At 35.5% G+C, this 60,948-nt stretch overlaps 8 protein-coding genes and 2 long non-coding RNA genes across 20 annotated transcripts; 2 read left to right on the top strand and 8 right to left on the bottom strand.

Moving 5' to 3' along the window:
- Window positions 1-1,295: 1,295 nt before the first annotated feature.
- On the bottom strand, window positions 1,296-5,150 carry LOC109166238 (transcription termination factor MTEF1, chloroplastic). Of its 3 annotated transcripts, none has more exons than XM_019315158.1 (2): window positions 4,201-5,150; window positions 1,296-1,889 (listed from the first exon to the last, which is right to left on the bottom strand). In XM_019315158.1, the coding sequence occupies exon 1, from the start codon at window positions 5,102-5,104 to the stop codon at window positions 4,208-4,210; it is 897 nt and encodes a 298-aa protein (XP_019170703.1). In that variant the 5' UTR covers window positions 5,105-5,150; the 3' UTR covers window positions 1,296-1,889; window positions 4,201-4,207. The 3 variants fall into 3 exon arrangements, with proteins under 3 accessions (XP_019170703.1, XP_019170702.1, XP_019170701.1); XM_019315157.1 differs by having other exon boundaries at window positions 1,296-1,893; window positions 4,205-5,150; XM_019315156.1 differs by having other exon boundaries at window positions 1,296-1,893; window positions 4,209-5,150.
- A 1,206-nt stretch (window positions 5,151-6,356) lies between these two features.
- Window positions 6,357-8,416, bottom strand: LOC109166240 (expansin-A10-like). The gene is made up of 3 exons (XM_019315160.1): window positions 8,203-8,416; window positions 7,468-7,777; window positions 6,357-6,800 (listed from the first exon to the last, which is right to left on the bottom strand). The coding sequence occupies exons 1-3, from the start codon at window positions 8,333-8,335 to the stop codon at window positions 6,494-6,496; spliced, it is 750 nt and encodes a 249-aa protein (XP_019170705.1). The 5' UTR covers window positions 8,336-8,416; the 3' UTR covers window positions 6,357-6,493.
- A 4,438-nt stretch (window positions 8,417-12,854) lies between these two features.
- LOC109166244 lies at window positions 12,855-13,736 on the bottom strand. The gene is made up of 3 exons (XR_002051622.1): window positions 13,656-13,736; window positions 13,347-13,470; window positions 12,855-12,981 (listed from the first exon to the last, which is right to left on the bottom strand). It is a non-coding gene; the product is annotated as an uncharacterized LOC109166244 (long non-coding RNA).
- A 5,577-nt stretch (window positions 13,737-19,313) lies between these two features.
- On the bottom strand, window positions 19,314-22,451 carry LOC109166235. Of its 3 annotated transcripts, none has more exons than XM_019315151.1 (5): window positions 22,301-22,451; window positions 22,109-22,187; window positions 21,160-21,845; window positions 20,484-20,518; window positions 19,314-20,400 (listed from the first exon to the last, which is right to left on the bottom strand). In XM_019315151.1, the coding sequence occupies exons 3-5, from the start codon at window positions 21,476-21,478 to the stop codon at window positions 19,546-19,548; spliced, it is 1,209 nt and encodes a 402-aa protein (XP_019170696.1). In that variant the 5' UTR covers window positions 21,479-21,845; window positions 22,109-22,187; window positions 22,301-22,451; the 3' UTR covers window positions 19,314-19,545. The 3 variants fall into 3 exon arrangements, with proteins under 3 accessions (XP_019170696.1, XP_019170695.1, XP_019170697.1); XM_019315150.1 differs by having other exon boundaries at window positions 22,115-22,187; window positions 22,301-22,412; XM_019315152.1 differs by lacking the exon at window positions 22,109-22,187 and having other exon boundaries at window positions 22,336-22,412.
- Window positions 22,452-23,212: 761 nt separating this feature from the next.
- LOC109166237 (methyltransferase-like protein 7A) lies at window positions 23,213-25,638 on the bottom strand. 3 transcript variants are annotated; one of them, XM_019315155.1, is made up of 6 exons: window positions 25,145-25,638; window positions 24,586-24,667; window positions 24,297-24,512; window positions 23,964-24,060; window positions 23,599-23,661; window positions 23,213-23,470 (listed from the first exon to the last, which is right to left on the bottom strand). In XM_019315155.1, exons 1-6 carry the CDS (start codon window positions 25,252-25,254, stop codon window positions 23,277-23,279), a joined length of 762 nt encoding a protein of 253 aa, XP_019170700.1. In that variant the 5' UTR covers window positions 25,255-25,638; the 3' UTR covers window positions 23,213-23,276. The 3 variants fall into 3 exon arrangements, with proteins under 3 accessions (XP_019170700.1, XP_019170698.1, XP_019170699.1); XM_019315153.1 differs by having other exon boundaries at window positions 24,586-24,681; window positions 25,145-25,629; XM_019315154.1 differs by having other exon boundaries at window positions 23,254-23,484; window positions 24,586-24,681; window positions 25,145-25,637.
- A 714-nt stretch (window positions 25,639-26,352) lies between these two features.
- LOC109166242 lies at window positions 26,353-28,457 on the bottom strand. Of its 5 annotated transcripts, none has more exons than XM_019315167.1 (7): window positions 28,307-28,457; window positions 27,434-27,584; window positions 27,299-27,361; window positions 27,170-27,217; window positions 27,031-27,081; window positions 26,745-26,811; window positions 26,353-26,652 (listed from the first exon to the last, which is right to left on the bottom strand). In XM_019315167.1, the coding sequence occupies exons 2-7, from the start codon at window positions 27,572-27,574 to the stop codon at window positions 26,543-26,545; spliced, it is 480 nt and encodes a 159-aa protein (XP_019170712.1). In that variant the 5' UTR covers window positions 27,575-27,584; window positions 28,307-28,457; the 3' UTR covers window positions 26,353-26,542. The 5 variants fall into 5 exon arrangements, with proteins under 5 accessions (XP_019170712.1, XP_019170707.1, XP_019170711.1 ...); XM_019315162.1 differs by having other exon boundaries at window positions 27,031-27,084; window positions 27,434-27,606; window positions 28,307-28,456; XM_019315166.1 differs by having other exon boundaries at window positions 26,353-26,654; window positions 26,750-26,811; window positions 27,031-27,084; window positions 28,307-28,456.
- Window positions 28,458-30,512: 2,055 nt separating this feature from the next.
- Window positions 30,513-34,282, top strand: LOC109166241 (casparian strip membrane protein 2-like). Its single transcript, XM_019315161.1, has 3 exons — window positions 30,513-30,893; window positions 32,814-32,937; window positions 33,876-34,282. Exons 1-3 carry the CDS (start codon window positions 30,685-30,687, stop codon window positions 34,092-34,094), a joined length of 552 nt encoding a protein of 183 aa, XP_019170706.1. The 5' UTR covers window positions 30,513-30,684; the 3' UTR covers window positions 34,095-34,282.
- A 1,724-nt stretch (window positions 34,283-36,006) lies between these two features.
- LOC109166234 (cytochrome P450 704B1) lies at window positions 36,007-41,369 on the bottom strand. The gene is made up of 6 exons (XM_019315149.1): window positions 40,981-41,369; window positions 38,756-38,971; window positions 37,797-38,087; window positions 37,318-37,704; window positions 37,011-37,211; window positions 36,007-36,297 (listed from the first exon to the last, which is right to left on the bottom strand). The coding sequence occupies exons 1-6, from the start codon at window positions 41,257-41,259 to the stop codon at window positions 36,106-36,108; spliced, it is 1,566 nt and encodes a 521-aa protein (XP_019170694.1). The 5' UTR covers window positions 41,260-41,369; the 3' UTR covers window positions 36,007-36,105.
- Window positions 41,370-45,223: 3,854 nt separating this feature from the next.
- LOC109166245 lies at window positions 45,224-45,601 on the top strand. Its single transcript, XR_002051623.1, has 2 exons — window positions 45,224-45,310; window positions 45,502-45,601. It is a non-coding gene; the product is annotated as an uncharacterized LOC109166245 (long non-coding RNA).
- LOC109166239 (NAC transcription factor 29-like) lies at window positions 45,498-47,021 on the bottom strand. The gene is made up of 4 exons (XM_019315159.1): window positions 46,735-47,021; window positions 46,333-46,616; window positions 45,760-46,235; window positions 45,498-45,721 (listed from the first exon to the last, which is right to left on the bottom strand). The coding sequence occupies exons 1-3, from the start codon at window positions 46,901-46,903 to the stop codon at window positions 45,795-45,797; spliced, it is 894 nt and encodes a 297-aa protein (XP_019170704.1). The 5' UTR covers window positions 46,904-47,021; the 3' UTR covers window positions 45,498-45,721; window positions 45,760-45,794.
- Between the last annotated feature and the right edge of the window lie 13,927 nt (window positions 47,022-60,948).

Raw genomic sequence — 60,948 nt, 5'->3', positions numbered from 1 at the left:
TATGACCTGAGTTGAATTCAGATTAATCTCAAAGTGATAAAGATATTGAGTACCATACTATTAAAAAAAAAGAGTTATTTACGGAATAAATTACTGAAATAGTCTATTAACTATAATGCTTTCACTACTTTGATTATCAACTTTCAATTTCGTCAAATCATATAATCACCTATCAAATTTGTGTATATTTTAGTCCTTATCTTACAGGATAAAAATAGTTCAAATTTTAAACAAATCAATAGCTCTACCCTTCAGAGGACTAAAATAGATACACATTACCTGTCTGATGAACCATTGAGTCACCGTAATTTATATAATTATATCCTCTCAAATGATCTGTCAGATAAAGTGTGAGGACCCTTAGAGTTGAAGATTCAACTTTTTTTAAAAAAATACCCATTACCTAATCAAAGATATTATTAAATGAAACTAAAGAACTAAAATAACGGAATCACTATAGTCCATCTATTATTTTAGCAATATATTTTTATATGGGCTTACTGACCCCTAATACCATGGAATAGATGGCAGGTAAAACAGTAAAAGAAAAATTAAGAGGTGCTTTTATTTTACTTTAATGTTTTACCTGTGTGGTGAGGTTAAAATAGTTAATGCATTGGAAAGAAGTGAAAGTGAGAGACAATTCTTTCACCAGAATTTACTAGAACTAACACCATGAATTGGGTATTTCCAAGAATAAGAAACAATCAAGCATTTACTCCATTGTACAATATTGTATGTCAGATTGTTCAATCCAGCAAGCCTTGCATCACTATATGGATCAGAATGTCCTATCCCACACAGCATCAACTCATCTTAAAGCTTTGTCCTTTGTTGTCATTCTCTTCAATTTTTCAATGTCATTGCCCACCACATAGCCATGGACTAATTTGAAACCAAACTATGTCTAGTTTGTTACTAGATTAGGTTTTGTTTGGATTAGCGAGTAATCCCCAACTAAGTTGGTCTGAGAGTTAGTTTGATAATTACAAGGTTCTAATAAGTTCGACTCTTCATGGGATACGTTTGTTGACATTCTTGGTTTATAATGATCAATGTTTACCTCCGGGTCTTTTGTCAGTTATCCAGAGTACATTTTCGGAGATATTGTGATGTTGTAGATATATCAGATAAGTTAAGTTGGTTTAATTTCGACTCTTCATGGGAGCTATTTATTAACTTTCTTGATTTGAACTGATCAGCTATAGACAACTCAGCATTGTCGACTGAGAGGTTGTTTACCTGTTTTACTCAGTTTCATTTATTGAATGGTGTTATAAAAGTTTTCACAACTATGAACTCACAAGCAGGGTCTTCATCATTTCTAAAAGCTTATCATTTCCATGGGAAGAATGAGGCTTCCCCCCTTCAATAATGAATGCATCTAATATACACAATAACTACAACATTTGTACTTGTAAGAAAAGATAACGAGTATGTTTCGATATAAACATAGGCTCCACAGTAGCATTGAAAGACGACAAGGAGGCTGAATGGGCATCACGACTCGTGAGATCATCCCATGGCAAGCAGATGGTATCCAGTAGACACGGTTACGTTCTTGAAGTCACAAGTTCAGAGCACAGGATATCGGAATTTTGTGGTCATCTCCATTTGACCTCATCACCATACCTAAAGAGGAATTTAGCAGTTTCCCCTGGCCATTCTTTTGTTAAAGGGTGTGTGTGGGGTGGGGGTGGGGGTGAAGTGGTTCAAAAAGGTCAATGTTGATGACAGCATTGAATTGTATATGACATTTCAAGTTTGGCTGGGTTTCTGCAAATAGTTAAGGAAGAAGAGATGTAAGGAATGCCATACGGTTCTATGGTTTGGCGCATAATGGAAAGTTGAATCGTCGTGTGGAGTTGGAAGACCGGGGATTGCCATGCCAACCTGTCAAAGAACAAGAAAGTCTATCAGTCCAATTTGCTCGGCCCAATTCAATACCAATCCTAATCAAAAGAATGGGCCTTCAAACACATTATTTACATACTTACACATAACGCCATTAATGGTCATTTAGGCGAAAAACTATACAAAAGTTGACTGCTTAGATGAGAGCATATAAATGCATGATGTGGAAGCTCATGCAGGCCATACAATCATTTCTGCAAAACTGTGCACTGCACAGACTTCAGAAAATTACCAGTAGGCCATTGCTACTTGTCCCTCCCATTGCCCCAATTCTCTTACAATTGCAACTTGTTCATTGCAGTTGTAACTGAAACGAAACAGTAACCAGTTGGTGAAGAAACACTCTCAAGGACTTATACAGCGGAGGGTAAATAACTAAATATATCTTTTCAATTCTTATCCATATTCATTATTGATGTTTTAATGCTCCACCATCAACAAGAAACATATGGTTCTTCTGGCATAATTGCATCAGTTTTTTTTGGGTGATGTGGGAAACTCGCAACCACTACCCAAGGGTGTGCACTAGGTAAACCCCGCCTGGTGACCCTAGCCCGCTAGCCGGCAAAGGACCACAAGGAAGTAAACGGTAAACCAGTCTAGGTTGCCCATAGTTGACTGGCTCAAACCAAGAAGGCCAATAGGTTACTCCCACTGAGAGTCGAACTTGGAACCTTGTAGTTACTAAGACAACAGTCTGACCAACTTGATTGGGGTTGCTCCTAAATAACATCAAATTTCTTACTATAGAATGTATATGGTATACCTCCTAGTTTTGTGTTTGGCTGTTCATCTTATTTGCAACTTTGCAAGTTTTCATTTTGTAGAAAATTCTGAACACCACTATTCATAGTCAACAGCTAACTATCAGCTTGCTAAGGGGAACTATGGAGTAAGTTAGACAAATAGAGCAAAGCATTCTTGGATTAAAGAGTAAATATGAAATTTATTACTGAAACAGAAAATTGGCAGAAAAAAAACTGTTCATGCGAATTGCATACAGCAAGCAGTTAATTGCCGTATGATCTAAGTACTAGCACTCCATTTAAATTCACTATGGACACAGTATAAGGTCTGATTTCTCCAAATTGCAGATAGAATTTCAAACAATATATCAATTATATGTGTCTTGCAAGCTCACCCCCAGACGTTTTGCTGAGCTATATGCTATAAGAGTCACTTAAATCATAATACCCATTTTTATACCTTTTCTAGTTTAAGTTATTGCCTAAGGGTGATTACAAACTGGGTTGGCTCAATTTTGACAAAAACATAGAATTTACTATAATTGCGACAAATATTCCAAAGTGTTTCCAAATGAAAAGTTTTGTTTTGTTTTTTTTTTTTTTTGGGTGTAATCTGCTCAAGTCCGATTCTTAACAATTTTATTGAGTCCCATTTCCCTATCGTTTAGTTAACATAAGATTTATAAACTTATTGTGGCAGCCTAGGTTTAAACAAAAAAACGTTTTTCAAGCACAAACTGAATGTTTTTTGCCAGACATTTTTGCTCATTTAGTCATTCTCTACATTCTAGGATTGTTCCTAGCAAATACGGAGCAAACAAAATCATTCCACCCAACAGTTACATTGCACAGAATAAAGTGGAAAACAAAAAAAACAAAAAAAAAAAAAAAACAAAACAAAAAAGTGACTTGTTCGATTAATCAGTGAGGTTATGATTATTGGGACTGAAGAGAACGATACCATCACGATGAATGCATTATTTACATGGAACCTAAGTGACATTTTTAAACAACCATTAGGCGCAATGGTTGGCTTTTATTCAATTCTTAAACAACCATTAGCTCAAATCTTCTGAGCTACACCTGCATTTATATTGGTTTCGTTCCAAGTAGACTTCTACTTCTACATCACCTCAATCATATTCCACGAACCGAGCTAGAAATGCAAGCATTGTAGCATTATAATTCCATACTGTTATCAATTCCTATATAGCATATGTACATTACACAAGTAAAGCAAAGAGTAATTGCCCTTCAAGCATGAAACAATCCAAAAAGTTCAAGAAAGAGAGGGCAACTCAGCTAAGTTGGTCAAGCTATTGAGTCAGTAATCACCAGGTTACAAGTTCGACTCCTATTAGCCTTCTTAAGCCGCTATGGGCATCCTTGGCAGGGTTATCTGGGTTACAAATTCAACTCCAAACGGGAGCCACTATAGGCAACCTAGGCAGTTACCTCTTCGAGGTCCTTTGGACCCGAGTTTACTACACTTTTCAGATAGTGATTGTGAGTTTTCTCGTCATAAAAAAAATCAAGGAAGTGACTTACTACAAGTGTCTGTTCTCCAGGAGCTGCAACTGCATTTCCACCAGTTTTGCACTGAACTCCCCATCACTGATCTTCAACATCTCCGGCAATTTCAGCCGGAATCCGTGCTCCACCAAAAGCCTATGCCTCGGCTTTATTTTACCATCCAAACTGAATGAAAAGAATTGTGGGAAGCTCTTCAAATCCTCCAAATCCCCCTTCATTTCCTTCAAAAAGTAATCGACTTTCGGCCTATAATTGTTGTCTATACTGAAAGTTAGCAGCCCCGGAGACCTAAGAACCATGTTCACCACCTCATCATAGCTGAACCCCAATCCAATTAAGTATTCAATTTTAGGGTTCAGAGTGAGCTCAACGCTGGAGACGAGCAACACAGTGGTCTGGGCGGTGATTTTGTACGGACCCACGAACCCGAATTGCTCCAAGAACCGTAATGTGGGCTTCAATTGGGTGTCCACGCCGGAAACCAACAGCCTAGGGCAACGAATCACCGATAACCGGACGTCGGGGAAGGGGATGCTGACGTCATTCAGGAGAAAATCGAGGACCGGGTAGAGGTCGGCGTACGGGTCGGCGGTGAGGAGCTGCGGGAACATGTCGAGGATGCGGCCGAGGGCGGAGCGCTCGATGCCCATAGAGCGGAGGGAGTTCTCGACGGATTTGAGGGCGGAGAGAGGGGCGGATCGTATGTGTGGGTTCTTGTGGAGGGCTTTCGCGGGATTCACTCGCAGTTCTTGGAGGTAGAGGATCTTCTGCCGGAATTTGAGGCCGGAGTCGGTGCTGGCGGCGGCGGTGGCCGGAGTGAAAGGTTTGAGAGGCTTAGAAGAGGAGGCTTTAGGGGCAAAATAGGAACGCGGAATGAGAGTTTTAGGGAGGATTTGCAGCCGGATAAGCATGCTTATGAGCAGTGGCGCGGTGGCGGCAATGGAGGGGCAGAAGATTTTGTTTGGTTGATTGAAAGTTTTATCTTTTTATTTTTTTTTTATTTAAAATTTTTTGTTATTATATTTATCTATTCACCAAAATTATTAATTAAATAAATAAAAATGCCTTTCATTTTTGGGTCTATTTCTTTATTTTATGGGCCAAGACTCTTCTGTCCATATTTCTTTAGTTTATAGGCCCATTTGACTTGGAAGAAGGGTTATCCAGCAATTATATTGTGGACCGCGGTCCAAGAACGGCGCTGTTTCTTTAAGTAAAGAAACGATGCGTCGTTACAGTTAACAGAGCGCGCATATTTTGGTGTATTAATTACTAATTGAAATTACAGTGTATCTAAATTGACACTTTCTCACTTTTATTTTTATATTATCAAATGAAACTGCAATTAAATTGAAATGAAACTGTAATTGTGTTAAAATGAAAGTGTAGTGTATATAAAATAAAACTGAATAACATTTCACATATTTGAGTGTATATTGTGTAATGAAACTGTAGTTATATCGAAATGATAATGTAGTTGTGTTTTAATAAAACTATAGTGTATATAAAATAAAATTAAATACTATTTTCACATATTTGAGTGTATAAATATTGAAATGAAACTGCAGTGTATACAAAATGAAACTGAATAAAAGAGTTACTTTTTTTGCAGAATGACGTGAAACGAGTGCCGTTTCTTTTCATTAAACAAAACGACGTCGTTTAGAAGCTCGGTGCTTAATCCATTATGCACAGTGGGGCACGATATAATTTGCTAGGATTATCGGGTTGTTGTGGTGGAGAATGATTTATAAGTGGTATTGGTAAAGATTCTTTATAAGTGGTATTGGTAAAGATTCTTCATAATAAATGGTAAATTTATTGGGTGAAGCTCGTCTTATGATTATACATTTATACCTGGTAAAGAATTATAAAGAAATAGTAGAGTTGAACTTAGAATCTTGTAATTACCAAACTAACTTAACTAGGTAACTCTCCAAAATCTTTAAAAAAAAAAAAAAAAAAAAAAAAAACTCACTTGAATTATTTTTTAGGACCTAATTAGGAGTGAGTATCCACGCTCGATGAGGCGAGCTAGTATCCACACCCAATGAGGAGGGATTTTGAAAATGTCTTTCCACGGTTAGTCTAAGATAAATTAAACAGAACAAGTATATAAGCAATGAATGTAGTCACTCTCGACAAATCGCCAAGAACTTTTAGTTTATGGTTCAATTAAAACTCGTATATGGAAGGAATTATATTACTATAATAGATTTACACTTGTAATAATCATATCCCACTAGTGCAATCATCCTTCGGAGTAAATTACAACTTAGGGTCGTCTACTCTGATCGTCCTCAATGGAACTGGCCGCCGGCGAAGGTTTGACCAAAAGACCAGCTCGGAGGAGCGGCGTTGTAGGAGACGATGTTGCGGCCGTCGCCGGTGGTGACCTTGAAAGAGAGGGCTTGGCCGTTGAGATACAAGCTGCTTTCCCAATTCTGCCCCCAGTTTCTGGACATCGATTGCCACCCAGTTCTTGAACCCTTAATGGCCACCGCATGAACATCGCCGCCTCCGGCGACGTTGGTGACGAGTACCAAGTTGAAGTAGGAGTGGCCATTAATGGTGAACCTTATGGCTCCACTTCTCTTACATGGCACCCTACAAAAATAGATTGTTTATTATTATTATTGATAACTTTATATAAAGTTTCTTAACTTTCTCGAATTATATTTGAACTTTATGAATCCGTGTTCAAACCCATAAGGACAAAAATAGATTCTTTATTTATTTTGAAAACTAATAGTCTAACATTGCATGTTCATGATTCTAACAAATAAAATATGATGGACTTGGTTGCCTTCTCCTTCGTTAGAGAAGGGGATAGAACAATGTGACCGGCAATCGTTCAGTAGCCAGTCACCGATGATTGTGGCTGGAAAATGATGGAAGGGTCGCCAGAATTCTAGCTAGGTAACCTTTAATTACAGGTTACCAATCGGTTTTTGGGCTTCAATGCTTCAAAATAACATCTTTATATTTTTAATTGTAACTTTTGAAAGTTTAAGGGACTAATTGACATTTTGAGTAAAGTTCAGGTTCCATTTGATCCATTTCCCTTAAGTTAATGTCATATTATATTTACAAAGTTTGAACTTAGAAACGTTACGTTGTTTAAGAGAGATAAAATTCTTTTTTTACTTTTAGACCGATAAGTCTTGGTATTGATACAAGTTACTAATTAAAGTAATTAAATTGCATGCGTGATGAATGAAAAGACAAAAATACCCTTGTCACACATTGGGCCAATAAGGCAACTTGGGCATACCTTCGGTAAACAACAGGGACAATTCCGGCACTATAGTGGGCAATGTGTTGGAAGACAGGCTGAGAGAGGTCAAAGTGGTGGAGGGGAGGGTTGCACCACCCCCCTGCATTGTTGGGCAAGGCATTGTTTGGAGGGCAAAAATTTGTTGCAGTGACTAAAATACCCCCAGGCAGACATGACTTGTCATTCACACACCTCATCTCATAGCAAGATCCACAGCTCAACCCATTGTTGAAAAGAGCTGTACTTAGAGCTGCAGTGTTTGTACCATAGCCTGTGCTATACAAATTTCCATAACCACATGCCCCACCTATATAAATAGTAAAAAAAAAAAAAAAAAAAAAAAAATCAAATTTGGTCCAACCAAACATCCCAATTTTATTTTTTGATAACCCAAGTTTTTTAGTTTTAGCCATTACTGATTGGTCAAAATCTTACTTTATTGCTGAAAGTAAGATTAAACGTTAATTGAACAACCACTTAAAAAATTACACTACCCGACACTCCGACAGGACAATATCTAATTTTTTTTTATATATATAACATTAGATACTAAGATAAATCCAAATTCAGCCTATATCGCACCAGCAAAATTTGGCTCTTATTTGAAAAAAATTTGTCTCAAAACTCACACATACAAGAGATGAAAAATAGACAAAGTATAGACATGAAAAATAGAGAATTGAAATAAATACAAATTTTATATTTTTAAGAAATTGTGAAGTGTTACCATACCCATTGTGCCGGAAGCATCTCCGCCACCGTAGAAGGTGGCATGAGCATCTGACCACCCTCCACCACCGTAGCCTTCGCCGGCTGAGGCCATTGCAAGCAAGCCAACCAAGAAAATGACAATGATGAAACCCATATTTGGTAGGGAAGATCAGAGAAAATTACTATTTAGTCCTTAGGAGTTGGAGAGGATGTGAGGAGGGTTGAGAGATGAATTGAAAATGGAAAGGGCAATGGGGGGTATAAATAGGAGAAGGCCAGTGGAGGAATTTGCCCTTTAGGTCTTCGTCAACATGCTTGCATCTGCAAGTTGCATTGCAACTATGAGTGATACTAAAACTCTCAGGACAAACAAATAATTATAAAGTAATTTTATTTGGCCAAAAGATTTGTCGAGTGACGGTGTCAACATGTAAGTCTTACATACAAACTTAAAAGTCATAGATTTAATTCTCGTTTTGTTAAATTTTGGCTAAAAAATTTATAATGTAACAATATCAACATGTAACTTTACCTAAAAAGTTATCATATTTTCAATTTTCAACTTCTCATATGACATGCGTAGATGAGCAAATTATACCTTGAACCAGTGTCTACGTTGCATTGTGAATCAATCTAAAATAACTTTCAAATTATTTGTACCTGCATTTAACGGGTCAATAAATAAATTAAAGATCGACTAACAGTAAGTACATAATATATTATTAACTGCAGACACAATTTTTGGACCACCATGTAAGATGGACCCTGGTCCATAGTATAACAATTGGCCCAACATGGGGGTATTAGAATTTCTTTCAATGTTGTTTTATCTGAGAAAATGTGATACAACCCCGAGGTTGTATGTAAATGTTCTTCTTCGAGTAAAGATCTAAACTCCAAAAATTAAAGAAAAAAAAAAGAAAGAAAAGACATGGTTGTGTTTCAAGTGACCGTCTAACTTAAAAAAAAAAAAAAAAAAAAAAAAAAAAAAAAAAAAAAAGAGATAAGAGAAGGGAATGTCTTTCACAAATTTAATATAATCTTCAAATACATAGGTAACTATTTATACATGATCATAAAACTACCCACTACCTCATTGCTCTATTATAACTACCCATGAATACTACTATACACTAATTAATAATAATAATAATAATTGTAGCAATATTGCACCATGGGTGTATCATTTCAATCACGGTACATGGTGGATTGCTTCTATAGTTTCCATGTGCATGGGCTCTGGTTTTTTTTTTTCGATGAAGAAATTGTATGGAATCAAACATCTTCTTGAAGGGCGCTGTCCAATTGATACAATCCTGAGGTTATATGAGGGTTAGTCCAGAGAAAGTGAGGGAGAAAAAGACATGGTTGTGGGGCGGACGACTTCACTCTAGATAGCTTTCACTTCGGAATCTTCTCAATTGTCTTTGAATCTTATCAAGTACCGGGTAGCTCTGCCCTCTTTCAGGTAGCCCTTTCCCACCACTCACCGGCCACTTCAGCGAGAGAATCAAATGATACAAACTCAAGCCAACATCTTAACCCCACCACAAAAGCTAGCTCATGAGTGAAGGTTTGTCTCCGACTTAAATACCATTTCACAATCTCTTGTGAAGTTGATATGATAACGCAAAAATGACTGAAGGTACATTCAACTAAATTTTATTTTGGTATGACCGAAAGACCTTAAAGAGACGACTACATCTTTAACTTTCCATGTTGAAGCATGCAAAACATACAACAAAGAGGATATATATTCATCATATTATCCGAAAGATGATCCAACAATAAAGTGCCTTCACTCAACTAAACTTGAGAACACAATACCATGTCCATTTATAGGTTTTGCAATATATGAATTCATGCATGCATGAGGGCACAAACATGTTCATTTTTAGGATTTAGCTATCATGATAGTTTGTGAGATATTACACAAGAACGGGATTTTCTTAGAAGACATTTTTCGATAGTAACCGTGTCTTTCCTTGGGCACCCAAAAAATTAAAATACTTTATTTTATTTTATTTTATTTTTATTTTTTAATGATATGACATGATTGATTTTAAAAAAGGGGTCACAATTTAAGGAAAAGTAACTAGATCCTTGCTGACGTTTTGGCAGCTCATGAGGAAATAATTGACTAATATTTCATTTCCATTTTTTTGTTGAGAAAAAGAACTTAATTCATTAAATCAGAAATAAGAACATCAACAAGATAATGAGGAGGATTATCATATCACTCTCCGCAACCTGACATTGAAACAGCTTCCCGAGCAACAATGTGTGCAGCACAATTCGCAGATCGCTTAACAAAACTAAAGTCTACCCCATTTATCATGGAGACAACTTCTTTAACATCGTCTACTAAAAAATCAAAAGCAGAATAAAAAGAGTTTGAATAATATTTTAAAATGTATTTTTTATCCTGGTGACTGCGGATTTCTGGTCACCAAAAGAAAAAAAAAAAAAAAAAAAAAAAAAAAAAAAAGATATCTAGCTTTCAAATGGCCAAAAGTAGAATTTGATACATACATAAAAGCTAGCTTAACTATGACAAAGCAATTAAACCTACACTTTCTCAAAGTGCTCCACTCAAAGTATGATAGTGTGACTACTCAAACATAACTTACTAAAAAACCCCAAAGGATAGTAACATTAAACCATAAGTATTGCAATACACCGCGACTACAAATATTTTTTAAACGTGAATCAATTTAACTTCAGTACGTCAAATTAGAAGTGGATATTTTTTATTGCATGTTACATGAATGAGATGCTACCCAAAAATAAGAAAGTTTGTGTAGTTATATATATATATATATATATATATATATATATATATATATATATATTTATTTATTTATTTATTTATTTATTTATTTATATATACACACACATTTTCCTTACAACATTAACTATGGAAATGTATGTTCTTAGGATGCTACAAGATCAAGAACCACCTTGTATGGACCCTTGAAATAATTTTAAAATATTGTTATGTGTCATGGCACATCATTTTCATATATATTCGTCTTATCTTCTACATACATAAACATAATAATTGGCCCAAATGCAATGCCAAAATCTTTAGGGCTGTACCTCACCAAAACACCTCTGATCTATTGGTCAATGTATCCACACTTTAATTTGAAAATGTGTTTAAACCACATATTTGCGGCAAAAAAAAGTGCAATTTGTATATAAACCACATATTTAGAAGTCATGTGCATTTATATACACACACTTCATCTTTGCAAGGACAAACTTTGGTTGGGTGCATGTGGGAGAGCTGGATTTAGTGGTGAACACACACACACACACACACACACACACACACACACATATATATATATATATATATATATATATATATATATATATATATAGGTTTTGAATCCGGTGCACCCCCTATATTAGATGAGGTCATGAGGTCTCATCACAACCATTAAGTTACTAGAATTTGATGGATGTGATTGAAAGAGATGTGTTAGATAATTAAGGTTAGAATTTAAAAATAAGGATAAAAGAGTCATTGTAATAGTGTTGTTAATTATGGCTAAAATAAATTAGTAATATTTAGCATAATATTAGATGGAATAAGAATGGTAACAAATATAAAGTATCTGTGGATGAGATACGAACATGTAGTAGTAGTACGGAAATTTAGTGATGTAGTGTTTGGGGTCTGTGCGTTTTGAATTGCGGTCTGTGCGTCTTGTAATGGCGTGTGCGTGTTCCTGTAATTCGACATCCAAGGAGTTAAAGAATTATTGGGGGTATGGTTGAATGCATGTTGTTTGCCCGAGTATGGAAGAAATTAACTAAATGGGTAGAAGTGGTTTGTTATTGTTTTGGCGTCACAGGAGTAGTATTGGGGGTCTGTGCGTTTGGGATTGTGTTCTGTACGTCTGCTTGTTATAATGTGTGCGTGTTGCTGTTGTGGCGTGTGCAAGGAGCTAAGTTATTATTGGGGGTATGGTTGAATGTATGTTGTTTGCCCGGATATGGAAGAAATTAACTAAATAGGTAGAAGTGGTTTGTTATTTTTGGGCGTCACATGAGTAGTATTGCGGGTCTGTGCGTTTGAAATTGTGGTCTGTGTGTCTACTTGTAATTGTGTGTGCGTGTTACTGTTGTAGCGTGTGCGTTTTGGTGAATTGGAGGTGTAAAATGTTTTTCCTGTAATTCGAGATCCAAGGAGCTAAGTTATTATTGGGGATATGGTTAAATGCATGTGGTTTGACCGTATATGGAAGAAAATTATTGAATGGGTAGAAGTATGGGGGTCTATGCATTTTTAATTATGGAGTGTGCGTATTCATGCGGTGGTCTGTGCGAGTCGTGGATTCGGTTAGTGCATGTTGGGTAAATTCATTTTGGTTGCAGATGTTTAATTGTCGGTGTGGTGTGCGAGCAATGGAGAAGCGTGTGCGTAAAGATGATGGGGCGTGTGACTCAAAACTGCTCTCACAGTGAAGAGTGAATGATGAAAGAAACTGCTCCTACAGTGAAAGACTGAATGATAAAAATGTTTCAAAAACTTCGTATTTATGTTTCGGGTAATGTAGACAATTGATTAAGAGAGGGAGACCAAGGGATTCACTACTTGTGCTATATTTCCAGGCTACAGGCAGGATTGAGATACCTGTTGTAAAACACCCACTACTCTTTTATGGAGGAAAAAAAAAAACTTGCCATTGCCAAAGCAATTCCTGCTTGATAAACCATTTGAAGAGACATTTAACCATTCCTCGAGTGAAATCTGTTGGTCCAGTATCTTCAAGTTGGTTAGTTCTTTCTCTGCAAGTGGGCATTAAGTGTCATAACAAAGAGGTGAGTGTAGGGGAGCATATTTAATAGTCATCTGATACGGAGAAATAAGAGAAAGGCGAAAACTTTAATAAAGAGGACTAAGAAAAGCTGCTGACTTGTGTATGGATAATTGGGGAAATAGAAAACAAGAGGGAGGACAATCCAATAAAACAAACCCCAAAAGTCAAAATATTTCAAGGAATCCTCAAAACAAAATATTTTTCTTAAATCCCATGAATTCATATGGAATGCAGTTAAGCTAATCAGTATATAGTGTCCGGCCATAAAGTAAATTTGAAGGAAATGAGTCAACAATTAAGCAATATAAACAAATATCATTTCTGCACAATCACCTTGCATTTCTTCTGCTTTCTTTCAATAGTACCACAACTTCCCAAGTCCTTTCGATCGGAAACACCTTCTTCAAAAGGTAAAGTCTTCATCTCATCATAGAAACTCTCAGTCAGGCCAAGCAACCTATCACAACCAGAAAGCAATTGGTAAACCAGATTATAAGTCGATAAATATCAAATATGAACCACATGCATAAGCAATTTTGAAACTAACAGGCCAAAAATCTCTGCGAAGACTAAAGATAACCAGATGGCATAATCCATAAATGATAAAAGACCAATCAGACAGTATAACTTAATTTGGCTTACCCATTTCGTGACTTCTTTAGATGTTTCATTTTCTTTTTCTCCAATTTTGTGAGAGGAGCACGAGTGAATTGCTCTTCTGATTGTTGTTCACATTTTTCCATCTTAGCCATGTACCGTTTAAGTTCTCTGCTCTCAGTTCCAACCACCTCTCTCCACTGCACATTTTATGATTAGATATAGTTAAAAACACAAGGAAGCCATCCAAAAATGAGATATGGAGTAATAAATAGCAGAAATGAACCAAATATCCACACACCTCTTCGGGTCTTCCCTCAATATCATCTATCATATATGTGCTTTGCTTAGCCTGTCGAAGCATCTCTTGCTCCTTCCTCAAAGCATTTCTCTCCTGTCTTGATGTTTTATCTTCGTCCATGATAGCAGGCGCAAGTTTTGGTGGTCGATAGACACCAGTAGAGTCCTGCAAATGCCAGATATTGAGAATCAGAACACTCAGACAAATATTTTGCTCCCCTTAATTAAAGGGAAAGTTCAGTAATGTGAGCATCGAAATGTTATAGGCCTGTATTTGGTTCCTAGAGATGGTTTCTAGTTCATTTTTTTACCATATTCCTGGGAGTCTCATTCCCTAAGGTTTTTAGGTAATGTAAGATTTATGAAAACGATACATTACCTAAAACCATTCTCTAACCTAAGCTCTCCATTAAGGCAATGTAGCAATTTGAAAACAAATTTTCATAGGTCCATACCGAAGAAAGGAAGAAGGAATGCGACACAAATGGTTGAAGCTACAAGTGCTGTCCTTAGCAGAACAAAACACCAGAAACTACTGGAGATTCTCTTAGGCAGCAACTCCTCCCAGTTCTAGCCAGTGGCTTTATCATCAAGGCATATTTTGTGAAAGGGTTGATAACCTATTGAGAGTACAACATTAGAGGGAAAAAATTTGTCTGCAGATAAAATAACCCCAAAACCCCAAACACCCACCTACCGGAGGCCAAAACCCACCAAAAAAACACATGCACAACCTTGATCACCAACCCCCCCGACCCATTCGAGAAAAAAACCCAAATGCCAACCCCCAAAACCCTAACCAAGAAATCAAAAAAAACCCCCGCTGTCACCCTCGCACCACCCCAAAATCCTGATTTCAGAGGCAAAGCAAAATAAACAACCCCCGGTGATAACCCCCCATAAATATCACACAAACAAGAACTACGACCGCACAAGAAATCGAAAATCCAAAACCCCAACCGAATCCCCCTCGCTACGGCAAGAAACCCACAAAAATACGGGAAAGAACACCACAAAATAAACAAAAAAAAAAATTTAAAAGAAAAAACAAAATAGAGAATGGCGATAGATAGTACCCGCACTAGACGAAGACGAGATACCCCTAAGTCGCTTGGACTGCCTCCTGCTAGACCCATCCATGGAGATACTGACGCTGGACAATCGACGCAAGGTTGTGAACGGAGAGAGACCAATCGACAAGAGAGACGAGATGCACGGTAATACAGACAACTGCGAGAGCAAAGCGTAAAGAACAAAAAAAACAACCTAAAAATTGAATATATGATGGAATAGATACCGCCGGATATTACGCCTAGAATAATAAAAGCATAAGCCAAAGTACAAAATTACCCCTTCTTACCTAAACAATCAGCGCATATGGGGAATAAACCAACACCATCCGAGCCCTTGATCAAAAGAAATCAACGACCAGGGAGTGTGCTCACGAGCTCGGCTGATTGCGGGGTGTGAACCGGATTCAAAATCTATATATATATATATATCAAGTCAGTGTTGAAAAAAATAGCTTAAAATGGCATAAAATGGTATATTAAGTGGCTATTTTGTGGTACAATTATCAGTGGGATCCACTTTCGATTTGGGTCGGGTCAAAGTAGATTCGGGTTCTTCGTAGTGAGACGAAGAGATTGATATATTGTACGCTCAAAACGGATAATGGGTGAATGAGATATTGATTCTCAAAGTAGACCCATTTGAGTTGGGAAATGAAGGGAAAAGTGAGCTTTGTCCCACATTTGCGGGCTAAGTTATGCCAAACTTCGGTATCATTTTCCAACTGATATAGTCACTTGGTTCGGCCGAAACCGAGAGCACCACTCTCGTTCTACAGAGAGCATGAGAGGTTGTGGTGCACCGAGAGCACAACTCTCGTGCATCGGGTGCACTGAGAGCACAACTCTCGTGCATCGGGTGCACCTAGAGCACAACTCTCGTGCATCGGTGACCACGAGAGGTGCACTCTCGGGTTGCACCACAGCACGCACGAGAGATGTACTCTCGTGTTGCTGGTCCTTGTGCTCTCGTGTGAACCTGCACCCCAACGGATGGTCTGAAACCCGAAAGTTCAACCTGTTGTACAGATTAAACTCATCTGTTATGGAATTAATACTGTTTGAATTCCAATTTTAAAACAGAGTTTAATCCTAGTTAGTGGGTGGCTGTTACAGGTGTTACACAATTGGTTTTAATACCAATTAATGGCCATGTTGAATGTTATCCCTTCCAACAGCCCTATATAAAGAGAGGTAGGGCAGTAGCTTTTTATACAGTAAGAAACAAAAAGGAATTCCAGTAAGTTTTCAGCACCAAAACTCTGCTTCTACTCTCTTCTTTAGCCAACAGTGTTCACTGCCTTGCTTTGTTTGCCGGGTTCTTTGTTTATGTGCTTAAACAAAGAATCGTAGCACGTTTTATCCTGGGAAACCTAGGTTACAACGCTCCTAGCACTTGTGGGAGGTAGCAAATAAGGTTTTAAGGAAAAGAACCTTGTGTTCGAACTCGTGCTAAACCTATACCCAAACACTCCACCTTTTCCTTCCCAGTTTTTCTGTTTTTCCCATAAAATTTTAATCTTTCCATAGAATTATTATTTTTGGGATTTTCCACCTTATTACCCAACAGTCAGTAACAAAGTTCAAATTTATTTTAGAAGTACAAAAGTGATTAAATTAAAGTTGTGACTATGTTGGAAAATATATACAATATAATGAATAGGAGTAAAGAAGTGAAATAGAGGTCCCGGGGGCTTAGCATAGTGGTTCGTCATCTAACTTGATATCACGACTGAAGGGTGGCCGTGTGGGGTTCAAACCCCACTAGGAACATGAATGAGAAAAAGAAATGCTCACGATGATGGAAGGTATACATTGAATCCCTTGTGCGCGCATGTAGACCAAGGTCTGACCGGTGAACTGATTGGGTGATATATATATATATATATATATGCCAAATATAATATATATTGCCTTGTTAGGAACTGAAGTATGTAGTGGTCTAGTGGATGGATGGGTATAGGAGTGTTTATGGATGCTAATGGACTTGGGATGAGCTTTAAATTTGAGTGGATGCATGGATGTGGGAATGATTATGAGATAGACAAATGGTTGTTCTGAGTTGTCTCTTTCAAGTGATGGAAAAGGGCAAGGTAGTCATGAGCATTTCAGTAAAGAAAAAAGATTTCACTTAGAGCATCCAAAAAAAGTATTATAATATTATTAATAATTATAAAAGTATTTTCTTTTATCCTAAAAAAATAATTAGAAAATTAATAATAATGTTATTGATAATTTAAACATTTTAATTTAATTAATAATTATAAATTTAATAACAATAATAAATTAAAATTGAATAAAATTAAATTAAAAATTAGAAAAATAAAAACAAGAAAGTTAATAAAACTAAATTAAAAATTTCTTTTAAAAAAATAATAAAAATAAGAAGCTGACCGTTGCACATGTTTTAAATTTTTATTTTTTTTTTAAAAGAACATAAATAAATAGCTCAATTGAGAGTGGCCGCTAACTAGCGGTCACTCTCAATCACCCCAGCGGGCGCGTGTACCACACGTGTACACGCGCGCGCTGGGTGGACAGTGAGACGCAATTGCGTTTCATTGTCTTTCTTCTTCTTTTTTTTTTTTTTTTTTTCAATTTCTGACAAAATGCAATAACTTGCGGGAGTTTAATCCACAAAAAAAAAAAAAAAAAAAAAAAAAAAAAAAACTCAAACCCACGTCAGTAAAAAATCAATTCAACTTTTCTGTAATGTACCAAAAACTCAATAAAATCTGTTGGTATGATTGCTCTCATGATGTTATATTCCACTAATATATGCTAGTTTTTTCTTGGTTTTTTGTGGGGTCTAACATGAGATGGAGGAAAGAGAAGGCAAGAAAGAGAAAAATGTGTATGCTATGCAAGAATAGTTTTTTGTGAGGCCTAGGAGAGAGGAAAGTCGAAGTTGTGCGCGTTTCACGCTCAGGCTACGCCCAGCCGGGCGCGTGCAGTGCACGCGACGACTGGCGCGTTGTTTTTTTTTTTTCGTTAGATCCGCATTTTTATTTTTTCCCTCTTTTTTCTTCTTCTCTTTCCCTTCTCTCTTCTAGTTGGCACTTCAAAAACCACAAAAAACAATAAAAAAATAAAAAAAAATCAATGCTATTGTAGATGCTCCTTGAGATACATATTTTAATTAGGAGTAATTGTGTAAAGACTAAAGAGTAAAGAAGTCCATATGATCTTATAGTTGAGTGACATAAACTTGTAACTTTTAAGTACTGATTTTAACTAGGGTGTGTTTGGAAACTTAGAAAATAAGTTCTGGAAATCATTTTCCAAGTTTCCATTGTTTGGATGTGCCTGGAAAATCAAGTAAACGGAAATCATTTTCCGTTGACTTTGGAAAATAGGCTTTGTTTTGGAGGAAAATGACTTTTTTTTTTTTTTTTTTTTTGGGAATTCATTTTTCAACTTTTATACCAACATCACTACCACCACCAACATCATCAACACCATACCACCACCACCTCACTACCACCATCACCACCACTACTGCCGTCGCCACCACCACTATACCACCACAACCACCGCCACCACACCACCACCATCACACCACCACCACTACCACCACCACCACCACCGCTGCCACCACCACCATACCACCGCAACCATCGTCGTCGCCACCACACCACCACACCACCATCATCACACCACCGCCACCGCAACCACCGTCGCCGCCACTACCACCACCATCACACCACCGCCACCACCACCACCACCACCACCACCGCAACCACCGTCGCCGCCACTACCACCACCATCACACCACTGCCGCCGTCACCACCACCACCATACCACAGCAACCACCGTCACCGCCGCCACCACCACCGCTATACCACCGCAACCACCGTCGCCGCCGCCACCACCACCACCATAATATTTTTGATATATTATTAGTTATTTTTTTATTATATTTAAAATTATTATTATGTATTATTATACATGTTGTAATATTCTAAATTAAATAATTAAAATGTTTAATTATACAATTCTACTCATTTTCCAGAAAATGAACCAAACACAGAAAAACAGTTTTCCAAAATGCAACCAAACACTGGAAAGGAAAATATTTTCCGAAAAATAACTCATTTTTCAAAAAATATCATTTTCCAGAAGTCATTTTCCTGCTTTCTAAACGGACCCTAGGTGTAAAGCATAAAAAAATCCATATGATCTTATAATCAAGTGACATAAACGTATGACTTTTCATTCAAACGATAGAGACTAATGATTTTAGAGTCAAGTGACATAAACTTGTGACTTTACATTCAAGCGATATAGTTAACAAAACAAACCAAAATCATTCACCCATTCCAAATACAGGAGATTACAGAATTTTGGATCCATGTTTTTCATTTTATATCTTACAACAATTCCCCCCAGGGATTCAATGCTAAAGCATGCATGCAACATACAATATATGTTTAATGACATCAATTCAAAACCACATTTCCACCTTAACAAATACTACAACAACATGATTAGGCTTTCCCATTTTCATCATTCAATCAACCCAAAAAACTAGACTTCACATAGGGCCAAAAACCACAACTTTCCTCTTACTTCAAGCTGGAGCCTGTCACCGCCTTTGAAGATCCAGCGGTTCCGTGATCCACCGATCCGGTAAATAATTGCGATGAATACGAGCCAGTTTTCCTCAGCTTCCCCGGGAATTCTTTAACCGGATTGCCCTTCAAAGACAGGTTCTTTCTAATTCGACTGCGGTTGAGTGAGAGAAGGGTGTTCCGGGAGGGTGCGTGTAGGGCCCCTTCGACGCAATCTCCAGCGTGAGCACAGCCCCACGGTTTGGATGGCCCGTCTTCAGAAAAGGGTTTAAGCCGAGGGAAGAACTTCGAGAAGGCCCGCTGATCTGGAGAGCTTCCCTCTTCGACCTTGGCGCATATTGGGCATGGAGGGTCGCTCTTACGTGACTTTGGTGTCGTTTGTTCCAGACATTCGGCGTGGAATACGTGGCGGCATGAAAGGACCCCAGCAACTGGCATGTCACCACTTCGGACAATTCGCCGGGAACTCCAAGGCGATCTCTGCGATAGAAACCTATCGCACAACCCACATCTGAAACCTTCCGAGACGTTAAAAGACCTACTTAAAGAGTCAGATTCAACGGGCTCGGAAGCCTCCAGGTCAAGACTGCAACTAGCACTGCTGGAACGGTGTTTATCTCTCCGTGGAGTGGTCGAATCGAATTCGGAAAAACCTGCAGGGATGCTGTCAAAAGCTTCTCTTCTAGGCGTTTCAGATGGAATTGACAAGGGGTGAATGGGTTTGGACATAAAGTAACGGCAACTTGGAAAGTTACGATGAGAGGAATGTGACTTGGTGATGGATTCACTATCACTACTGTCAGATCGGGATGAAGTCGAGCCTCTCCCATCCCTAGCAGTCGATGTTCCCTGTAATAAATTTATCGGCATTGGCACAATGAATTTAAGCAAGATAACTCGTCAACTGAAAATTAGTAAACACAGATGTGTACCTCCATTGTTGGTGAGAAGGATAAAGGCCTCAAAACTGCATCGGGGAAATGAAAAATATTAAATATTAGCCACTAAAAGATTCAATATATAATTAGTGTGCACCATTCATATGCAGAATGTAAGAGCTGTTGAGGCCTTTAGGTAACTGCACATGTACTTATTCCAAGTAAAATAGATGCATAAAAATTTTAATATTCATAAAAAAAAAATCCAATTACGCTAAGTAATAAAATCATAATAAAAAATTAATTCAAACAACTTCAAGAACTATTAATTCAAAAGGATCCATGGGAATACAAGGGCTATTAATTCAACGAGCCCTGAAACAGCCTCAAAAACTCAAATTTTTTTTTCTTGGCATATAAATGGTGATGACTTGTACCATTGTGCACACAACAGTATTTGGGCTCAAACAGAGAACCTAGAGGAAATTCAGAGCTACAAGAAAGCAATCAGTTAATAATTGTCTATTCTTGGCATAAACCATATTGAATGAAACAACACAAAAACAGCTTATATTAATGATGATGACTGAGACAAATCATGCACGCAGCTAAACATTTAAACATAACAAGTATAATATTTAAACAAAGACAGAAAGCTTCAAGATAAGCACACATCAACTAAGCCTTAACCCAAAAACAATAATGAGAGAAGCATAAACTATCTGTTTACCTTGCCTAGAAGTGCCATAATCATCAATGCTGATTTCTTGTATAGCAGGAGGAGTCCACTGCTGAGCAGGAGAGTTATCAGATGGGCTACTATAGTATGCACCAATACCATCAGATACAAGATATTGATGATTCGTGAACTGGTTTCCCCTTGCCCAGCTTCTACTTTCTCTGCTGTTTGATGAAGCTGATGATCCATACAATTGGGCTCCATCATGAGACCCAAATGATAGAGCTTCAGATTGGAACCGGAAGTCCCATCTTGTTGGTGGCGGGGAAAAGCTCGAATTAGTTCGCCAGTAAGGCTCATGTGGCCCCATGGACCACTCCCTGCTGGTTGCATTTGATCCATGTGGCCTTGCAGCCACACAACAAAGGGACCCCGTTTTAGCTATGTTTCGGAAGACTCACAAATATTATATTATGTTTGCTTCTACAATCACTTTGCAGCTCAAACGGGTCAGGATGGAACTCCACTAACTACTCCAGTTTCTTGGGCATCAACATTCTAAGCCATCACAAGAGCTTCATCTCCTATCCTTTAAATAACCAATCGTAAAACACTACCAAATGACTCAGCATAAAAAAAAAAAAAAAAAACCCTGTCTTGGCAAAATTCCACCACCAATAATTGCTTTCTCAACAGTACACTCCAGCAGCAGCACAACAAACAACCATCTACAATCACTACAAACAGCACGAATAAAAGCCATTCAATATATCAAGAAGAAAACAGATATATATATAAACCAAACAGCAGCTCAAAAAGCATGCTGCAAAATTTCAAAGCATATCTATTCAAAGTATAAAATCACATTTAATATGAAAAAAAACAAAATTCACAATTTTCTATTTTGTATGAGCCCCTTAAGCCTCTGCCTTGACTTAAAAGCTTATCATGTAAACAGGACATCCAATCAACCAATAGGAAAAAAAAAAAAAGACAGCACCTTTACCAGGATGAGGACCTTATCTAAAAATTAGAACCCCCAACTCAAAAGATTACATCATATTCAGATTAAGAACACCCTGTAAATGCAGAAATGAATATCTTTAAGCAACAGGGAACGCGAAATAATCAACACATTAATCCGAAACGAAACCCTAACTGATTAAACCCAAACATAAAGAAATATACACACACGGGACTGTTAGGTGCGCGCCGACAGATGCTCACGGCGGCCGGAATGGTGGATTTCGATTGAGAACGACGGAGAAGAAGATGGAATCCGATAATAATGGAGGAGAAGTGTCAGTCCAGTGTAGTGCAGTACAAAAATGTGAATTATATGAACCCTAATTTTGCGCACTGAGCGCGATTATTTTAAGTTTTCTTTTTGCTCGCATGCCCCTCTTTTCTCCCCCTATTTACGCTTTTGCGCCACTTTTTGTCTTTATTTTTTTGCCTTCATTTCCAAGTCTTTCTTCTTTCTTTCTCCAGCCCCCCTCCCACACCCTCCTTTTACCCTTTTGTTTGGGGAATTGGGATTTTCAGGAATTAAAAATTGGAATTTATTGTCAACAAAATACAATAAACAATGAAAATGTGGTCAAATAATTTGTAATTTTTGTATTAGAAGTGGTTCTTCAAAATAAATAAATAAATAAATAAATGCACTGAATTTTCCTAGTTTATTTTTGTTTTTTAAGTATTACTAACCCTGTTACAATATAATATCTCCATAAACTACTTTATCAAACTACTGAAGTAAAAAAAGTCAATATTGCCCCCACTGGAGATTGAGTCCATGACCTCCCGTTTGTGAGAGTTACTTTCCTAACACGGTTTACTTATTGTGTGTGGTTTGCAGATTTTTTTTTTTTTTTTTTTTTTTGTAAATCACGAGGTGGTCCAGGTCCACCCGACTAATCCTTGTTTGCTCCGGAAGGCACGGAAGCTGACCCCGAGGAGAATCGTCACTTTTGCAGAATATTATATATGAATATCGTTTACCCCAATACACACCATCCAGTGACGGTTGAAGGTTTCCTTCGCCATCCAAATAATTGTTCTAAAGAAAATTGCAAATAAATTTTTTTTTTTTAATATTTTTGGTTCAATGCCCACTTTATTGTATTATCAAGATTGAAATGATTACATACAAAGTAAGATTGAATCTAGTTGTGAGCTACACCATAGACATGAGGATTTATGAGTGAAGCAGAAGATAAGGAAGCTTGATGAATATCAACCTCTGCAAACCCTGCATCTGCAATACTCTTCCCAGTTTTCCTAGTGAGATGGCACCCATCTGCCACAAACTGCTGTAAAGGATCAAGCAATCCTTGTACAAACCTATGTAGTGTTCCATCTGTCGAGTGAATTCATCGCCCAAACGGGAATATTGAGGTTAGCAAAAGCGACAGAAAGAAAGAACGAAAGCGAAGTTGTTGTTCAACATGAAACATGTAGCAGACCAGCAGTCATATGTTGTGTTACCTTGTGCAGCGACGTGTTCTACAAACACAAAAACGCCGCCTGGCTTCAGCACCCGCCTCACCTCTGCACAAGATAGTTAATGTATATCATCAGCATGGAATGAAGCGGTTGTGTCTGTTTATGAATATGTGTCAGTTTATGGATAGGTACTATGTTTCTTTATTAGAAAGAGACAGATATAATATAGAATCATATATTTTCTATATCTTTCAGTCTTATATACACTTTCTATTCCTTGATTCTTCATTCTTGCTTCCGCCTAACTGGCAGGTGGTTGTTATTCTCCACCCGCCAGGCCATTCCAGCTTCCAAATTCAACACTTAACTAGAATACGATAAACGAAGGGGCAAAGAAGTTTGTGTACCCTGCAGTGTCAAATCGACATCTTTAACGGAACATAAAACGAGGGTCCCAACAACAGCATCCACAGAAGCATCACCGAGAGGCAAGGCCTCCGAAACCTGCAATATGTTATGCATTGAGCCTAATTCAATTTTCAAATTTTTCGACTTTAAGCCCTTCTCTAGCCATAAAACCAGACATTTCAGACCATTAGTTCAACACATTTCTTCACCAAAACAAAATTTTAAGGTCAATATTTTACGGGTCTACAGATAGTTACTCCTATTATGTTTTCTGCGAGCCAAAGAAAGCTATCTCGTCTTGCAATACGGGGACGGGTAGGGAATATACATACCGCTTGCATAAATTTGAAATTGTCGGGTGGAAGGCCAGCTGCTTCTGCTGCCGCCTGTGCATACTTCTCCATCTTCCGGTTTGGATCTATGCCATAAACGAAGTCCATATCGCCAGAGTAATACTTAAGATTGGGACCGGTCCCAATGCCAATTTCCAAAACGCTCTTCACTTGCCCTCTCAAATTAGCAAAAAGTTCAGACTTGTAAGCTGCAATCTGGAAGTAAATCGAGAGCCCATCAACCAAAAAAAAAAACGAGTTTCTATAATCTGTAAATCGTTAAACCAACCTCTGCCTCGTAAGCTTTTGTGAATGTGTTCATCGCCCACGCATAAAACTCTTCATACCAATCTGCCCTTGGAGGGTGAACCCTATTCAACATTTCCTGCTCATAGTATCATTCAGGCATACACTCATACAGCTTATGGCCTATGGCAGCTCAAACTCAACTACTTTCTTAAACTTTGATTCTTTGCTCGAAAATACGAGTTTATAAGGTCATGACTTAAACTAAGTGATTGGATTCAATCTTTTTAGCGTAATTTAGTCCTCAATCTGATTATAACATAGTATCAGAGCTTGTTCCGTTCACTTAGGCCCGGGACCTTACACATTATAACAGTTCTTGTCCCATACCTAAAGTTAGAGTCTTTGCAAAGATTTTTCACTCAAGATTGAATTCACTGCATACCCTACAAATTCTTGAACATGTATCACTACTGGATGCAGAAATCAAGAAAATTTACCCCAAAATTCACCTAATGTTCAGAGGAAAGTAAATTTCTTTAACATTTGATATCAAGATTCATGGCATCTCAGCAAGAGAAGAGTTTTAGATTTTATCAAACCTTGGGGTCATTGGAGGTTGAATCAGAAGCACCAGAAGCACGAATGGGCAAGAGAGCCGCCCCGCCTGCTCCCAGAAACCGCCTTCTGCTGCAGCAAAAGCAGAATCCATTGCTTTCCTGCGAGTCCTTGTGCGTTTTCCTGAGGATTGGAGCCATTTTTGGAGCTATTTTCTCATTTGCTGATGAACTTGTTGCAGGAATTGATGTTTTGGCAGGGGGAATGATGGGATTCAGTGAGGAGAAACAGCGTGCGGGGAGAATCATGCCTGCGAAACTGCAGAATTTGCCAGTTTTCTCTTCTGGGCAGATTCTTGGAAGATAGATATAGAGACAAACAGACAACTTTTCTCTCCCAGAAAAATCTTTCTGCCCCCTAGTTAAGATTCAAAGGATTTTATGTGACTTCTTGATTTTCTAACATAATGGGCTGATGGAAACTTCATTTTGACTGAAGAATATAGTTCAATTCAACTCGGGATAATGTAAAAAAGACTAAGTTCTGTGTGGTTCTGCAAATCAGAGTGCTATGTCCTTGTGCGCAGAATATACATGTAAAGAGTGGAACTTGAGACGGAATGATTTGTGCTCTTAGGCAAGAATTCTAGAACTTAAGATTAATAGGACAGAAAGTTTTTATGGGATAAGATATGTTGAGGAGAACTCTAGCTAAATTGGTCAGACAGTTAATTTGATAATGACAAATTTTTAAATTTGACTCTCAAAGAGAGTAGCGTATTAGACTTCTTGGTATAAGTAGGTCAGCTATGGACGACCTAAACTAGTTCATCTCTTTATAATCCTTTACCGACTAAGGTTACAAGGCATGATTTAATCCTTTACCGACTAAGGTTACAAGGCATGATTTACCACACTTTCGAGTTTAGACTTCTTGGTATAAGTAAGTCAGCTATGGACAATCTAAACTGGTTCATCTTTTTGTGGTCCTTTACCGACTAAGGTCACAAGGCAGATTTACCACACCTTCGAGTTTAGACTTCTTGGTATAAGTAAGTCAGCTATGGACAACCTAAACTAATTCATCTCTTTGTGGTCCTTTACCGACTAAAGTTACAAGGCAGAATTTACCACACCTTCGAGTTTAGACTTCTTGGTATAAGTAGGTCAGCTATGGACAACCTAAACTAGTTCATCTCTTTGTGGTCCTTTACCGACTAAGGTCACAAAGCAAGATTTACCACAGTTTCGAGTAATGTCACCCAAAAAAGATATGTTTGAATGCAAGTTTATTAAATAATAATACATCCATGGACACTCAATGTAGAGGGAACTAAATTTGACTGAAGCCACAAGGCACAGTTAGAAGCACAAAAATTTGCTTCAGAGATTATTCTCTCCCATTGTTTGCAGGATTTGTTAGTGGCTGTGTTCACCACATCGTTATCTCTGCTCGTTCTGGACCTCGGTGTGACTTGCGTTCTCGTCGCTAGCATCTGGTGTCCCGCTTTTCTCCTCAGACTGATCATCGACTTTGCTATTTCCACCATCCGCTGAGAAACAGGCAAGAGATCGAGCGTAATCTTAGATTGTAAATTGAAACTAGCCAAGAAACAAATTCACTCGTGTTTTCAGGTTTGCGTACCTTCATCATCATCATCAGCAGGCACGGATGCTGAAAGCCTTGTACGGACTAGCTGGTGCGGTGTGGGCTGCATTTAAAAAAATATTCAACTCAGAAACCCATCTCGTTTACTAGTTCTGTTTAGAATCACGTTAGCTCGTTATTTGCAAATCTTCGCCTCATTGTTTTGCAATCCGTTTTCACAGCTAAACTAACTATTCAAGAATGTGCATTTTCCCCGAGAATCATGGAACAACATGTCAAAGGTATCGTGTTTGTGTGCGAGTGTTTTAAACAGAAAACGTACTTCCAACTTTGGACGAAGTGCCTCTGCAGGTCCTTTGCTCTTCTGAGCTCCCTGCTGTAAGAATAATCGACAAGCCAAACACGATCAAACGTACTAAAATTCCAAAACCGGAGACATCTAACAAGAACCTCAGACGTACCTTTCCTAATGCCCAATCAGCAGAATCGAAAAAAGCACGTTCGTGGTCCTGCGAATAATGCAGGTGAGTTCGGGGGAACTGAATCTAAAGCATTCACGACGAAATCAAAGGCCATGGAACGATAATCACCTTGGATATCAAGGGCGGCTTTTTCGCTAGTAATCCTCCGTACTTTTTCTTTACTACTTCCTCCTGGGTAAAATCAATTAAACATAATCATAACCCCCCGATTTCACTATAGTGCCAAGCCATAAACCTACATACCTCCTTCGGCTTCTTAGGATTCTCTTGTAATTCAGAAACCTTTGGATCATTCCCGGGTGAATTTCCATCCACCTGAGATCGCTGTGAATCATCAACGGGTTCGTGTTCTTTCACATTCTCATCATTGCTCGAGTTCAACATGTTGTGTGTTCTATACAGGAATACAAGAACATCTAGAATTCAATCAATCAATCTATATCTATATGATCAAATGCACGAGAAATTGCACACACAAATAACTCAACCAAGATGGCATTATCGAAAGCCTACAACTCAATAGAACGAACGTGTGTTATGGGTGGAGCCCGCCTTGTGACCCTAGCCGACAAAGTACTATAAGGAGGCAAACCAGTTTAAGCTAGCCGGCAAAGAACTCCAAAAAGGTAAACCAAACTAGGTTAGCCGACAAAGTACTATAAGGAGGCAAATCAGTCTAGGTTAGCCGGCAAAGGACTACAAAAAGGTAAACCAGCTTAGGATCAGCTAAAATCAAGAAAGCTAATACACAGTTTTACGGGGAGTCAAATTTGGAAACTTGTGATTATCAAACCGGGGTTGCCCCCAAATCAATAGATTCTGACAATACTAAAGAACCAGATCATTCTTTCAATTGAAGATAAGTGATAAAAGATAAACAACAGACATACCAATCCATGGTAATTACTAATTAGCTAGATAGTTAAGATATGAACATCAAGCATCAAATTACTGAGATACAAGTTTAGAGTTTCTTGATCTGTTATGAGTTAATCTGACCAAATGTCTTGCATAATAAAATCAAAATCCCATAATCCCAAGAATTCAAGTTCCACATGTATCAGGAGAAAGAAGAGAACTTTAAAGTGTGACTGATAGTAAAAACAAAAAAAATACCTTTACAGGAAAAGGAAGAAATCTCTGGAGGGCTTTGAAGAGTTTGGTGGAGAGTGAAGAAATGAGAGAGGAGAATGATAAAGTTAGCAGAAATGAAACTGGTAAGCTACTGGAAATATGGAGTTGGGTATAGGAGATGAAGAGGAATCAAAAAAAGTTTGCGTTTTTGTTACACAAATGGAATTTGGGCCGACCAAACTACATTCTTGATATCTCCGAAACATCCTCTGAGTGGATTAGGTAGTAGTTTTGTATTTATGGGCTTTTCTGATGTTCATGGTAGGTAAGGCCCATGGCCCTTTTTGTGTGTTGATGGCATCCCATCTACCTGGGTCTAAATGTTCATAATTTACATACTAAATATTCACAATTCACCTTTTAAAAATTTAAAATTTATATACTACGAACAGACGATGTTAACATATATGTAATTGATTATCTTGTTTTGTATTCACAAGTTTCTTTCAAATATTACAGTCATACAATATTAACAAATTAGGATTTGATGACCCTATATTGTATTCACAAATTCCCTTCTACAGTTGTTATGTGTTTTGACTTAGAAACACAATTTATATCTAGAAGTTCACAATTCCAATACTTAAAATACACAATTTATACGTTGTTTAGCCCCAGGGTCCACATTGCAAGTGGACCCTGGTTCATGGTATAACAACTCGATTTGCATTTGAATCTCTTATTTGAGTTGAAATCTTACATTCAAGTTCTATATTGCAAAGTATAAGTGTTATGCTTGAGCGTTCTTAGCTTGCGCTGATCAGCTATCGCTAATACTGACTAGTTTACTTTCTTATGATCCTTTGTCAGCTACACTTACAAGTTGAATTTCATCCAAAACGCACATTCAAGTAACGACTTTGAACTTTTCTATATATATAAAAAGTTTCTATGAACTTGACTAGTAGACAATGATGTCATTCTATTTGAGAGACATCAAATTGAAGTAAATTTTTCTAATGATGTTTTTAACTTTTTATACACATTTTCTTATTTACTCAAGTTTCAGTCCAATCTAGGCTGAGGAAGCTCTCCCAACACTTTGATCATAAGTTTGGATCTCTTTGAATATTAATTAGCTTCATTTAACACTATAATTATGATCTATTTAGTAAATTAAAACTAATATCTTGAAATTCTCCGAAAAGAATGATCTAGTGTGTGGAGCATTATTTATTTATCTAAAAGTCACAAATTTGATTCTTATCAATATATATTTTTTTATTGAACTTGAGCATTTTATATAGACATATATAATAAATACATATAGAGCAGGTAGAAAGTTAGATATTCAATTCTAGGTAGGATCTTGCAGAGTTGCAGGGCTATAGAGTTACATCACAATATGACATGCAGCACGTTGGATCAATTAAGGGTATTCTTAACACGTAAAAAACGGTGTTTACTTTATTAATTAGACGCAAGCAAAACCTAACATCCCACCTTAATCACTTCCCATTGGTGAATATATATATTTATACCTAGGAATAAATGAATAGGTCCAAATGACATTACTAATCTAATAATTTGATAAATTAATGTGTGGTTATAAATTCGTCAATTATCAAATTAAAAAAAAAAAATAGACGGAGATTAGTGACGCCTTTTGTTTAGTGTTATTGATCACTTTCAACTGTAATTAAAAATAATAATGAACATTTTTTTAGGCCTTAAAGTGGTTTTAACCACAAACACTAAGTTTCTAATTGAAAATTGGGATCGTATCATTACCCACCCTTGAGAAGTTGATGTCCATAGCGGTTTACTATAGATGACTCACATTGCGGACTTTTATTGACACCAGGCAGTCATTTTATCCTTTGAACGACTTTACTTTGGACCTTATCGAGTACCAACAAGTAACCATTTCCTATGCCGCCACCAAACGATCATACAACTTCACTTTGGATAGCTTCCACTCCGAATTCTTCTAGATTCTCTCTGAATCTTATCAAGCACCACGTAAATCTATTCTAGGTAGCCATTCCCTTTTATATATGTACCAGACTCTCAATATAATGAAACACCAAATTAAATGATGTGTCACTTAAGTTAAAACCTTAACTTTACCACACAAAAGATAACTCAATTAAGACTAAAAATTTGACCACAATTTAAGACAACCCACAATCTTTTGTTGATCAAGCCGATGTGGGACTATACCAAGTAACTTTTTCATCCCCAACAATAATTGTTCTATATATATGTGTGTGTGTGTTTTACAACCCTGTGCTCTAATTATAGCATAATACATTTCTCTAGGAAAAATATCAGACTGGTTTCACTCAATAGCTACCCTGCAGGATTATTGAAGGGCAAAGTGGTTGCCGGAGCTAGCAAAATACGTACGACGTACAAGCATGAAGGCCGACGGTGCAACCGAGGGCGGCGGTGGAGAAGCATCTAGAGGGGCAAGGGGAATCTCCATAATCGACCTGATTTTACGAGTAGTCGCCATTGTTGGAAGCTTGGGAAGTGCAGTGGCAATGGGGACGACAGACCAGACACTTCCCTTCATCATCCAGTCCTTCCGGTTTGAGGCTCAATATGATGATTTTGATACATTCAAGTAAGTCCTGATTTATGGAGAAAACCAAGTCCCATAATAGTTCTTGTTTACTTATGAATTAAAACTTAAATTACGATTTTATTCATTAGGTGCCCATGAATTGATCGGCTCCACCACTAATTTTAAAAAATAGTTAATAATCAAATCAATCAAATGATGTCATATGGATCAAGAGGGGCAGAGTATGGGGGGGGGGGGAATAGGAATATATAGTAGTACTCTATAATTAATGATTGAGCGTTTAGTAAAAAAAAAAATATCAGGTTAATTTTATAAAGTATTATAAACTTCAAAATTGTAATATTCATAAAACTGATCTCATCCATTTTCCCTTTATATTTTAGCATCTCTCAATAGTTGATCTACATACTCAAATAGTTCTGAGTATGGTACGGGCTTAAAAGTACTTCCTACCGTTATGACATGCTCATGACACCTCATGGTCAGACAAGAAAAAAAATTACTCAAATAGAGAAATCATATCAATCATCACTTTTTACCAATGTTGCAAAACACGTTAGGCGCCCCCTAGGCGGCAAGGGGGTGCCTAGCGCCTAGGGGGTTACCATAGTTATTTCTTAGAAACTATTTACGAAAGTGGTTGTAAAAGTGTTCAAAAGATTGTTTAAACCATCTAAATACATAAAAAACTAAAATTAAGAGCTAAAGAAGCATTTTTTTGAGAAATTAGTGGACCTTCGGCAGTTTGCGGTGGATAGATCTCAAAAAAATACGCGATTTGAAAAAAAAAAATTGTCCAAAACGGACAACCGAGTCAAAAGTTATGCCTTCCTGAACTTTTCGCAATTTAAAACGCAAAAAAAAAAAAAAGAAAAAAAAAAAAAAAAAAAAAAAATTAAAGCGCCGGTTCAGCCGGCTAGGCGGTCTAGGCGGCCGCCTAGACCGCCTAGCCGGCCGGCCGCGGAGGATGCCGATTCCGGCCTTCTTCGCGGCGGCGGCCGGGCGCCTAGCGCCTAGGCGCGATTTTTGCAACCATGCTTTTTACCTGAGAGTATGTTCTCTACTTAACCCTCCTCTATATTAAGGAGAGTTCAAATGAGAACATGATCCTTCCGTAAAAGTGAAGATTGATCACAATCACCCATCAGGATTTATCAATGGTTGATTTTTAGTAAAAATAAAAAATAAAATAAATACGATATTTATCAATTTCATAATTATATATTGTAAGCTTTCAAATTTACAATATTTATAAAATTGACCCAATCCTTTTTTTCCCTCATTTTTCAATTATCATCTATCCAAATGGATGGAATATATCAACTACTCTTACTTTTTAGCTAGAATGAAACATGCTCTCACTTAAACTATCCCTTAAAAAAGTGAGGACTACTTGCAACTTATCATTGAAGAAAAGAAAGGTCTTCCATGTTTAGTTCTTTTATTAAAATATCAGCTAGTTTGTGTTCCCTAAAAATGAAATATTGCACATGAATAGTGTTGTTACCAACCAAATTCCGAACAAAATAATAGGCCCTGTTTGGTAAAAAATTGGTCTATAGGCCAATTTTGGCTTATTTGACCACTATTAATTGTTTGATTTAGTTAAAATATCAATATAAATATTTGGTTAATTAGCTTTTTGCAACTCTAAAAGGCTAAAATTAAAAAAGCTACTCCTAGCAACTTTTTCAATTAGCTTTTTGAGAAAAGAAATTATACCAAACAGCTATCAGCTAACAGCTAATTTACCAAACACTTTTTTACAATCAGCTAATGTTATCAACTATTTATACTCTCTAATTAACACAATCAGCTAACAGCAAACAGCTATCAGCTAACAGCCATTTTACCAAACAGGGCCATAGTCTATTTTCGCGAAAAGATTAGATTAAACATTGCAACTGATAAAATTTTGTAACCATATTTTTTGTTGTTTCCGTGCATGCATTACAAAAGGCTGTTCGTGATCGTGAGCGCCATTGTCTGTGGCTACCTTGCTCTTTCACTCCCACTCTCCATTTTCCACATTCTAAGGACCAGAGCAGAAAAGAGCAGGATCTTGCTTATATTTTTGGACACGGTAATAAATTAAGGAAAAAATAACATTTTTCGTCTCTATATAAATATGAAATAATGTTTTCGGTCTGTGTTGAGTATTGATTTAAGTATTACTAACCCGACCTCCAATTTTTTCATTAGGGACAGTTTTGGATTTTTTTTTATTTCTTTTTTTATTTTTTGGGTGGTGGTGGTTTGGTTTATCCATTTGTTAACGGAAACTCAATGGGTTAGAACTTCAAATTATGATTTTGTCCCTATATTGACTAACAAGATCAACAAGTAGTGGAATGCAATTATGCAAATTTGATAGATCGAGTTCAATGATGGACATAAGTATTACTCCATACTAATCAACCCTCCATTTTTTTTTTTTCACTAGGGATATGTTTGGTTCCTCTTTTCACAAGGTGACAATTTTGGTTTCTCAATTTGTTAATAGAGACTTTAATGGTTTAAAATTGTAAATTATGATTTTGTCCTTATGTTAACTTACAAGATCTATGGGTGCAGTACAAATTTGACAAAGCCCATGGGTCTTCTTGGCGAGGGACCAAAACTGTCACCTTATTTAAAGAAATTGAAGGACCGGCAATATAAACAAAAACACGCTATTTTTTTGCCTGCACCAGCTTAACTCAATTGTTTAGTGGACAATATTTGGCAGCAATGTGTGAATTATGCCCAAAGTGAACAGATCTATTGTGCCCACCTGCATTCAGCCCTATCTGCTGAATCATTGAGTCACTGTGATTTACATCCGGGTTGGAATCAGGAATTCAACATTTTGGGAGAAGGAAAAAACGCTATTTTCTCTAAATCAAATTAGCCCTTTATCTTTCATCATACACTTATGAATCTGAGATTAAATAAAGATGCATTATTTATTAATCTTGGTAATGTCTATTTATGTGCCACTAACATGTATTGTTGAAACTTTTGAATTTTGATATATGGAAGATGATGATGGGTCTTCTCACAGCCGGAGCATCCTCAGCAGCAGGCATAGTATACCTTGCACACAATGGCAATTCCTCTGCAAACTGGCCTGCAATATGCCAACCATTTCAAGATTTCTGCCGGAGAACTTCTGCCTCTTTAATTGGATCCTTCGTCGCCATTGTTATGCTTCTTCTGCTCGTTCTGCTGTCAGCCATTGCCCTACACAGAAGCCATTAGATTGCTGAAGATAATTGCTCACTGAAAACTCTGTGTTTTGTGTTCAATTCTCAGTCTGTTTTTTGGAGAAACAACTGAGGTTAGTTGCTTGTGTGAAACAAACATGTTGTAGTTTTTTAGTTTTTGGACTATTCCGTTCTTGTGTAATAGCCTGCAAATTATATATCACATGAAAGATTTATAAACTACACTAGAATGTGCAATGGGTTCGACTGAGAAGGTGTTAGCAATAATCCAACTGGGATCGTTGTAATTTTGGGTCTCTCTCGTCCGTCTTGCGGTCCGGGTCTACTCGACTAATCCTCGTTCGTTCCGGGAGGCATGAGAGGTAGCCCAAGGGAAATTGTCACTTGTAGGAATTGAACCCGAGTTATTCCTAGGATCGTATCTACAAAGAATTGAAGCTCCTTTGCCGCTTGAGCTACCCCTTTGGGTTCACATAGCATAACTATATTCGATGAGAGAAAAAAGAGGAAGTTACAAGAGATGAAACTGATAAGCTACTGGAAAGGAGCTCAGTATAGTCGTGTGTGAGAAGTCTCACTTAAGACTTGTTTTAATTAAAAAAAAAAAGTGAAGGTTCAATCTCTGCTACAAACATTGCCGGTTTAAGTTTGGGTTGGATTCCTTGTGCGTAAAAGTTTACAGATTAATGTTGAGTCTTGAAGTTAGATTGGCTAGATATACCTCATGGGCCCAGGGATGAGTTCATAGAGTCCAGGATATAGTCAAACAAATTGTTTATCCAACTACATGCTAGGTAGGAGGTTTGACCAGTCGTTATATTATAGACCGCGGTGCATGTGCACCGCGGTAAAAAACGGCGCAGTTAGAGTTAACGGAGTCCGCTTGTTTGGTGCATTAAACACCAACTGACACTATAGTATATCTAAACCGACACTGCAGTTATATCAAAATGATACTGTAGTTATAGTGAAATGAAACTGCAGTGTATATAAAATGAAACTGAATAACATTTCACATATTTGAGTGTATATTATACAATGAAGCTGTAATTATATTAAAATGATCATGTAGTTGTGTTTTAATGAAACTTTAGTGTATATAAAATAAAATTAAATAACATTTTTACATATTTGAGTCTATAAATATCGAATGAAACTATAGTTATATCGAAATGAAACTGTAGTTGTGTTGAACTGAAACTGCAGTGTATACAAAATGACACTGAATAACAGAGTTACTTTTTGCAAAAGGGTGCGAAACGGCGGAAACAAACACTGTTTATTTTCATTTAAAAAAAAAAAAAGACGCGCGGTGCATAATCGATTATGCACCGCGGTGCATAATATAATTTGCCAGGTTTGACGACTCATATGAAGAATAAGGCATATTAAAGAATTTTGTCTGAATAAGAATCAAATTCTGATGACACGATTCGAACTAAATCTGGATTAGGATGATAGTGGTGTACTACCAAATGCCATATACAGCCAACAAAAGAAAGAAAGAAAGAGGTTCGATATGCACTTTCCTTAATTTTTAACCTTTGATCAAATTAGATGGATGGATGAGATTAATCTATACATTTTACCTAGCTAGGTATTGTTTTGACTTGAAACTACCCCTATTGCCTAGCTATTTTTTGGACTAATTCACAATTTCACGTGTTAGTTCTATGTTTACTTGTTATGCCATACATTTGGCAATAGCAAAATTAAATGTTATATTTGCATTTTAGGATAATTTTGTTTGTTTGTTTGCATGTATATTGAAAATAAAAAATGTATTCCTCGAAAAATTTAAACGAACCAAATGCTGGACTAACTTTTTAAGAAATTGGTCATATTTTTTGAGTAATATCAAACACGTTTATTACTTTCTCACGAACCGCAAACACATCCCCTAAAATTATTTCCTGGGGAATTTAATTGGTAATTAGTTTAACATGTAATTTTTGTATGTGCATGGGGTTGCAGTAAATATTATTTCCACTGAATTACATACCAATTACATTTACTGTATAGGGTAAAACAAGGTAGCTTCAGAACTATGCAGGATTGTGAGTTCTTGGTGAAACTGTGAGCTTGAGTCCATGAGCCATGGACAAAACTGTCATCATTCTATACTCCACTGAATGGCCTTCAACCAGCTTGAACTTAAAGAATCTGCACAGAATTGCAAGTGCCATCTTCATTTGCAGATAAGCTGAGTCCTTTCCCAGGCATATTCTTGGCCCAGCCTGCACCAAAAAAGAAAAGAAAAAATGTCAACTTTTCTGGGATTTTTTGAAGTTTTGAGTGTCATCTTCTTGGGGAATAGTTTTCTTGGATGACAAGCGTAACTCACAATCACTATCTGAAGGTGGGCACTAGGTAAGTCCCGTCTTATGATCCTAGCCGACAAAGGACCACAAGGAGGTAAACAAGTCTAGGTTGTCAATGACTGACCGTAGGGGCGGGCATATTTTGGGTTCAACCCTAAATTTATTCTGATCCGACCCGGATTTTGAATGTTCGGATATAAAATTCGATCAGACTTGAATTCAACCGAGTAGAAAATAGCTTAAATCAGTTTAGGTATCGAGCGAAGGATACCCAATACCCGAGCATAATATCCAAAGTATAAATTGTCAATGCCAACTTCTAATAATTGACACCTAATTGTCAATTAAAGGACATAACAAACACGTGACTATTAAAATTTTTTCGGTCTAGCAAAATTTCGAGTTTAGTAACTCGAACATGATTTAGTACTGATTGGAATCCGGCACACGTTCTCTATATTTCAGTTTGGTTTCCGGGCCTAAAAAATTTAAATCTGAAATTTTTTCGACTGGACTAATTATGATTGGGTGTGGGTCGAACTCGAACCCGACTCAGACCCATGGCCACCCATAAACTGATTGGCTCAAAGCAAGATGGCTAATAAGTTCTTGGAGAATAGTTATCTTGCCTGAAATGCAGTGAACTTGAATGGGGATGCATTCTGGAAAACCCCATCCTTGAGCCATCTCTCAGGCTTGAAAGAAGCTGCATCAGGTCCCCAATTGTACTCCATTCTTCCCATTGAATATGGCACATAGGTCACCATCCCCCCAGCTTTCACCCTCGTTCCATCCGGCAAAACGTCGTCCTCCAAAATCCCCTTCGGGTCCTACAAAACAAAGACGCCTCCCGTCTCAGCTAAAATCTCAACACTGCTCTGATACCAAACAAAAAATATGCATCCCGGCCCGTTTCAGCTAAAAGTTTAACCTGACCTGAGGAACGGCAGGGTAAAGGCGAAGCGTCTCGGTGACAACAGAATGCAGATAGTAAAGTTTCGCCATGGTATCATAGTTCAACAGCCCTGCAAACTGCATTGCTCTCTGGTTAAGCGATTCGGGGTCATCAGAACTGTACTGATGCAAAAGAACATTCTCCTCTTTCGCCCGCATTTCCTCGACCGATTCCAGCTCGGACCACAGCTTCTCCGCAACGTCTTCGTGTGTCATGATCATGTAAATAGCCCAAGAAAGAGTAGTTGCAGTTGTGTCACGCCCCGCGATCACAAAGTTCAGGACAATGTCCCTAAGGCTCTTGTCATTGATGTTGTTCTCGGGGTCCTTGCCTAGCTCGATGAATCTCGACAATATGTCATGTTTCATCTGCTCGATCATACAGACGATTTAAATATCGAAACAGCAAAAAAAGTTTAAGGTTTGAAGAAATTAAAAAAAAAAAAAGTTTTTTAACTCACTGATTTCTCATTCTTCTGAGTTTCCTCAATCTCTGCCTTTCTTTTCCTGATGACAGAGTAAGTGAAGTCATCAATGGTTCTGATGCTCTGATCAAGAATGGCTTCAGATCCTACATTCAGAAATTTCTTGATTTTCCACAATGGGTCTATGAATCTGAGAGTCACAATTATGTTGGCTGCATCAAATGCCTTTGCAAACCTATTTTCTGGCAAATTTGGAGCCAATGTTCCTATTTCTACCCCAAATCCCACCTTGCATATAGAGTCCAAAGTCATCCTCATTAGCAAATCCTACCAAAAAAACCCAAAGGTAAAAGTTTAGACCTTATACCAACATATTAAATTTATGTATAAAAGACAGATTTTCTATCGCATCGATGCCAATGACACTAGGTACGACCATATTAATGGTAATCATGCTGATAGTACCTGACACAACAAAAATAGTATACATTGTTGTACCCGGTACAGGTACTATCAACACGTTTACTAATAGTATCATGTATATTCAGGTATATATACTATATATGATCGTACCTAATATTAGTGTCTAATACATATTCAGACCTAGTACTAGTGTCAATAGTACTGGTACAGGCTGTACTTGGTACTATTGGCATGGTAGGCTTTTTCGACATAAGAACTAATATAAAAAACTTAGAAAAAAGTTTAGACTTTATACCAACATATTAAATTAATGTATAGAAGGCAAATCTTTCTACTGCACCGGTCCCAATAATACTAAGTACGATCATATAATACCCAAATATAATGAGTACATACTATTGGAGCATGCTAATAGTACTTGGTACAACAAAAATAATACACATCGTTGTACCTGGTACTAGTACCATGTGCCGATAATACTGACACAACTTGTACTTGATACTATTTGGCACGGTAGGGCTTTTCCGACAAAAGAATTAATAATAAAAAAATGTTTATTTTTAACAATTTACTTGCATGTCAACTTGTTGATTTAGGAGAGAAGCTTGGGTTAGAATTGTGAAGAGTTTGAGGCTATAATCTCTGAAGACTACAGTGCTGAAATCCCTCAAGTTCTTGGAAGCAAATTCTAAGCTTGCAGTCTTTCTTTGCTTCCTCCATAGCTCTCCATCTGCATTAAAGATGCCATCTCCAAGCAAAACTTCCATATATGAATGGTACACTTCACCCTAATTAATGCAACCAAATATAATTTAGCTTTCATTTTACCAAAAAAGAAAACAGATGGTACAAAGTAAAGTCTTGAAAGTGGAAAAAAAAAAAAAAAGCAAAAAAAAGTGTCAAAAATAAAGAAAGAAAGAAAGAAAAAAAGAAGAATAGATTAATTAGCAAAGGACAAAGGGAAAAGTTAGAGATAACATACAAGTCTTTATAAACTATATTTTTTGGTCACCACCATATATAGTACTTGACTTGACATGTATGATATATGGTAATAGTAGCCATCTCAAATTTGATCAATTGACTTCCAAAATTTGTAATTTTAGTACCACACTCTCAATTGAGTAGCAATTTTAATCTAAATTGTAGGCACCTCTTTTGAGTAAGACAGCTGGCCTGACCAAATTCTCATTTTTATACATGGGTAAAATTATTTTTAAAATATAATTTTTCCGAACTCAAAACCAAATGTACCAAAAACCCTTTTTCCCAATTTCTTCCTTCGCTGGGTGTTGAGATGAAGAGAGGAAAAAAGGTTTTTGTTTAGAGCATCTCCAATCGTCTAAATTTTGCCTGGATTCAAAAAAAAAAAAAAAAAAAAAACTATTGCAAAGACTATTTTGCCTTTATATAGGCCCTGTTTGGTAAAATGGCTATTAGCTGATAGCTGTTAACTGTTAGCTGATTGTGTTAATTAGAAGGTATAAATAGTTGATAACATTAGCTGATTGTAGAAAAGTGTTTGGTAAGTTAGCTGTTAGCTGATAGCTGTTGGTATAATTTCTTTTCTCAAAAAGCTAATTGAAAAAGTTGTTTGGAGTAGCTTTTTGAATTTTAGCCTTTTGGAGTTGCAAAAAGCTAATTAACCAAATATTTATATTGATATTTTAACTAAATCAAACAATTAATAGTGGTCAAATAAGCCAAAATTGGCCTATAGGCCAATATTTTACCAAACAAGGCCATAATGGCCAAGAATGCAGATTTCAAACAGTGGAACTCTAATCAATCATTATGATCCACACAAGCTGCGTGAACCATATTTTGTATAATGTACTTTTAGTATATTAAAAATGTACATTATATTTAGGAGATGTACATTATTTGTGTACTGAGTGTACATTATATTATATAATGTACATTCAGTACACAAAAAAATGTACTTTTAGTATATTAAAAATGTACTTTTTATTATAGTTCACACATCACTATGCGGACCATAATTTGCCAACTCCAATAGCTCACTGGAGAGACCAAAATTGTTACTAAAGTAAAAATCAATTACCAAATTTGAGATAACACTACAATAATTGTGACATGGAACTAAAAGTGCCAAAACTCTTTTCAACAATAATAAAGTAGGATAGAGCTGGGCCGGTAGTCAAAAAAGAGAATGAAAGTGACAAAGGAAAAGCAAAATGATGGAAGATATACTCAGATAAGATCAGAGAAAATAGAATAATCAGCACCAAATTAAATTAGAGCAACCCCTAAGTCAATTTTTTACTTTATAACCACAATATTACAAGTTTAATTACTCCACTCGTCTCATTTTATCAATTTTACTTTCCTTTTTAGTTTGTCCCAAAATAATGTCATCTTTTTAAAATTGAACATAACTACCGCTCTACATTTTCCAATTTACCCTTTTGACTTTTCAAATTTCTAAAGGTAAGTACAATTGTACTTTATACAAATAACACTTACTTTTGAGGGGCAAAATTAGAAAAATAGTAACATTTGTTATGTTGTATTCAAAACCGTGCAAAAAGCAAATGAAACCATCAATTAGGGACGGAGGGAGTAATTTTCAGCGAAAGCAATCTATTGATTTTCGTGGTCTGAACCAGTCAGTTATGGACAACCAAGACTGATTTATCTCGGTCCTTTACACGCTAACGTCATAATGTAAGATTTACCCAATACACACTTCAGTAGTGACAACGAATTTCACCCGTAGTGTATGGATAATGGATAATGGATAATGGATAATGGAGAAGGGAAAATGTAACATAACCTTAGGATAATTAGGAAAGTTGGTCTTGAGAACATGCTCAACGTTGTCGGGATGGGCAATATAAGTGTATGTGGTGAAGGGCATTGGGACAACCACAGAGTAGGAGTTGGCGAGATAGCCGACCAGCCAGTCGTGCATGCGGCCGTAGTTCGTCATCTGTTCCACGCTCGCCCCAATCACCGGCCAGCTTCTGGGGCCGCCGCCTTTTCTCTGCGACAATCTGTGGATAAAAACCCAACAAAACATTATCAGACCCAAAGCTAACACCAACGTTTCCATGCTGCTAACTTTTAGTGGGTTTGATTTGACAGACAGCTTTATGTATAAAAGGAATTTAAGATAATAAATAGATGCGAAGGTGGAGTTAAAGTAGAGAGGTTGAGATGTGGGTTTCTTGTGAGTCGAATGAATAGTTTTAGGTCTCATCATGAACTTTGCATGGAGTTTGATTTAATTTGTTCGAAAACGTAGTATTACATGCATCATCTTTGTGCCTGCTTCCCACCACTTAACAACAAACCTAACCGTAATTGTTAGTTAATTTGGGATTTAATTAAACCATGGCGTATTAATTATTGTTAGTTAGGAGTAAGTTAGATTTAGGAATTTTAGTTATCTCATCTTTTGTTTATGTTTATCATTATAATTTTTTAGGATTTCTTTTTATTTTGAGAAATAATGTTAGTTCTAACAAAATTAGGATTCTACCGTTATAAATATCGTTGTCTCCTAATTCTATCCACAGAAACTAGACCTGTGCTCATTGCGCACAAGGAACCCAGAAACTAGACCTGTGCTCACTGCGCACAAGGAACCCGCCTCACTTTGAGAGGAGACTCGATCCCTGGTCATTCTTTCAAAATTTTACCTCTGTGACCAGTTAAACTGCTCATGCAGAATTTGAATCTTAATATTTAAATATATATCTTAATATTTAAATATATTAAATCAATTAAGACACATATTGTAATTTACCCAATCCATCGAATTGATAAATGTAAAAATTGGTATGCGACCGCGGCGAATAGATGGATTATTGGGTAAGGATTGGTGGGGTACATACATGCACCACCTTAAACCTTAACTAGGAAGATAACATATCAGAATCTAGTACTACGTACGTGACAGTCTCATCTTGATTTTATTGGGAAGAATAGTTCAATCTTATCCACAAAAAGAAAATACTTTTTAAAGATCAATATACAACAATTGTGGCGCAGTGGCGGCGAATATACTGAATGAAAAATACGACCCAATAATTAAGATCAATCCTGATATGAACCAGGCTTCTTGTGCAGTCATTGCAGATTGCACCATTAGTAATTTAGTATACATAAATAATAATAGAATACATTATACATTAAAAAAATGTATTATACAAAAAAAAAAATGCATCACACCTAATGATGCATTTTTATACACTTTATGGTTCAATTTTTCGTACCTAATGGTGCGTGACCGCACGAGAACTTGACCCTATATATATATATATATATATGTGTGTGTGTGTGGGGCTCATATGCTGTCAGTTTCTTAGGTGCGGCGGCGCAATTTTATCTGTATCGTTGAATCAGTTTAATCTAACGGCAATGGCTAATTACTGAAGATTTGAAGATTTTAAGCGCATTTTGGTAAGCGGGGGGTGTTATGGTAATTATAGTGACAATTTATAGCGATCGCTTGACATAATACACCAACAGTGTTAACAAAACGCACCAATAGTGTCAAGAAAAAACACAACAATGAAATGCACAAATACACCAAAAAACACACAACACACCCAAAAAATACACCATATAACTCCCCGACCCCTAATGGTGTATTTCTGACCGTGTGGTGCTTTTATTCATACCTAACGGTGCATTTTGGTGATGCGTACCTAATTGCATCACCTAATTTGTGCATGCTTTATGGTGTGCATTTTTTAATATGGATGGTGTATATTTGTATAACTATTGGTGCGGCTGCACTGACCGCACGGGAAAGGACTGTCGCACCTGAACTTGGCGCTAACGGGAATTTACAAATACACCAATGTAAGGCTAATAATGCACCAATTACACAAATAAAACACAAAACAATTTAATTTGCCCTATTCCGGTGCCCAATGACGACTTTAGCCTTGTAGTTCACATAGTGAGAGAACGTGCACGAAAATATTGGAGAAGCATTGATGAATGTGATTCATTGAATTTATCTAATCTAATGGCCTGCAATTGACCGCACCGCCGCACCTAACAACACTGCCGCACTTGAACTACCATACATATATATATATATATATATATATATATATATATTCACACACACACACGCTACACTAAAAAGTAAAAATGAAATTGATGGGGACATGAGACTCGGGGTGAAGAACGAAGCATGTAACAAAATAATATAAGATGTGTTTACATAGGATTTGAACTCACAACTACAAGTATAACACAACATGACTAATGAGCTCCAAACCACTAAGCTACTCAAAATCTTATATATTAAAGGGCATGTAGGAAGCTCCACTTATGCATAGGAGTGTGCCAGAAGTAAAGTAGTGGGGGGACACATGTGTGGCCAAGAATGAAGGTCGCCCGATGTCGTTAAAAATCATCTCTTGGCTCACCAAACCTCTTCTGGTCCATTGATGTGTTCGATCCCTAGTAGTAACGTTGTTATTTATATTTCATTATTAGGGCTATAGCTTGTATTATTTATTATTTGGGCCGTCATTTTAGGTTCTATTTCATTATTAGGGCTATAGGCCTATAACTTGTGTTACTTATTGTTTGGACCGTCGTTTTGGGCCAATATCTCGGACTTTTGTAGTACTATTTTGAGTCTGCTAGTGCCTTAGATAATAAAGCTATTATTTTTCTATCTCCGTTTTCCCATTTTGTACTTTTGTACCCCGTTTATGATAGATCAAGTTCCAACAAAACCATAAGAAATAAATGAACCTCACTTTTTACTCAAAAAAGAAAAAAAGAATTACAACTTTTATACTTTATCTCAATAAAATTGAAATATATGACGAAAAATTTACCTGTAGAATATAATTACACTTATCCTTTTCCATAATGCCCCTTTCAACTTCCAAATGTCAACGTCGTGGAATAAATTAAAGCTGCCATGCATGCACCAAACTCCCTTCCCATTCTCAAGGCTAAAGTGGTCCATACACCACACTCCCCTCCAATCTCCCTTCTCCCTCGTGCATGCATCCCTCATTTTCTATTAATATATATGTATTTCTAAATAAAATATATTCTTTGACATATCACATCATAATTAATTATATGATTAAAAATTTTGTTTGAGAAATGATTTACATAATCATATTGTATATATTCACATTTGATTTTAATTTCATTGTATAGTTTATTACTTTAATATTTTTATAAATTTTAAAATAAATATAAAAGTTAGTGCAGTTTTGTCACGTCAATTAATTTTAATACGCTAGAGCTGCGCTACATCAACTAATGTTTATAGTTAACTATGCTAGTTGGGAGCAACTCTAGTAGTCGAATTGGTTTAGTAATCACGAAGTTCAATTTTAAGTTCTTGAATCACTCAATTATAGACAACTTAGACTGATTTACCTTCTTGTAATCCTTTACCGGTTAGGATTATAAGGTAGGCTTCACCCAGAGTATACATTCGAATAAGAGATGCGGACGTTTGCATAAAATCAAAGTTATCTACACTAGTTTTTTTTAACCTTTAATTTAAAAAAGTATATACAAGTATCAAATTAAATTGATTAAAATGTAAATAGATGGACTAAGTTGAAAAATTCCATAGAGGCATATAGTATTTGATTTTTCTAACACTTTGACCACGTAAAGCATGTGATCCCTATGAGTTCAATTCAAACCTCATGGTATAATTGAATAATTGTATTCTTGGATTAACAATATTATAATTGTATCCTTATCGTTTTAAACAAAAAAATAAAATAAAATTAAAAGAGATGACCATAATAAACCACGTGTGAATAGATCAGACTTTCTTTAATTGAATTAAGTATCATAAGTATAAGGGTAATTTAGGTTGGCTTACCTCATTATGACCCTTTAGCAATTAGAATTACAAGACTCATTTTATTCAGTGTGCACCTCAGATAATGGAGATAAGTTTTTAATTTTCGTAAATCAAAATATCATAATTATATTATAAGGGGTCTAAGGGGATCGGACCAACTGAATTGGTCAGGTAGTTAACTTGATAATTACAAGATTTCAAATCAACTTACTATATCTTGCGAGAACTGTCTATTAACTTTCTCAATTTGAGTTGGTTAACTAATGATAAAACTATCTAACTTATTATGAGGCTGGTTTTTAGTTTATTAAAGGGTCAGTCAATTCAAGACAATTATTTTTTATGAGTGCTACTGACTTTGTTACAATATAGTATTTATTCATAATTATTTTCTCAATTTACTGAAATATAAAAAATCAATACTGCCTTAATTAGGGATCGAACTCTGATCTCACATTTGAAAAAGCAACTTCGTGGAGAAAGAAGATAAAAACAAAAATTTATTACAATTCAGCAAGGTAGAAACACAACAAACCAACTAATTTAACATTTTCTCAAGCACGTGGGGACCGGGGTAGAACATTAATTAAAATTACAGTGGACTGACATTATGGGTCATCTTTTAATTTCCATTTAATTTCTAAACATTATCCAATTCTTGATGATGACCGAATGATGACGGCAACTACTTTGATCTTGATCATAGTATGTAACTATGTATGTATCCCCTGAGATGTTTTACATTTCCCACCTTGGAATTGTCAAATCTACCCTTGATGTCACTGGAACTGGAATGCAACAGGGTTGACAAAAATTGGCATTGGCTGGTTGGAGAACCCACTTTGTTGGCTGCTATATTGCCATTGGTGCTGTGGAGGAGTTTCACCAATGGCAAAAGGGACATTTCCACTACTGCTGCCCATTAATGGACTTTGATGATGATGGTCAAGATTTGGGTAATTTTGGAAATTATTGTTGTTGTCTTCGTCACCTAAGAGTTGGGGAATTGATCCGAGGTAACCCAATTCCAATAGATGTGTTAATGAACATGGCCTTGGCAATATCAATCCTTGTGGTCCACTACCAATCAATGGCTCACAATTATTCATTGAAATAACTTGTGGTTGTGTCTCTACTTCAACTTTCATTATCTCCATGGCTCTATTAGTGCTCCCCATGCTCTTCTTCTTGTAAATTCTACACAAAACCCAATCATCCAACTGCACACCAGAAAATTCAGTTAAGATCGAGTTCAGAAATTTTTGCCTAGTCAGTGAATTGAAAGAAGTTAGCTGGGGCTAAAGCATATATACGTACCCTCATGGATCCATTTTGCTTATTGGGCGGGTGTGATCTTGAGTCGCTAAGGCGATACTCATGCATAATCCAATCAGTCTTGGTGCCTTTAGGTGGCTTGCCCTGATAGAACACAAGAGCCTTCTTCACACCCACATATTTGGAGCCACTATAGATGGCCTTGTCCGTGCCCGTGGCTTTCCAATAGCCCGATACCGCTGCACGATTAGGACGAATGCCATTTGGGTACTTCCTATCCCGTGGAGTAAAGAAATACCATTCGTTTTCTCCAAACCCTGCTTTATCTACAAAAAAAAAAAAAATTCCACTTAAACATTACACCAGTTATCTTTTAAAACGTGACTATAACCGAGAGATTAATAATACTATAACAAATATGTCTATATATGTATATGTACTAACCAGGTAATTCCCAAGGATCGAACTTGTAAACATCGACTTCTGGGATAATGGACACCGGGCAGGGCTTGGAAGTTGCCTGGTTTCGGAGATAATACATGATTAGTTCCTCGTCGGTCGGATGAAACCTAAAACCAGGAGGAAGGTCAGACGACCTGTTTTTAGCCACCATTTTTGTGTTTGGTTTTTTCTTCTCTTTTTGGCTATCTAATAAGAGGGAGGAATTGAAAGAGAGGAAAATGAAAGGCAGAAGTGTTTGAAATGTTTGCAAATGAGAAAGATGGGCAATTTATTTGTGAGGGTTTTTTTGTCGTCTTTTACTTGCAAAAAAGATTATGTAAATCACTCCATATTATATCAAACTCTTTCTTCCACCAATGAAATCCTATGAGAGGAATATTATCCTTCATATCCTTATTTCTTTTGTGTTGGTGCCACTTTAACCAACTTTTATTCATCAATGTGGAAGATAGGGTTCATGTATGAGTGTACCATAAATGTAACACGTTACGTTACTCGTGTAGTGATCTGCAAACCGCACAAGAAAAGTAAGTTTCATTAGGAAGACCTTGTGCGACCGCCTCAACCAAGAAAGGGTGTTGGTATGACTCGAACTCGTAACATTCCTGTATAAGAATCATATTTCACCTATTCAGCCACCCATTTTAAGATTAGTGTGGCATTATATTTGACAAATATTTTCGATAAGGAAAAATAATAAGATAATTGTTCAATGGAGATTGAAAGGTTAAATCCAGCATCTTGCTATCAAAACCCGATGCTGGCGTTGGTTACTATGCAGGTATATAAAGAAATAAAGTTATATCTTTGCCATTAACTATAGTTTTTTTTGACAATTATTGGTTAAAAGTAGTCTAGAATAAGTACCTGATTCTAACCGCCAGCTATAATACAAGTATAAAAAAATATATTGACAACTAAGAAATTGTTAGGCAAGAGTCAAGTCTAGCATCATTTTTGAAAATATAATAACTCATAATTGAATCAACGAACATAGTATAAGTGTATAACTAAATAATAGGTTATTTCCTTTCAAAAAAATAATAATAGGTTATTTTCAAAATATATAATTGTTTTGTTTTTGTTCTGTTCTATTTTGTTTGTTTGTTTGTTTGTTTTTTGTTTTTGTTTTTGTTTTTGTTTTGTTTTGTTTTTTTGTTTTTGGTTTTGTTTTTGTTGTTGTTGTTGTTGTTGTTGTTGTTGTTGTTTTTTTTTTTTTTTTTTTTTTTTTTTTTTTTTTTTTCAAATTGGTCAAAAAGCAGAGATACTAAAGAACCTTTCCAGCAAAAAGATTTTCCAAATTAGAGCTAGCCAATAAGGCAATTAAGGAAATGTTGGAATTATTCTTTTTTTTTTTTTGTTTTCTTTTTAAAATTTATTTCCATTTCCAATCCCATAGAACCGCGTGAGAATAATGCATAAAATGGCATTGCATCATTGCATGCCCACTCCTTAAAAGCTTAATTATAAACTTGTATGTTTTTTTTTAAAAAAAAATTAATTTAATTTTTTTTTTTTTTTTGCTATTTTTGGATCCAAAATTCTTTGGTCAATTAAAAATTTGTATTTTTAAAAATGAAACATCCAATATATACCATTCTTGAAACAAGAAACTTTCACTTTTAAAAATGCTTGTAATAGTTGTGGTCGATTGGTATAGTTGTGGGTCTTCAAATGAGAAGTCTCAGGTTTGAACTCTAGGGTGAGAGCATTGACTTTTTGTCAAATACTAGTCATATTACATTGTAATAGAGTCAATATTCAAAAAAAGTGTTTGTAATAAATATATAAAACAATAAACACCTGTATAATGTTGTGTTATACTTATGACATTAATCAAACAACTATAATAGATACATTGTACCAGATAGTATTAATATCCATGTAAATAATATTTTATACGACTTTTTAGATCAATTTATTAACATGGTTTTGGTGTTGATCGACACTTTAAAATTTCTTTAAAATTAAATAAGTGCTACGCCAAAAGTTATAGATAGTAATGAATGAGTCAGCCATCGCTCAACGATCTCTTCCCCTCCGAGCCTCAACTACTTTCAATAATATATGGGTCAGTGACTCTAATATCAATTGTCAGATCAAATGCTTACCACTACATCAAAAGTTATAATTAGTAGTGAATGCGCAACTTTATTCAGACTCAATGGCTCAACAGATAGGGCCAAATGTTGGTGCGCACAAGAGATCTGCCCACTTTGGTCATAATCCCCACACTACCGCCGCCGTGGTTCGAACCTTGGTCTCTTTTCTCAAATACTGCCAACTGAACCATTGAGTTAAGCCCATGCGAGCTTTATTTTCTTATACTGTTTCAATGACAAGATGCTAAACTCGACCCTTCAAATCGCAGCCTGTCTATATACACACACACACACAAATAGTGGGTCGGATGGGGTTTTAGACAAGTTTTGTACATAGAACCCGAATCCAACCCGACCCACAACGACTTTACTTTTTTAAAACCCACCACCGACCTACCATCTACTATCACTAAAAAAAAAGACTCTTGTAAAGTGAATTCAAGTGAATATCTGCAGAGCGGATTAAAATTGCTATCTCTAGCAACAAGCATATCTCTATCATGATCTAATGGATATTCTGAACTCATTCTCCAATCTCCAACACCATGATGACGATTAGCAATAAATATATAAATAATTACAGGAAATAATATATAATTAAAAAAATTAAATCACAATCTTCCGAAAGTAGTTCTCATTCTCTACTTAGAAAATTGACACGTGTCCCTCATAAATGGTGGGATTTAAAGATAAGCACCATTAGGAGGGGGTGGGGGGGCTGGGTGGTTGAGTTCATTGCTTGGTTCTTATCCAGCCACCTCATTCATGGGCCTGTTAATTGGAAGCTGATCCACCATTAGATCTCAACATCAGCCCAATATTTTATTTGTATTTGTTAGTGACTTTTGCAGGGCCCATGATCACCCACCCACCAGCGTGGCAGGGTTGAATTGATCACTAGCTTAATTAATTATAATTGAAATAATAATGGAAATCTTTAACATGGAACAAACATTTAACATATTAATTAAAAGAAAAATGTTAATAATAATTAATATTTTTCACACGATATGTTTTAATTAGATGCGTTGATTCCGTTAGAACCTTGTGTGCAACAAGTGAGAGCTCCAATATTTTAGCCGTACAGAAATTGTGCAAGAGTTAAATCATAGTGGTTTGATGGTTCCCTAAGTGTGAAGAATCAGTATAATATTTAAAACTATTGTTTTAGAATATTTTGCGAATGTGAAGAGCTAAATGATTTTTTTTTTTTTAATACTTATGACTCAATTGCAATGTAGTATCTGTTTATACATATCTTATCAACCTACTAAAGTAGTCAAAGCCACCACATTGGGTTTTGAACCTAATACCTCTCGTTTAAAGGGTCACAGTTATGTGAAAAATATGGTTTAATCTTATCCATTAATTTAGTCTAGATCAAGGGTCCAAAATGGAGATATTTAAAAAAAAAACACGGTGACATTATGATAATTTTGTGTATGTAAGTTGATTTTTTTTTTTTTTTTTAATTTTTGGTCTTTTAGTACATTTTTCCTTCTTACAGAGCACACGTCGTACCCTTTAGAGCATAATGTTGTGTCTTCAAGAGCATACATATATGTCTTCTAGTTAATATTATTGAGTCTTCCAGAACATATTGTTGAGTCTTTCAAAACACATTATTGTGCCTTCGAAATGTTTTGTCTTACCATGCACATCGTTGAATATTATTTTGCCTTAGATGAAAGGGAATATTTCTTGAATCAGAGCCGTCAGAATTGGATTGGGTCTTACTTTTATAGTCTTTATTTATTTATTTATTTATTTATTTATTTATGTCTTTTTATTTAGTTGGCATGCGCAGATTATGGCCAAACTTTTCAACGATAACTGACATATATATATATATATATATATATATATATATATATATATATATATATATATATAATATTCATCGGATAAAAAGTTGTATGTATTCCATAATAATAAATTAAACTAAAAGAACATTGAACAAAAAAGAAAAAAAGTCCTGAAAATAATGAGTAAATGGATAAAACATGATTGTTGTATTTAAAAGTTAGGAGTTTAATTCTTACCCATGTCTTTGCAATTGAATTCACAACATGCATAATGTCTTGTTAGTGTAATTTACGGGACGTTATGCCATGGAACCGTGTTCACCATTCATGGTGAACACGGTTCCAACGGTGTTAGCACACCGTTATTTTTTTTTTTTTAATTAATTGCGTGACTTTTCTTCTTTATTTTCACATTTTGCGGTTTCACTTTAATTTGAGGTGAACAAAGATTTCGGACATTCATAAATTATGAATTCATGCCTGCACATTCACTTTGGAACCATGCCTACACATTCCCGTCCGAAATCACGGACATTCATAAATTATGAATCCATGCCTACACATTCACTTTGGAACCATGCCTACATATTCACTTTGGAACCATGAGATTATGAATTTTCTGTTATAAGATTATGAATTTTCTGTTATGAGATTATGAATTTTCAGTTATGAGATTATGAATTTTCTGTTATGCGATTATGAATTTTCTGTTATGAGATTATGAATTTTCATTACATTCATAATTTCGGACATTCATAAATTATGAATTCATGCCTGCACATTCACTTTGGAACCATGCCTACATATTCCCGTCCGAAATCACGGACATTCATAAATTATGAATCCATGCCTGCACATTCACTTTGGAACCATGCCTACACATTCACTTTGGAACCATGAGATTATGAATTTTCTGTTATAAGATTATGAATTTTCTGTTATGAGATTATGAATTTTCATAAAATTCATAATCTCATAACAGAAAATTCATAATTTGATCAAACGCGCGCCGTTAACTCCACATCCGCGATTTTTTATTTTTATTTTTTGCCTAAAAACGACGTCGTTTTGCTTTGTGTTCACCATTCTCGGTGAACACGATTCCATGGCATAATTTGCGGTAATTTACCCCTCCTATGTAATTTGCGAGCTATTACATAAAAATAAAATTTATTTATTGAACACTTTCAGATAATAATTAATTATGATTTTCTTATCATAAAAAAATTCACTTTTGTTCGTCAATAATGAATAAATTTTCTTGGCCCAAGTAAAGTGGATAACTATGTTGGAATATTAAAAAAAAAAAACTAATAATGATTGTCATATTATTGCATCATATATATAAATTTTAAGTAAATGAATAATTTTAATTTATATTATAGATTTATAATTGATGGTCTGTGGGCCTCAACATTATGTAATGTAACAAATTTGGATAAAGGTATAGAGGGACAATATATATATATATATATATAATACATTTATGTCAAGGAATAGATTTTGAATTCTAATTTATAAAGATTTCAAAATAGCTAGTCATAGTTATAAGCTATTAATTATAGTTGACTGCTACATCCTACATATAGGAGTAGGTTAACTTGTTAAAGACCAAGGTTCGAACCTTGACGGTGGCAGTGTGAGAATTATGTTTAAAGTGGGCAGATTTTTTTGCGTATCGGTATTTGGCACTGTCTACTAACCCATTGAGTCACCGTGATTTACATCTACTAACCCATTGAGCTACCGTGATTTACATCCTCCCACATGCTCTGTCGGGTCGGAGTGTGGGGGGGGCCTTTAGGGTTGGGGATTCAGCCTTTTGGGGTAAGGTTAACTTGTTAAGTAGTAAATATTACGAAGTAAATTTAACTATATTATATATTCAGGAGTTAAACCTATCTTTTTAATTTTTTTTTTCTTATTTACTTTGAAGATTTCTTATAATTCATAATTTTTTTTATTTAATAAATATACACTATTTATAACTTTTAACGTAGTATAATAAGCGCTCAATTAATTTATCGTACCATTATACACAATTAATGGACGAATTTGTATTTGGGTGGAATTTTTCTTTCTTTCTTTTTTTTTTTCCTTTTTTTTTCTTTTTAAAAAAATCAAGTTAACATAATTGAACTAAAAGTTAAACCAACAATCTGCACTATACTTTAGACAAAAGAGGACATTTTTCTTTCTCCACTCTATCTGATCTTCATGGTGGCACAAATAAGCAATCTCACATACACCAAAGAGATGTGAACCATTGGCCCACAATGACGATGGTTCGTCCACCCTAATTCAAATTTAGGGCTTCACCTTTCTAAGTATGGAGACTGAAACACTAACACCTACAGCAACTCTAGTGCAACTGTGCAAGCATATATATATATATATATATATATATATATATATATATATATATATATATATATATATACACTCCATATATCTCTTTTTTTTTTTTTTTGAATGACGAGGGAACTTGTAGCCAGTATCAAAGAGAGTGCACTGGTAAATCCCGCCTTAGTTGACAAATGATCACGAGAAGGCCAGGTAAACCGACCTAAGTTGTCCAGAACTGACCAAAACAAAGTGTGCACTAGGTAAACCTGACCTTGTGATGCTAGTCAGTAATGAATCATAAAAAGATAATTCAGTCTAGGTTACCTATAGCTGATCGGGCTATATATACTTCATATATCTATCTGTTGTCAACCAAAGATATATGCATTAGAGATGAGATGAGCTTATGCATGTGGCTTTTTATAAAGCAGGTGGAATGGCAATGTTGCAAGTGCTACTAAAAAGTTCACTTTTCATGAGATGTTAAGGATTAGAGATGGCTTGTGTATGGTCACATTCTCATGTAAAGTTGTCAAATAATGCATGGGGGAGACTGTGTATATCTATCTTTGCCTTTCTTTGAATATTATAACCTGTGGGGTGGGGGTGGGGTACCAACATTATGCTAAATTGCTAAGTGCATGGCATGAGAATTTTGTTATAAGAAAAATTAATGAGTTAATGATGAATTTGGTCCCTTGGGCCTTGACTATAACAAAATTACCGATTTGGGCCTCAACTATATATCATCCTTACAAAATTAAGTCATCAACTTTGAAAGTCTTACCCAATTTCGTCCTCCCATCAATTTGCGTCATAGGATGATAGTTAATTTGAGCCGTATATAGGATGATAACGGATGGCGAAATTGGATAAGTTTTTCAAAGTTAAGGATTTAATTTGGTAAGGATGATAGCGGATGACCAAATCGGTAATTTCACTATAGTCCAGACGAAATTGGTTATTAATTCAATTAAATTTATTGGTATAAAAATTGGTAGGTAAGTAAATGAAATTAGTAGATATTTAATATGTATGTAAATTTATAGGAGTATTTTGGTATTTTTTTTTGTAGTGTTTAGTGAGTAAGGGTGTGTGGTAAAATAAGAAGCTTAGATTGTAGCATTGTACCCAAAAAAATGAAGTTTAGACATGTCACAACTTGGTAAGGAATGAGATTCAAAATATAATATAATAGTTGAAAATATTAACAAAAATAAACAATGATTAAGAGGTAAGGTTTAGGTTGGAGCTTGATTGTTTGTAAAAAGCATGGTAAGAAAGGGCCACCTCGGTGACTAGAGTACGTGAAAGTTTTTATTTTTTTTAATTTTTTTTTATTACTACTGACTCTGTTATAATATAGTATATGTTCATTTATAATAGCTTGCAAACCATACAGGACATGTTAATGGCACAAGAAAAATTTTGTACGATGGACTCGATTAAATAAGTGTTAATAAGTATCAAACTCGTGATCTTTAGGTACGGGAGTCATGTTCTTTTCTTTTCTTTCACTTTAAATAGATCATCAATGTTTTCCGAATGCCATCTATTTGGCATGGTAAGAAAGGTGATAAATTTTTCTCACGGGTAACTCAATTGTTTTTTGAGTGGCAAATTACACTGCACCCATGATACACGATCAAATGTTGACAGCTACAAAATGTGAGTTTCACCCTCTTGTAAGAATAGTTCATTGTAGGCATTAGGTATTAGTTTTCCACTCAAAGAGGCGTTTACACCCTCGTATGGGATTTTCACCCTCAATGTGAATTAACTTCTTTACAATTCCTGTAAAATCAGGGTGTATAGGTCTCGAGACGAGAAATTTTACCTTTTAGATCCAAGAAAGCTGATAATTTTTTTTCTTTTTAAGAAAATAACAACTTTCATATATGAATTAATATTGTCGTTATTGATTTACTAGCATCTTTAAAACTTGTCCTCACTACAGTCAGTATCATTTACCACTTCCCATTTTGGTGGCTACAACATTTTTCAGTTAAATTTGGGAGTTCAATTCGTTTTATTTCTAGATAGTTCATCTGGACAAAAATTTATTCTTAATGAATACGTTGTCAGATGCATCAAATCTAATAAATGTGTGTTTTTAAATATTTATAATTTATGACTACATGCATCTTATTTACTGCGGTTAAATTTATATGACCTAGCCGGCTAATGAAGAGTATTTTGAGTGAATGTTGTGTGGGAGGGTATCTTTAAACTGGATATTGTCTCAAGGATTGGTGATAAGAGTTGAGTGTTTTGTTTCTCAAGCACAAAATACTAACACTTCAAAAAGAAAAACTTACCCCAAGTAAAAGTTTGGAGAATGCAATAGTTTAAAAAAAAAAAAAAAAAAAAAAAAAAAAACAACATATATAACAATGAAGACAAAATCGGAGGAGAATAAGAACTTCGATTAGGACGGGGAAATGCAATTGAATCGTGAACAAGGGAAACAGTTAATTTATAAGATGAAGGATGTCATATTAATTCGGAGGCGTTGTGTCGAACATTTGGCGTCCTAGACGTCACATACTCTCATTTTCTCAAAAGCGAAGTATGATTGATCAACCCATCCCTGAGCCTAGATTAGGTTGTCACTTCTTAATCGGGACTCAATCATGTTGATCAACATCATCCAAATCAAGCTTCATCTCCCCTAATCAACCAATTCAAGATCACATATCCAAAAACATAATCTACATCCCTATCACACTCCTTAGAAATCTACTCACACATAATGAAAAGGAAATAACAAGGATTTCAATAACAAAAGTACAATCCATAACTATCACAAGATATTAAATCAATGTAATCAAAGCACAAATTAAATTGCAATAAATGGAAATGAAGAAGAACTTATCTATATTGAAATTGGAATCTTCAATCCTTGATCCAATGATGCAAATATGCAATTGAAAGTAAATCGAATTAATAACCAATTTAGTCATAGACTATAGTAGGTATTTCAATTTAGTTCTAACAATTTTTGTGCTTAATTAAGTCCTCAATTTTGATGATTTTATCCAATTGAGTTCTTTGTTAAGATAGTTTGGTAATTCACCTCTATTAGTACCTAATTTAGTCATCGACTATAGTAGTTTTACCCAAGTTAGTCTTCGAATATAGTGGTTTTACACAATTTAGTCATCTACTACAATGATTTTTCTTGATTTAGTCTTTGGTTTTAACAGTCGAGGACTCAATGGATAATTAACCATTAAAGTCGAGGACCTAATTAAATACAAAAAATTATTTAGGACTAAATCGAGAAAATTAAAATCACTATAGGTGATGATTAAATTAGGTAGTAACTCAAAGTAAATCTAAGTATTGATTGGAAATTGAAATTGAAAAGGAATTGTATTTAAAAGTGTTGGAAAAGTAAAAGGAAAAAAGTACTACAAAACTAGTTTACGGAGAAAACCTAAGAAAAGAAAAGACTCATCCATTTTATAGGGCAAATTATATTATGCACCGCGGTGCATAATCGATTATGAACCGCGCGTCTTTTTTTTTAAATGAAAATTAACAGTGTTTATTTTCGTCGTTTCGCACCCTTTTGCAAAAAGTAACTCTGTTATTCAGTGTCATTTTGTATACACTGCAGTTTCAGTTGAACATAACTACAGTTTCATTTCGATATAACTATAGTTTCATTCGATATTTATAGACTCAAATATGTAAAAATGTTATTTAATTTTATTTTATATACACTATAGTTTTATTAAAACACAACTACATGATCATTTTGATATAATTACATCTTCATTGTACAATATACACTCAAATATGTGAAATGTTATTCAGTTTCAGTTTATATACACTGCAGTTTCATTTCACTATAACTATAGTATCATTTTGATATAACTGCAGTGTCGGTTTGGATATACTGTAGTGTCAGTTGGTGTTTAATACACCAAACAAACGGACTCCGTTAACTCTAACGGCGAGCCGTTTCTTTACTTAAAGAAACGACGTTGTTTTTGACCGCGGTGCACATGCACCGCGGTCTATAATATAACGACTGGAGCTTAACGTGCCTCATAATAGCAAGAATGAGATTCTGATGCTTCTTGTTACATGAGGCATTATGAGCAAAACTGACTTTTTGATGTTCTTTGTTACGAACCTCCATTGCGAGCATAATGTCGCTTGTAATAGCAGGAATGATCTTTCTGATCTTGAGCGCGGGGTATGAGCTTTGTTACGAGCGTAACTCAGGTCGTAATAGCATACTTTTGTTTCCATCCTATTTTTGCTCATTTTGCCTAATTTGCCCTTGATTTGATCATATTCCCTACAAAACACAAAAAAATGCCTCAAAGTTAGCCCTTAAACACAATTTATCACATTTCAGGGCATTTTAAGCATAAATAAAGCAAATCTAAGCCCAAATTGACCACTAAAAGCTCCCAAAAAGTAGTTAAATCTGGCATTGATCACCGACAATCGACCACAAAGAGAAATCAACATATCCTGTCCATAGTTTGTTGATTAAAACATAACCAATAAAGATTACAATGATATAAACCAATCCAAATTTTCCATAATTAATCAATTCAAACTAAACCGTCAAAGATCCCAAAAAGATAATATAAATCAACAGTGTGTCAGCCTGATCCAAGTGCGACCAAGGCCCCAACATTAAAAGAAAACAACAAAATTCATTTATTATATGCGTACATTTACATACAGGCATAGGGTGCATGGGCTGTAGCTATATTGCCTAGGGTTATACCTCGAGTTACTAATGTTTGGTGACAATTCCCCCACCAATTATAGTTTTAGAGGTTCGTTGGATTAATTAACATTGGAAAGTAATGGAGAAGTACTATATCAGTTGTAGGATATGATGACTCTCCAGGACAAGTAAATCTGAATGGATACCTTTCTGATCATTATGTAATATGTACCAAATTACTATTTCCCCAATGCAGCATTTATTTACGTAGTACTAGAACATTTATATGTAGGGCCAATAACCTTGAATCAATACCTGCCAAAATTCTACGGATAATTTTCAGAAACGCAGCAATTGTTTACTATTTTTTTTTTACAGAACCCAAATTCAGTAGATCACATGAAGATCAGTTCTTAGTATATTACCTTAATCCACCCTGTTATTAGGGGCAACCTTTCAAACATAAACATTTATAAGACAAACACAATTATTATCCCAGCATAGATGACAGGAATTCAAATCCCATAACTTGCGCCGAAGAGAGTGATCAGCATACTTCTTTGATTTAGATTTCATTGATTTATTTTGAGTCCGTGCTTCTAGATTTTAAATTAGGAGGATATTTTTGTAATTTTATGAATTTGTGCATCTGTGTTATTTTGGTTTAGCCGTGATTTTCTCGTGTAATACATTTTACTTGCACTTAGATGTATTATATGAAACTGTTACGTGCTTTTAATGTATTAAAAGTGCAAGTAAAATGTATTAAAAATGGAACAAATAATGTACACTGAGCATAAATTTTAAGTGTATCTAACGTTATCATTAGTTGCACCAAACTTTATCATCAAGTGCACCAATGTCGAAAACGTTATCATTAGATGCACCAATGTTAAAAAGTTAAATTACTTGCATTATTAAGTGAAAATGGTGGCACTTTTAAGTGATTTTACTTGCACATTTGCACTAGTTACTTGCACTTTTAACACATGTTACTTGCACCAAAGTTTAAGCTATTTACGAAAATATTACCGCATTTTTTTTTTAAATTAAATCTGATCCGTTAAATCTAGACACATGGACAGGTCTGATTGATTCTAAGTTCTTTCATGGGCATCCGTTCTCACTTGAGTGCTTATATATATGGATCAATTTGGTGCAGAGATGCTCAAAGGTAAAAAAAAAAAAAAAAAAAAAAAAAAAAAAAAAAAACAAGGGTAAAATCTAAGTCGTTGATCAAATCTAGATCAACGGCTCAAATTAATGAAAATTAAAAAAAAAAACACGCGTTGTCTATTAATGCTCTCATATGAGCACTTGGATTTGTCTGAGCACCTGTTATGTTGCTTAAGATTGAAGAAATCTACCAAACTTCCTTCCTTCCTTTTGTGTACAAGAATTAGGGCATATTTGGTAATGTAATTGTGTTGGAATTCAAGAAATTGTTTATGAAATTAATAAAAATTCATTTTATTTTATTTTTTTTAGAAGGAAAACAACGCACTTTAAGAAAAAAATAACACACTTTAATAAGGAAAACAACGTACCTTAAGAAGGAAAACCACGCACCTTAAGTTTAAACAACTGACGCACCTTAAGTACACAAACCACGTACCTTTAGAATGAAAACAACGCACCTTAATTATGAAGGAAAACCACGTACCTAAAGCTTTAGACTGAGGCAATTAAGTTTGCAACAACTGACGCACCTCAAGAACAGCACAAAAATCATGCACCTTAAGAAGAAAAATAACGCATCTTAAAATTGACCTAGATGCAAAAAGACCAAATTGTCACCGTTTTTTTTTTTTTTTTTTTTTTTTTTTTTTTTTTTAATTTTGTCAATCCTGAACGTTGATCTTGACAAAATCATTGACTCTCATCTCACCCCATAACCGTACCTGACACACACAATTGCACCGGAACCTCTATATAATATATATATATATATATATATATATATATATATATATATATATATATATACTCGACATTAACTTCAGATTAATTAATGTTGTTGTTGGCTTGTTGCCATATATATATATATATATATATATATATATATATATATATATATACATATATCAGATTTAGGACACTGCTTGTCAAATGTGTATATTATAAATTGAATGTCTCCCTAAAAGGAGCAGCTCAGTTGGATGTGCCCATGAATGCTATTTTAAAGGTTTTAAGTGGCAAATTATGTTGTCCAACCGTGTGCACTATGCATGAATTCATAATTCTTATATTATAGATTCATAATTTCTATACTGTAAATTCATAATTATTGAACTCTATATTCACAATTACAAAACTCTATGTTTATAATTTTCAATGTTCATATTCTCAATTATTGAACTCTGTATTCACAAATCACTGAACTATATGTTCATAATTTGATAACTATACAGTATAGAAATTATGAATCTATAGTATAGAAATTATGAATCTACAGTTTCGAAATTATGAATCCACAGTATAGAAATTCTGAATTTATAGTATAGAAATTATGAATCTATAGTATAAAAACTATGGATCTATAGTATAGAAATTATGGATCCAATTCCGTGTGCACCTTGCATGGTGCACATGGTTGCACAACATAACGCTCCGTTCTAAGTTGCTATTTTACAATTTTTACTCTTATGTTATTATATGTATAGATATAAATTTATCAAAGCGCGCGTGTTTAGTTTGTTTTGTGAAATCAAATTGACAAATATGGTTGAATTGTGCATCTATGTTGGGTTTCACAGTTCCACGGGGGAGGTAGTCCCATTGCAACAAATAATGTACACTGAGCATTAATATTAAGTGTATCTAATAACGTTATCATTAGTTGCACCAAATGTTATCATTAAGTGCGCCAATGTCAAAGACATTATCATTAGGTGCACCAATGTTAAAAAGATAATTACTTGCACAATAAAGTGAAAATGGTGGCACTTTTAAATGATTTTACTTGCACATTTGCACTAGTTACTTGCACTTTTAACGCATATTACTTGCACCAAAGTTTGAGTTATTTATGAAAACGTCACGGAGTATTTTTTTTTTATTTTTTTTTTTGTTTTAAATTACATATGATCCGTTAAATTTGGATACATGGACAATTCCGAGTGGTTCTAAGTTCTTTCATGAGTGTCCGTTCTCACTTGGGCACGCTTATATATATATATATATATATATATATATATATATATATATATATATATATATATATATATATATATATATATATGTATGG

The sequence above is a fragment of the Ipomoea nil genome, unplaced genomic scaffold (assembly GCF_001879475.1).
Source record: "Ipomoea nil cultivar Tokyo-kokei standard unplaced genomic scaffold, Asagao_1.1 scaffold3087, whole genome shotgun sequence".
NCBI lineage: Eukaryota > Viridiplantae > Streptophyta > Magnoliopsida > Solanales > Convolvulaceae > Ipomoea > Ipomoea nil.
The sequence above is the reverse complement of the archived record's forward strand: the minus strand, read 5'-3'. Positions and strand labels throughout refer to the sequence as shown.

What these genes read in the sequence shown, in the direction of transcription:
- LOC109166238 (XM_019315158.1), bottom strand. Translation starts at nt 5,104, where the DNA reads ATGCTTATCCGGCTGCAAATCCTCCCTAAAACTCTCATTCCGCGTTCC.
- LOC109166240 (XM_019315160.1), bottom strand. Translation starts at nt 8,335, where the DNA reads ATGGGTTTCATCATTGTCATTTTCTTGGTTGGCTTGCTTGCAATGGCC. An exon ending in AGATGCTTCCGGCACAATGG is followed by an intron (nt 7,778 to 8,202) that starts GTATGGTAACAC and finishes CTATTTATATAG; the next exon opens with GTGGGGCATGTGGTTATGGA. An exon ending in GTCCCTGTTGTTTACCGAAG is followed by an intron (nt 6,801 to 7,467) that starts GTATGCCCAAGT and finishes CTATTTTTGTAG; the next exon opens with GGTGCCATGTAAGAGAAGTG.
- LOC109166235 (XM_019315151.1), bottom strand. Translation starts at nt 21,478, where the DNA reads ATGGGGCCACATGAGCCTTACTGGCGAACTAATTCGAGCTTTTCCCCG. An exon ending in TTATGGCACTTCTAGGCAAG is followed by an intron (nt 20,519 to 21,159) that starts GTAAACAGATAG and finishes TCCCCGATGCAG; the next exon opens with TTTTGAGGCCTTTATCCTTC. An exon ending in CCTTCTCACCAACAATGGAG is followed by an intron (nt 20,401 to 20,483) that starts GTACACATCTGT and finishes AATTTATTACAG; the next exon opens with GGAACATCGACTGCTAGGGA.
- LOC109166237 (XM_019315153.1), bottom strand. Translation starts at nt 25,408, where the DNA reads ATGATTCTCCCCGCACGCTGTTTCTCCTCACTGAATCCCATCATTCCC. An exon ending in CAAAAGCTTACGAGGCAGAG is followed by an intron (nt 24,513 to 24,585) that starts GTTGGTTTAACG and finishes ATTTACTTCCAG; the next exon opens with ATTGCAGCTTACAAGTCTGA. An exon ending in TGTCGATTTGACACTGCAGG is followed by an intron (nt 23,662 to 23,963) that starts GTACACAAACTT and finishes TATCTTGTGCAG; the next exon opens with AGGTGAGGCGGGTGCTGAAG.
- LOC109166242 (XM_019315162.1), bottom strand. Translation starts at nt 27,574, where the DNA reads ATGTTGAACTCGAGCAATGATGAGAATGTGAAAGAACACGAACCCGTT. An exon ending in ATCCTAAGAAGCCGAAGGAG is followed by an intron (nt 27,362 to 27,433) that starts GTATGTAGGTTT and finishes GATTTTACCCAG; the next exon opens with GAGGAAGTAGTAAAGAAAAA. An exon ending in CTGATTGGGCATTAGGAAAG is followed by an intron (nt 27,085 to 27,169) that starts GTACGTCTGAGG and finishes TTATTCTTACAG; the next exon opens with CAGGGAGCTCAGAAGAGCAA.
- LOC109166241 (XM_019315161.1), top strand. Translation starts at nt 30,685, where the DNA reads ATGAAGGCCGACGGTGCAACCGAGGGCGGCGGTGGAGAAGCATCTAGA. An exon ending in GATGATTTTGATACATTCAA is followed by an intron (nt 30,894 to 32,813) that starts GTAAGTCCTGAT and finishes GCATTACAAAAG; the next exon opens with GCTGTTCGTGATCGTGAGCG. An exon ending in TGCTTATATTTTTGGACACG is followed by an intron (nt 32,938 to 33,875) that starts GTAATAAATTAA and finishes GATATATGGAAG; the next exon opens with ATGATGATGGGTCTTCTCAC.
- LOC109166234 (XM_019315149.1), bottom strand. Translation starts at nt 41,259, where the DNA reads ATGGAAACGTTGGTGTTAGCTTTGGGTCTGATAATGTTTTGTTGGGTT. An exon ending in ACTTTCCTAATTATCCTAAG is followed by an intron (nt 38,972 to 40,980) that starts GTTATGTTACAT and finishes TGCATTAATTAG; the next exon opens with GGTGAAGTGTACCATTCATA. An exon ending in TCAAGTTCACTGCATTTCAG is followed by an intron (nt 36,298 to 37,010) that starts GCAAGATAACTA and finishes TTTTTGGTGCAG; the next exon opens with GCTGGGCCAAGAATATGCCT.
- LOC109166239 (XM_019315159.1), bottom strand. Translation starts at nt 46,903, where the DNA reads ATGGTGGCTAAAAACAGGTCGTCTGACCTTCCTCCTGGTTTTAGGTTT. An exon ending in CGATCCTTGGGAATTACCTG is followed by an intron (nt 46,617 to 46,734) that starts GTTAGTACATAT and finishes TTTTTTTTGTAG; the next exon opens with ATAAAGCAGGGTTTGGAGAA. An exon ending in AGCAAAATGGATCCATGAGG is followed by an intron (nt 46,236 to 46,332) that starts GTACGTATATAT and finishes TCTGGTGTGCAG; the next exon opens with TTGGATGATTGGGTTTTGTG.